Genomic DNA, 54990 nt, shown 5'->3' with positions numbered 1-54990 from the left:
AACTACTCAAACAGAAACAGACCCATCTCAGTTACCCATCTCAAGCAAACAAACCATTAAACAAACGAACTAATAAAGATGTCATAACTAAAGCCGAAGCTACTGAACCACTGATCAGTCAACAAAGAGATACCCATTTCAAATCTCAAAACAAGTAAAAACTCATTTCAAATCATCAAAGAGTAAAGAAACTACTCAAACAGAAACATACCCATCTCAGTTACCCATCTCAAGCAAACAAACCATTAAACAAACGAACTAATACAGATGTCATAAACAGTACCTGGAGTTTTTCTCTTGTTATTCTTGTGAGCTTCTTCCCTTTAAGGTTAACGTTACGTTACCAGTGAATCTGCAAACACACATCACTTGTGATTATCCCCATCTAATTACGCAAACAAATTCAACAAAACCCAGCAATGAAACAGAGGAACCACTGATCAGTCAACAAAGAGATACCCATTTCAAATCTCAAAACAAGTAAAAACACATTTCAAATCTCAAACAAGTAAAACCCATTTCAAATCTCAAACAAGTAGTCATAGATGAAGGAGTCACAGACTTACAGATGAAGAGACAAGCTCGAACGGACGGAGAAAGAGAGTCACAGACGGAGATACGACGGAGAACGGAGAGATCGATGAGATAGAACGGAGAACGGAGAGATCGGTGAGATAGGACGGAGAACGGAGATAGAACGGAGAACGGAGATCGATGAATCGGCCGCCACTCGAATCGCTGAAGGAGAGAGAGATCGATACTTTCGTTCTCCGAAAGTTGAAATGATTTTTTTTTTCCAAATCAAAACCCTAGAAATTTTAGCTTATTGGACAGCCCACGTCCACAGTAACCAAACCCATTATCTCCCATAGGCCCATTGGTTTCTGATTTTTGACCATTTAAAACCCATATGGAAATGTGGTTGTGACCAATTAAAGCCCAATTAATTATGGACATGGGCAACCAATGGAAGGCTCACCCATTTAGCAGCTCTAGTTGCTGGTGTTCCAAACATCTTTAGCCAGATTGGACGACTCGGTGGGAAATTAAAAGAGGTTTGGTGGTCGAGTGAATAAGACGCTCATAGTGCACACACATATATTCTACTCAATTGCGAGGATCCATTGATGCGTTATTTTGAAAGGTAACATATATGGACACTTCTAAACACATATAAGTATAAATTATATAATTGCCAAAGATTAATTAATATAAAATGTGATTTTACAGCCTATTTGTTTCTCAAGTCGAAGAAACATTCTCAGGTATATCCACAAGTGACGTAGACAAAAGGAAAGATCAATACTTTATTAAGTGGTTGAAGAATCAGATATTAACTCAAACTCTTAATTTTTTCATACATTATATGTATTTCAACGTTCTCTTTATTTTTGCAGGTTGATTATGACGACGATACCGATTATCCTAAGTGGTCACACGAAGTAATTCAATCTCCACTTGTAAAGGTCACCACATCACAGATGTATTTCACACGAAGCTATACTTTTCACACATATGAGTATGGTAGACAGCGGGCGACCAGTAACTATGGAATATGTGTGAAAAGGGATACAGATTTCTACGGGATCTTGACGGAGATTATTGAAGTCGAATTCCCAGGGATATTGAAGCTGAAATGCGTCCTCTTCAAATGTGAATGGTTTGACCCCGTCGTCAACAGAGGTGTTCGGTTTAACAAATTCGGTGTAGTTGATGTCAATGGTGGACAAAGGTACAACAAATTCTTTTTTTGCCATACATGAGGTTGTTAAATTAATTTCAACGTTTTCTTTATTTTAATTTGCAGGTACAACAAATTCGAGTCTTTCATCTTAGCTTCACAAGCAGACCAAGTTAGCTTCCTTCCATACCCTCGGATGAGAGAATCGGGAATAAATTGGTTGACCGTGATCAAAGTTACACCACGAGGACGAATCATCAGTGGAGAAGAACCACCACTGCAAGAAGAACAGATAAATGAAGTCGAGGAACCTGAACAAGAAATTGATGACATCCTTCTCATTGATCCGCATAATCATGAGTACGAAGATCTTACCGACGATGCCACGGACGAAGCTGTTGAAGACGAGTTTAATGAAAATGATGATGTTTCTAGTGATGACGAGAATGTCGATGTATCCGATTGGTGTATTTGTTTTTAATAAGATTTATTTTCAGACTTAATGCATGTGAGATATGGGAGTTTGTATTAGACTTTGGGGTTTGGAATGGAAATAATTTGACTTTGTGTAAGGTACGAGAGTTTGTATTAGAAATAAAACATTGAGATTATAAGTTAAAGAATTGTGGTTTTATAATTTGGGGTTTGGAATGGAAAGAATATAGATTGAGGTTAAAGGGAAGATGGGTTTGAGTTTTGGAATATATGAAGTAGAAAATAAGGAAGATGGGATATGGGGTTTTGGATTTTAGGGATTTAAACATAATCGTCGCTAGTTCCTCGTTAACTTACGAGGAAATAACGACAAAAAGAACGCGGGCCTCGCTATTTCCACATAAGCGCCAATCGTCGTAACGACCTCGTCTTAGGAAAACGCGGACCTCGCTATTTCCTCTTCTTAGGAAAACGCGGGCCTCGCTATTTCCTCGTCTAAGGAAAAGATGGGACTCGATATTTCCTTGTCTTAGGTAAAGGCGGGCCTCGCTATTTTCTCGTGAAAAATAACAGCAGCCTTTCTATTTCCTCGTAACTGAGCGACCAATAAAAAAGAAGAGAAAAAAGATACTGGAATCATAGAAGGGAAGAAACAAAGCGAGACATACGTAAGTCTAACCTTGTCTCCGCCCACATGTGTTCCTGTATCTTTCTCTCCATCTTTTTTTTCAAATCTTTCTAATTTGAGAAGCAAACTGGTGAATTATCTCTGATTTGAAAAGAAAATTAGTGAGTTTATCTTTGATTTGAGAAGCAAACTGGTGTGTATTTTTAGGAAATTTCGAAAGATTTTACGACGAAACTTAAAATAATTATCTAATTTCCCCAATTCGTCGTAAAGACCTCGTAAAAGAAAAACACGGGCCTCGCTAATTCCTCGTTAACCAACGACGAAATTACGAGGAAACGAAAAGCAAGCCTCGCTAGTTCCATGTAGTTTACGAGGAAGTTACGAGGAAACGAAACACGGGCCTCGCTAATTCCACGTAAGTTTACGAGGAATTTACGACGACTACTAATTTCTTATATATACACGCGAGCTTCGCCTCTCGTTTCCTCTCCACTTCCTCTCCCTTTCGTAGCTATGGTACTTTCTCTCTATATTTCCTCTCTAATTTGTTTCGTTTAGAGTAGATTAGGTGGTTAGTGTAGGGAATTTAGATAGGTTTACTGATTAGTGTTGATTAGGTGGTTAATATAGAGAATTTAGCTACATTTATAGAATTGGTTAATTATTGTGGATGTTAATTTTAAATATATTTTTTTCCAGACGATTCGAAAGAACAGACTTACTCCCCATTACAGACAGATGTTCGGTGAGCCTGATAGTCGTTTAGACCCGTCGTCTTCTTCAGCTCCCGGTTCTTCCAGTTAGGAGACTGTCCCCGAGACTCAGCCTTCTCAGAGAGTCTCTTGGTCGCCTTCTTCTAGTGCACCATCGGTTCCTCCGACGATGCCTCCTCATGTGCCTCCTCTGTCGGCTCCTCCGACGCCCGCCAAGATTCATCCCGATTTGATGGTGCCTCCGAGTGCTCCTTACTCGCAGTACACTGTCGAGGACATTCTCAGTCAGCCAGGCAGAGAAGGTTTACCAGTCATAAACCCCGACCGACCGGAGGGCACTTTGTGGTATGTTACATTAATTATTTTTCTTTATAATTTTTTAAAAATTCTTTTATAACATTAATAAATAATTTATACTTTAAATTTGTTTTTTTCCAGGTTTGGGGTTGACGGATGTCTTGCATCGGACGTAACCGACACGATGAAAGGTTACTTCTCCATGCCACATCCGAACTGGAAAAACACCCCGATCTACGTCAGAAAGACGTGGTTCAAAATTTACGCTGTAAGTTACTATTCATTAATTCTATATACTTTAATTTTTTCATGATTTATATATATATTTTTTAAAAAAACTAATTGTAAATTAAAAAAAAAAAATTTAGAGCAAAAATATCATTGGTCCATGGGGGTCACTAAGAGGGTGAGGAAAGCGTTTTACGCGAAGGCGAAAGTTCGCTTGTTGGACACGATCTCCAACTGGAAGGGTGACTGGATCGTGTGGATGGATTCGAGGGCTTCTTGGACGTTGTAGCGGCCACAAATCCGGAAAGGGAGTCCTTGTTGAGGAACTTGCGACGACAAAATCCCATTCCAGGCGAGTCATCATCCCACACATGTGCCGAGGCGGATGTAGAGAGAACGAGTGATGAATTCTACCGGGCGATGAACGACTCTTAGTTCTTTTTTTCGGTTCTTGTATTATAAATTCAAAACTTATTTATATATAAAATATTTTGGTATTAATTTTTTTTAGAATTTTAATTTTATTATTAAATTAAATATTTTTAAATTATATTTTTATATTCTGTCAAATAAAACGAAGCAAATTCGTAGCTAATTTACGATTTCTTTACGTGGAAACTTAATGAGTATTTTACGAGGAAAACCTTACGAGAAAATGACGAGGAATAATAAATGAGTACTTTACGAGGAAATGCTTTCAAGTTATTTACGTGTTCTTTACGAGGAAATACTTTCGAGATATTTACGTGTAATTTACGAGGGGCACCTTTCGAGGTATTTACGAGGAAATGAAGCGACGTCCTTACGTGGAATATTTACGTGGTCTTTACGACGAAATATTGTTCTTCGTCTTTACGACGAAATTAGGAAATATGCGTTACGACGAACGTTTAACGACGAAACGTGTTTCCTCGCTAATTCCTCGTAAACCCGATTTTACGAGGAATTGGCGAGGAAAACCGCCGTCGTTAAATTTGTGTTTTCTTGTAGTGGTTAAACTTTTGGTTAGAACCTCTGAAAAATGAAGCAGTCTATGAAATCGCGTCTTCCTCTCCCTTCAGTTGCAGGAAGAATGCTTCCATCTCAAGCATGTTTTGAATATCATTGCTCCTTCACATTACTTGTTACACAATTCTAAAAGAATGATGATATTCGGTGTTAATAGCATTATTTATTTTTGAATACAATGAAGTTTGGGGCCGAAACTCATATTCTCTCTATGCCCGAAACCACAAAATTTATTATTAGTTTCGTCCCAGCGATCATTGGAACCAAAAACCTCTGGTGCAATGGTTAATGTCCTTTCTAGTTGAGATAACGGCATGCGGTGTTATAGCATTACTTTTTACATTTAACTATGTTACTGCTTACTTTTTGCATGTAACTATGTTACTGCTTACTGTGTGCTTGATGTGGGAGTAATTTATTAATGGAATTAATGCCCTTATAACTCTTTTAACTTGGCGATCACTCAAAGCCTTTGTATATTATTATAGTACTAGGTGTTGTGCCCGCATATGCGAGCATAATTATTATAGATACTTATTAATAAATTTATTATTCGTTTAAATATCAAAATAAAACTTTAAATCTATACTATTTTATGAATTTTTCAATTTTTTATTTTTTTTTAACTTTTATTGATTTAAAATATTATTTTCGGTAAATAACACTAAAGTTTTTTATTTTAAAATATGTTGTTATTTTTAACCAGTTTTTATTGTATTAAATTATAAACAATAATTTAACTAAATAAAAATATATATAATTATTGTTACAAAGGGATGTTATTAAACAAAACTCTTGGAATTGCCAAAACCTAAAAAAATCTCAAAATAAATCAAAAGCACAAGAATGTTAAACCAAACTCAATTTTAGTAAATAAAACTATGTATACATGTTTATGGCAATCAAAACGGATATGAGTAAGACATATGATAGGATCGAGTGGAACTTTATTGTGGCTCTCCTTCACAAAATGGGATTTGATCCTCGCTGGATTAACTTGATGCTGGAATGTATATATTCGGTTCAATATAGGGTACTTATCAATGGTCAGCCACAGGGTCTTATTATCCCTCAACGGGGCTTACGGCAAGGGGATCCTCTGTCTCCGTATTTATTTATTATGTGCACTGAGGCATTAATCGCGAATATTAAGAAGGCGGAGAGAGTGAAACAACTTACTGGTTTAAAGGAGGCAAGTGCGTGTCCAGCAATCTCTCATTTGCTATTTGCAGATGATAGTCTTTTCTTTTGTAAGGAAAATAAAGAGGAGTGTCAAACCATTCTGATGATTTTACGGCTGTCTTAGGGCAACAAATTAATTTCCGGAAATTTTCAATTCAATTTGGGCATAAGATTGAAGAATCTAGTCGTCAAGAACTAAGGGATGTTCTGGGAATTCAAAATATAGGAGGCATGGGATCCTACTTAGGTTTACCAGAAAGCCTTGGAAGATCTAAGGTACAAGTATTTGGCTTTGTACAGGAACGCTTGAATAATAGGGTTAATGGATGGACCTTTCGATTTTTTACTAAAGGAGGAAAAGAGATAATTATTAAATCGGTGGTTACGGCCCTGCCAAACCATGTTATGTATGTTTATCGGTTACCGAAGGCTACCGTTAAAAAATTAACAAGTGCAGTAGCTCAGTTTTGGTGGAGCCCAGGAGGAAGTTCAAAAGGTATGCATTGGAAATCATGGGATAAATTATGCAAAACCAAAGATAATGGTGGTTTAGGTTTCAAGGATCTTATTGATTTTAACACGGAAATGCTTGGAAAGCAACTATGGAGGCTGATTGAGAAGCCAAATACTCTTTTTCAAGAGTCTTCAAAGGACGGTATTACAGGAATGCTTCACCCCTGGAACCGATTCGCTCTTATTCCCCGTCATATGGCTGGAGGAGTATTATTTCTGCTAGATATCTGGTTTCTAAAAGACTAATTAAAAGGGTGGGAACAGGTTCGTCTATCTCTGTATGGAATGATCATTGGATCCCAGCCACTCGCCCGAGACCAGCAAACAAAAATTTTCACAACATTTATCCGGACCTCACAGTGGATTCCCTCATTAATTCGGAATCTCGCTCATGGAATTTACAGGCAATCAGGGCTCTAGTGGATCCTAAGGATGCAAAAATTATTGAAAGTATTCCATTAAGTAGGAATCAGATTGAGGATAGGAATGGATGGCATTTTACTAACAATGGGAAATATTCGGTCCAATCAGGTTATCAGGTAGAACGATTCTATCCTGATAGGGAAAAACCACGAGATTTTTATGGCCCCACAGTGGATATACTTAAAGCTTTCTGTTGGAAAGTGCGGTGCCCCCCCGAAAATAAAGCATTTCCTATGGCAACTTCTCTCAGGATGTATATCGATAATGAAAAATCTAAAGGCAAGAGGAATACAAGGAGATATATGTTGTGCTCGATGCGGAGATCCAGAAGAATGAATAAACCATGTATTTTTTTAATGTCCCCCAGCAAGTCAAGTGTGGGCATTATCCAAGATTCTGTCACCTCCTAATATCTTTCCTATCAGCTCATTATTTGCTAATATGGATCATTTTTTTTTGGAGAGTTCAGCCAAAGATGGATGACCATCAGTTTGCATGGATTTTATGGTATATTTGGAAAGCCCAAAATAACAAAGTTTTTAGTAATCTGGATATTGATCCGAGGGACACTCTTAAATTAGCTGAATTGGAATCATCAATTTAGGCAGAAGCACAGGTGGAAAATGACCCAACGAGAGGGCTTTCGGTACAGACCAGTCCTCCCCTAGCGACACCAGGTCGATGGTGCTTTCTAGATGGCTCATGGAAAGATAATGACTTATTTCAGAGCAAGGCTGATATAGTACTTTACCGGGGTTTGATGGTCTATTAGGGGCAAAGAATGTAAGGGCATGTCTTTCACCCCTTCATTCGGAGGTAGAGACATTGATTTGGGCAATGGAATGTATGAAGAATTTAAGACAGTTTCAGGTAACGTTTGCAACGGATTGTTCTCAATTGGTGAAGATGGTTTCGGAACCAGAAGAATGACCAGTATTTGAAAGCTATCTGGAAGACATCAAGCTTCTCAAAGGAAGTTTACTCAACTCAGACATCGTCCATGTACCTCGGACGGCGAACCTTCAGGCGGATAGCTTAGCACACAGTGCTAGGAAACAACTGTCCTTTGTCGTTCACATGGATGCGGAGTTACCGATCTGGTTTACAGAGTCAACATGAGCATGTAGCTGCTTTGTTGTAAAAAAAAAAAAAACTATATATACATGTATAATTATATTGTGAAATATCTATTACAATAACTAAATAAACACTTACAAAGACCAACCATGTTGACAAACAAAACATTAGAATGTAATGTATAAGATAAGAACATTTTCTATCTATTGCTATTTTTATTTCTAAATGCTATAATAGAGAAAAAATAAGCTATAGTCAATTTATATTTTTACTTTTAAATAGAGATTGATATTTTCTTATAAAATAGTATTTCTTTATTATAAAATCTTAATTGGTTATTGTCCAATTTTATTTTTAAAAAGTTAAAAGTAAATAGAGTTACTTTAAATAAAATATATATCGTAGTAGTTGTAAGTAAAAAAACAATATTTTGAAATATTAATTTTTGGAGGCATGTATTCTGAAAATATTAAAAAAAAAGATAATTCCATTATTCATAAAAAAATATTTTTAAAATAGAAATAAATAAATATTAAAGTTTCCAAATTAAATAAAAAATAATTTTTTTACAAACAAATAATAAGAATAAAAATAAAATACCTGAATAAAATACGTTCTATAAATCATTTTTTGTATTTCTTATATACCTCTTTTGAGTATTTTAATATTAAAATAAATTTAATAATTTTTAAAAAAATATGTTATGACTACTATTATAAAAATTACCAAATAAGAAAGAAATATGTAGATAAACACAAAATAAATACATGGTTATCTTTTCTTTTTCAAACATGTTTTCCTTTTATTTTTGAGATAAATTTTATAATATTTATTTAATCTGTTAAATAATTAATTATATAATTATTTATCAAAGATATCCAAATTTAAATTAATTTAATTAAATTTATTTGTAGATAACAATAACCAACCAAAAATATTAAAAAATATAGAGATAAATTTAAGAATATAACATATAAGTACAATTACTAACTAAAAATAATTAAAACATAATAAATAAGTAAAATTACTAATTGAAAATATAAAATATACGTTAAAAATATAACATATAAGTAAAACATAATCAGAATTATTAAATAAACAAATAAACTAAAATTATGGAGAATATGACACATAAGCCAAATCACTTCATAAATAATAGTATAGATATCTTTTTCATATTTTTTATTGAGTTATGTATAATGCCCTTATGACTGTTTGCATAATCTATTTCATCAAAAAGAGCATACCAAACAGTCTAGTCTTTGTATATTATTGCATCAAGTGCTTTATATAACTGCTCCCTGTTTATTTCCTACTCTTTCGTTTATAAGCATTTCGACCACACTTATAAATATATGAGCTTCTCCTTTGCCTTCAAAGTAAGACAAGAAGATCAAAAACTAGGTGTAATAGATTTTTGCATCTTTTCTTATATGGTTTCTCTGATGTTATCATTTCTTAAAACAAGAGACTTAGCTACACAATCATACTGCATCATCATCATCATCATCTCCCTTTGACCTTTTCTTCTACTTCGTTTGAACTTATCATATAAGCTTCTCCTCTATATTCATTCTTCAGTTCACGAATCATCTTCTTCACTCTAGTTTCCAATTTCTCTGGTGAAGAATTATGTAAAGGATGAATTTCCTATATTCTTCTCTCAGTAAAGCTTAAGTTTTGAGTCATTGTAATTGCTGGGAAAATTGGTGACTTACGCAGGGCCGGCTCAAAGACATCATGGACCCTTGGGCAAAATAAATTTAAATATTTTTTTCACATATATTTATAGATAATATAAAAAAATTTGTACCCCTATTCCTAATTTTTTTAAAAAAAACTGGATCACTTTTCCAGTACTATTTTTGCAAAAAATAATTGGGCCCGGGGCCCACGCCCTTTTGCCCCTACCCTAAAGCCGGCCCTCGACTTATGTACTCGTTTATAATACATCAGATGGACGGTCAGTAAATTTCAACATCGTGTACATCATAATTCTGACCATAAGAGCATGTCAGAAACATAACCATTGAGTCATATGTTGCTGTCGTTGGGCACCTTGTTCTCATGAGTTATCGGTGGTTTTCCACTTTATCATCTTCAGCTTTTAGCTAGGTTCCATGAGATTGTTGATTGTTCATTTATGTGAATTTATTTCTCGTGTTGCCAATTAAAAGAAAATAACAAACGACTTCATTGATATATATATCTTGCCACCGACACTTTAAAGCATTTTTTTTTTTTTTTGGCAAAGACACTTTAAAGCATTTCCTTTTACAAAATGCACAATGTTTGCTTGAGACTCAAGCCACCACGAATAGCAATATACTCCGTGAGACAGAAATCTCATTCTCATTCATCTCTTTGTGTGTTCACTCCCGACAGCGGCAAAAGTGGAATACGTCAAAGAGACAAGGACACAAATGGAAACCTAATTCAGTCATCCAGAGGGACTCAATAATGTTACGTTGGCGATGAAGAATCAGTTATATTGGAAGCTTGAACCAAGTCGAGATTGACAATTGGGTTATATGGCGTTTTGGTTAAACGGCCGATTAAATATTACTCAATGGTTTACGGTTATTGAAAACCGGTTATCAGTTGTAACTACCCTTGCCTAATATAAAAGCAAGACTTGTGAGTTGTATTAGATATCAGAGAAAGATAGATTGTACTAAGGTTACTAACTTTAGGTCACGGCCGTTGTGATCTTGGAAGAGTTTAGTAACTTGCCTTGCAAGGTCCTAGAGACGTATCCCCACCGGTGAACTCTGGGTCATCAAATAAACTATGTATTGAAGTTTGGTTAAAACGACCGTAATTGTTCAAGTTGGGCTAACTTGCACAAGTCTCGCACGTATGGACTATGGGCCTAATCGACAAAGCCCATTAGGTCAAGTTTTAATTATATCAGATGGAGAGGTCACGACAGATGACCTAACACAAGGCAGACACAAGTGAAACACAGAGGAGAGGCGCGGAAGAGTGAGAGCTCGAGAGAGCTCGAGACCAGGGTTGGGTCTGAAGAGAGAGAGAGCTAGAGAGAACTAGGTTCTCGGTAGGCTAGCTAGGCTCTTCCATATATACTTGTATATCTAGGTGATTGTAACAGAGATCAAGAGAGGTTGACAGGAACTGTAACCTCTGGATATTGTACTCTTGTGTTTGATATAATGGAAGGTTGAGAGACCGATTTCTCTCTCCGGTGAGTATAGATCCTTCTTCACACGAGGAAGGGAGGTGAACACCGGGTTAACAAAAGTGTCTTGTATTCCTTCTTTACTTGCTTGATTCGTGTTCCGCGTACTTGATTAGGTGACTAGGTTTGCGATAAGAACTATTGTAAGCATTCAGGGAATAGACAAATCCTGAACAAGTGGAATAAGAGCTTTTGGATTCCCCAACAAGTTTCTTGGATTTTCCCTAACAAGTGGTATCAGAGCGCTGGTTTGGCGATTAAGGGTTTGTCTAGGTCGAAGCTGGATTGATTCTGAAGAAGTAAAATCAGGGGATTGGTAGTCCCGATCGCGTCACGGGTTCAAGTGTAACGAATCAGAGATGATGCTGAAGGATAAGCATCATCAAAGAAAGAAGAAGATGACGTCCGTGTGTGGTACGCGAAGGAAACATCGGAAACGAAAGAAGGTCCAATCGGATCTAATGGTTTTTGGTCTGTTAAATCAGACACAAGTAAGGGATGCTGCAGGGTTTGCGAGAACGAGAAGATCCAAAGACTGAAGTAAGAACAGCTGCACAGATGAGCGTGTTCAAGAACAACGACACCGTTGAACGTGTCTGTGGTCTGCATGGTTAGAGATTGATTTGATGGTTGTTTGAGATGGAGGATATCTCAAGTTGAAGACAGATTCATATTATGTAAGAACAAGGCTTATGGAGATGGAATCAAAGTCAGGTCATCAATTTCACAGGTTCAAATCTTCAGAATAAATGGTCTCATTCCAATGGAGTCAAAAGAAAGGTTGTGATGGCTGGTTACTCAGGTTTTGTAACGTGTAAAAAACTGAAGCTTTTAGGATCACAAGGGATGCATGTTGTCTTTGCAAAAGATGATCAAGGTTCTGGTCTGGGTCAGATTATGTGTTGGTCAGTTTGATTGTGGAAGAGATATGATGTGTGGTTTCAGAAAGGTGTAAAAAATGGCAGTTGGTGACACTCTGTTATCTCAGGTCTAGGGGACGCCTTAGAAGTTGAAAATGGTATGTGTGTTCAGAGGCTATTCGGATTTTGATCAGTGGTTCCAAGGTTCAGGTGTGAACAGAAAGTTGCAGAGAAGTGTTCAATGTGAGGAGGCGTTGATCAGGTTTGGAACGAGACAGTGTGTTGGTACTTTGAGGCTTCAAATCCGGTTCAATTAAATTTGAGTTGCAGGGTTGCAGGTTCGGTCACAGAGAGGTTAAGGATCAGGTTCTTGTGGTTAAAAGGAAGCTCAAGGGATGATCAAGATCACAATGGAGCTTGTAGCAGCACATGTTGATTTCTTGTGGCAATAATGTGACAAAACATATGGCATTCTGTTTTGAGTCAGCACAAGAATATGAGTGAATCTTATTGGGTACATGAGATGTAATGTTTCTGGTTGATAGAAACATGTTGTATCTCCACGTAGAAAGAACTAGAGCAATGGAAAATTGTGTAAAGGCCTACACAGGTATATGTTGGAGCAAATGACAATTTTTTGTAACAATCTGTAGTAGTCTGGTGAGGTCGTGTGAGTGACAAGTAAAAACCATGGGAGAAGGCAATTCAAGGTTAGAGTTTGCTTGGAGATTCTGGTCAAAAGCAGAGGAAAATGTGCAGGAAGAATCTGGTAGAACAGGTTGAGCGACGCTTGTTCAGGAAGCATTGTTCACCACCATAGCTAGGAGAAGCGTGTGTGAGTTTACCTTTGAGGAATCGTCATGGATGTCTGAGTTAGAGGTTTCAGAGGAACAGACTCAGGAGAAATAAGGGATGACAGGTTTGATGTCATGACCAAAGTCGTCAAGGTGGAGCTCTCGGACAAAGAGGCAAAGCTCTGAATTATCAAAATGATGAAGTTGTAATCTTCCAAGGAGAAAATACTTGCGGACTTGATAAGTATGAAAATCAGGCTGGACAGGTCACGGTCAGGTCTGAGAGAAAGGAGGATGCAAGCACCAAAGGTTTTTTTAGGTGGAGTTTGCACACTGGTGATAGTGTTGCAAGACATGTTACAGCTGAAAAAACTCGCCAAGGGCACGAGTTTGACATGGAAGAAGCTGTAAGGGTGTATCTCGACAGGTTACAGAGGATGCACGCACCAAAGGTTTTTTGGTGGAGTTTGCGCAGTGGTGATAGTGCTGCATGACAAGTTACAGTTGAAGAAACTCGCCATGGGCTTGATTTTGACATGGAAGAAGCTGTAAGAGAGTATCTCAGGAGAGCGTCACAGGCTTGGATGATGCGAGATATGGTTAAAGGATAATAGTAGTGGACTAAATCTACCGGTAACTGTTTTCTTAGACTCACGGAATTGAACATGAGACTTGTGTCAAAATTATTCACAACAAGGTGGAGTTGTGCGGCGTGACCTGTTAATATTGACAGCGTTACGAGTGTGTTCAAGGTGGAGTCTTGCTGGACACGTAGTTGTTCGAATCAGAGGATGACTCAAGATGGAAACATGTATGTTTCAGGTTTTCTTCATGGGATTCTGTACAAATTTATTTATGTATCTCAGGGATATGAGGTGAATCAGAAGAGTCTACAAAGGTATCATAATTGCAGACTGGTAATGATTTGTTTGAGCAGTGGTTGAGCAGAGATTCTTTGTATCAAAAGTTGTTTTAGCAGGTTGAGCTAAGAGGTGGGTGATGTTGGCAACAGCAGCGGTGCAGAGTGATGTTCAAGATAAGGTGTTCATTCAGGTTATTGTAAAGGAAAATCTCAGGATTCAGTGGGTCTACTGGCTGTTGAGGTTGTTTGAGTCAAAGGGGTTTCTGATTTGAGGCAGTGGTGATTCAGGTTCCGTAAGAGTTTCAGGCCAGCATCGGCATCAGGATTTTTACAGGAAAATTAAATTCAAGGTTTGTATCAAAGGTCATCTGATACGGAACATGTTTGAATTAGAGTCACAAGGGGCTTATTAAGTCTGACATTGCTTCAAGATTGAGGCTGAATTGTTGACGGTAATAATCAAGTGCATGGTGGTGACTGAAGTAATAGGACTGCATGGTTTTGAAGACATGGTTGTTATTGTTAGAGCTTCGGGTTTGAGGTTCCATGGGAAAGCAACGAAGGAGTCTTCAGGTTGTATCGAGTTGGATACATGTGGGATGCTGGGAGGAAACCTGTTTAAGGAGTATTGAAGTTGAGCAAGTGAAGCTCAACAGGTGGATCAAGTCGGATAAGCTTTATTCAGAATACGTGAGGCTGAGAAGGTTGGTTCTCAGGAGGCTGCAAGATATGCAGAAGGTGAGCATGGTTTTACTCTGCCTTCAAGAAGTTTTGAAGCGACTGTGAGGATTCTCGGAGTGGTCAAGCACTAGGGTGTTTGGCACTGTCTGGCATTACACGAGTTGGCAACATGGTAGCTGCAGATAGAGCTAATTAATCATCAAGGTGGAGATTGTTACGTTGGTGATGAAGAATCATTTATATTGGAAGCTTGAACCACGTCGAGATTGACAATTGAGTTATATGGCGTTTTGGTTAAACGGCCAATTAAATTTTACTCAATGGTTTACGGTTATTGAAAACCAGTTATCAGTTGCAACAACCATTGCCTAATATAAAAGCAAGGCTCGTGAGTTGTATTAAATATCAGAGAAAGATAGATTGAACTAGGGTTACTAACTTTAGGTCACGGCCGTTGTGAACTTGGAAGAGTTTAGTAACTTGCCTTGCCAAGCCCCAGGGACGTAGCCCCATCGGTGAACTCTGGGTCATCAAATAAACTATGTATTGAAGTTTGGTCAAGATGACCGGACTTGTTCAAGTTGGGATAACTTGCACAATCTTGCGTGTATAGACTATGGACCTAATCGACAAAGCCCATTAGGTCAAGTTTTGATTACATCAGATGGAGAGGTCACGGCAGATGACCTAACACAAGGCAGACACAAGTGAAACACAGAGGAGAGGCGCATAAGAGTGGGAGCTCAAGAGAGCTTGAGACCAGGGTTGGGTCTGAAGAGAGAGAGAGAGCTAGAGAGAACTAGGTTCTCAGTAGGCTAGCTAGGCTCTTCCATATATCTCTAGGTAATTGTAACAGAGATCAAGAGAGGTTGACAGAAACTTGTAACCTCTGGATATTGTACTCTTGTGTTTGATATAATAGAAGGTTGAGAGACCGATTTCTCTCTCCAGTGAGTATAGCTCTTTTTTCACATCGAAGAAGGGAGGTGAACACCGGGTTAACAAAAGTGTCTTGTGTTCCTTCTTTACTTGTTTGATTCGTGTTTTACGTACTTGGTTAGGTGACTAGGTTTGCGATAAGAACTACTATAAGCATTCGGGAATAGACAAATCCTGAACAAGTGGAATAAGAACTTTTGGATTCCCCAACAAGTTTCTTGGATTTTCCTTAGCAAATAATTCATTAAACCAGCTTTACACACAAAAAGAGGCGGTCTTGTCCAAACACTCCTTCCATTTCGAGCGCTATGTAATCACTGGTGGTAGCCCTAAGCCTCTAACAGGAAATATAGCTTTTTTAGGATTCAGGAATATGGAAACGAACAAAACAATAATAAAGTGAAACCTCTATAAATTAATAATGTTGAGATTACACCAATACTATAATTTTTTTATTAATTTATTGAGATATTAATTTATCAATATACTAATTGAACCAAAAACTCGATTTGAGACTATAAAATTATATTATTTTATAGAGATTTTTAGTGTATATTAATTTATAGAGTATTAATTTAAAGAGGTTATACTGTATATAGGCATGTGTCATATATTTTTGTTTTTTTTATTATCAAACAAAAAACTTAAGTCAGTGATAAATTTGATCACTAGGGTTATGACAGTCGTAAAAGAATAAATAACCACGGCAATTTTAGCTGACAGATGTTACTTTATAAAAAGAAACACTGAAGTAGGAAATATGTTTTCGATGAAAGAAAACATAAGCTATCGTTTTTAATAGTTACATATATCTAAAAATGAAATTATGGAAATAATTTTACAAATTACCATGTGAAAATCGTGCTGGATTATATACATAAAACAATAAGAAACTCATCTTTTTCTTGTATACAAGAAAGAATCCTCTAGCTTTTTCTTTTAAAAAAATTAAAGAGCATACTGCAACGCAACAGAGAGGATTTGAATCTGGATATGATAACGTAACATGGTGCTTACAAATAGAAAAATACATTAATTAGCCTAGAGACAGATACCCAACTTTCATATGTATTAATATCCCTTTATTTATTTGATTATTACCTTATTTTGTTACAATAATTGGAAAAGAAGAGCTATTACAGTATTTTTCGACAGATTTTATTTAGGACGAAAAAAAAACAAAGATTAGTAATGCGTCGAGGTTAAAGTTGCCTCCCCAATTTAAACCCCAAACAAAAGTTAAACCTAAAATCTCTTTAAAGCTTTGAGATAATTTACTATGATAGTTACCCAACACCTACACAAAGAATCTGTTCTCCCTCAGTCACATCATTATTTTCCCCATCTTTACTCCACAAAGCACCTGCATTTGTATATTATATGTTTCACTGATTCTTCATGAAGCTGTCTTTACCCTTACTTGCATCACAAGTAAAACTAAGAAACGAACATGACACATCGCCGTCACGAACCACCAACTCTCGAATCACCTGCGTCGTGTCTTCGCTTTTCCCTCCATGCTCATACGAAAAGCCGCCCTGAAGATTTTCATAACTGAACCGGTTTAGGTTTACGAGATTCTTAGGTTTAGTTTCGGTCGATCCTCCACATTGCCTAGGCTGTGTTTGGTAGAAGACTTTAGAGAGAACTGGTTCGCCGTCTTTCTCATCCTCACTGTGGCCTAAGTGATACTGATGCATCACCCAGTTCGTCTTCTCGGGCTTCTTCTGGCGACCGTAGTTCGTGTAGAGCACTAGGATCTTCTTGAAACCAGCTTCTCCTGACTGAGACAAAACTGGTCGGGTCTTTCCCGTTTTGTGCCACCGTGTCTCGTGCCCTTCCTCGTCTGTGCTCACTTTTCTACGTTTTCGTGTTCCCGTCGTGTAAGCCTTTGACGGCCGGTGGAAGAAGTGTCGTACTTGCCCGTCTTTGCTTACTCCTACTTGGACAAGATTGACATAAGTTTAGCATATGTAAACCACTTTAATCATAGACAAAAAAAAATTGGAGACTGTGTTATATTTTGTCACCAATATATCACATTACGTTAGTAGATTTGATCATTTGTTTTTGAGATAAATTAATAAGTAAAGCGCAACAAAACAACTATCATCAAGTCTAAGAAAGATTACCAACTATCATCAAATCTAAGAAAGATTGCCGTTTTTTTGACAAAATATCCCTGTTTCTACAATTTTATTTTCTACAAAATAAACCCCTAATACAAATGGCTAAACCCAAAAGAATTTTTTGTAAGCTTGAAAAATGAAAATGGCGAGATAATTGCATTAATTTAATTTTCAACAAACATTATTCTTTCTTCCAACTATATATGTTATGTAATTTGATATATTTCAAAGAGAGCGTTTTGTTTTATACCAGGAAGTTTCTCAGGATGCGTATAACAAATTCCATTCTCTCCTTCAAGTGTAGGTATAAACTCATCGATCAACGGATGAAGCTTCCGCTTATCGGATGAAACCTTCGCCTCCAAGTGCATAAGGATCTCTTTATCCGACGGGTCGAATTTGACTCCTGCCGGTAAACTTTGTAAATCTTTGATGCTGCCAACCTTAAATTTCATTTATTTACATTAATATGGGCGCCAAAATACAAAAGTACAGGATATATGTATAATTTATATTGACTAGGGAGGTTTATAAGGTGAACCATTCATGGTTTATATATATAACCTGGTCGTCTTGTTGATGCATCTTATGTCCACAAGAAGAACAAGTCATAATGGGAGATTCAACGATAATCTTTGAATCTGGACGGCTCGTGACACATGATTGAGATTGATCTTTGAGTTGAATCGATGGATGATCAATGTTGGATGCTCTTTCAAGATTGAGGTCATCTGAACCATCACACCAGCTCATCTTTTACTGATCCCTCTCTCTCTCTCTATAGAACAAACCCCACCAAAATCTAAACCTAATTAAAATTAGTACTACTAAAAGATAGAGTCGAGAGAGGGAGGGAGAGAGAGCAGCTAAAGATGAGGTGATATAAAAAAGAGGCAAGTGATTGATAATTGTATTAAACTAAGTTAAATTGTTTTAAAATAATATTTTGAGAGGTTGCTTGAACATCACGTTTATTAATGGTTTATGTTTATACGTTTGCAACAAATAATTATTAAATGCAAATTTCTCAAAATTTGATTATGACTATTCTTGACCATTTTTCTTTCTAGTTTCCACAGTTGATTTGTCGTGTATTATATATTATTAGCCAGATTCGTGTAAAATAATTAAATGTGGCATCCAACTACAATTAGGAAGAAAAAAATTGTGCACGAAAATATTATATTAAATCAGGATATGTAGTTTATATATATGCGAATAAAAGACAGAAAGTAATATCTTCACAGACAAGAAAGATAATGAGATGGAGTGTCGATATTGAAACTAGTTTTCTTTTTCTAACTCTTAGTTTTTGCCAGTTTTAATAATTTTTGTAGTCAGAAAGGTATCACACCATTAAAAGAAAATTCATCCAAGATTGCGCACTATGCAATGTCTAAACGTTAAGTTGCCCTTAGACGATCAATATTGTCACGTGTGTATATATATATGTAGAATTCATTTATATTTTATTTTTTTTTGATCAAACCAAAGTTGCATTTATCTTAAAAGAGTTTAAATTCCATTAGAGCAGGATACAACAAGGCTACAAAGAGCCAACCAAAATGATAAACTGATAAAATAAAAGATAGAATTGATACAAATCACAAAAAGAAACCATAATAATCGCATGACAACGATTTCATAAGCTTCTTGAATAACTGTACCAAGTGTAATCCAAAAGATCACAGACACTGCATCAACAGCAGAGGAGAGCATTAGCTGGGAGGAAAATCCTTTCAGTACCAGCAACTCTTGAGCTTCCAATTCACTCCATACAAGAGGAAATATTGGGAAGAGACACAGCTCCAAACAGGAGACAACCGGGACAACAATATTCGTCAAGATCATATTCAATAGGTAACATATGTCAGTAGGTTTTTCTTCCAGCTGCCACAAAGAAGAGAAACACAAGATAACAGCACCAAAGACCAGACTGAATACAATGAAGGACCTACATACTGCAGGAAGAAATCGCTCCAAGGCGACAAAGATAGAACCGACGGAAACTCTGTCCATCGAAACATTAACAACTAAAACCATTGACCCCAAGTTCAAAGTCCCCCATACAACTCGCGTTCCAACCAATTCAACAGAATAAAAGCAAGAGGAGAGAGGGAAGCTATGATGAACCTGGAGGACTGTAACAGGAGGGTGGGGTGGAAGGTCGGGACAAGATCTGAGAATAGACCCTTCAACGACCTGACAAGGAGACGACCTGCACACAACAGGAAATAAGCGTCCACAGGGGAAGGGAGAGTCACTGGAGGGCACAAGAGGGACGACGTGTGGAGGGTCTGGAGGTTCCGGTGGAGCGACGGGAGAGAGAGCTTCAAGTGGAGGATACTCGTACGGCGGCGGATCTGGAGGAGGTCTGGAAAACGACGAAGGAGGAGCGTTCACCATAAGGGCCATGGAGGAGGAGCAGAACTGCTTCAAAGGGAGTTTGAAGGAGCGACGGAGCTGGAACGGAGGAGATCCATCCGAAACGGCGCACCTCGGGATACGGTCCGAGAGAAAATTTAGGGCGTCTTTGATGTATTACTTTCCTATTTTTCTCATACTAAGTTGTAGAATTCATTTATATAACAACATAAAATTAAAAGAAAAATGTTGGATCAAATACCATATATAGTTTTACTTGTATATATATATACATGTTGGTCCTACTTGGTGTAGGTGTAGCAGAAATAAGACCCTAGCTTCACGCACAGAACAAACTTTCTTGTTTAGCAAGCAACCCACACCAAAAATTCTTATATTTAGCTCCTTGACAGCAGATACCTCACCAGAAGTTATAGATAAATTCATTATTGTTTATTGTGTCCCTAATAGTGAATTTCTTACTTCTGATAATATGTAAGAAGATCTATATATACATCTTTAGAATTGCCGTAATGAACCATCGATCAAAATGTTTTCTGTTTTTCTTTGGTAAAATTTTAAAATTTATATCTTTTTCAAAAAATGTACAATGTTGCAAGCGCAACTTATTACAGCGGATAAAGAAACCACGGAAAAACACACAATTCAAGGAGACCTAGTACAAGAGAAATATAATTGCAGAAGAGAGCGAGAATGCTTTATGAAATCAATTATAAGTTATTTTTCACTTTTCACATGTTGACTAGTTCTATTCACCTATCACATGTTAGAGATAAATTATGGTTGACGGCTAATCCTTCTCGTAAAAGTTTAAACTTTTATGGACAAAAGACGTTGATTTGAAAGTGAAAAAAAAATATATTTTCAGGATTCAGGAGATATATATATCTATTTTCCCGAGGGAAAGTGTCATATACTTGGTCCGGATCTCTAATACTATACATGATTCATGTGTCATGTACGGGGTGGAAAAAATCAAACCGAAGCAAACCAGATCGACCCAGCTGAACTCAAATCGACCCAAACAAAACCAAAATATATGTCTACACCATTTTTTAAAAAATTGTACAATTCAAATGGTTCGGTTTGATTCGGTGTTAAACCAAAGTTTTTTTTAATTAGATTACTTGAATATACTAATAACATTAAGATTTAAGATATTTAACCATTAAATTTAAACAATTAAACATAATTTTTTTATTTCTAACTGAACAGAAGAAACAACTAAAAATAAAATAAAAGAATAGAAATATGAATATGAATATGAATCTCATACATTAGTATAAAAAATGGCAAAAATACGTATGATATTTATATTAGGTTGGAAGATAATAATATAAAATTATTAAATTACATCTCTTATATTTTATTGTGATGTTTGACTTCATGTTTAAAATGAAGAAAATAATGATTTAGTGTTAAATGATGATTTTTTATGTTTTATAAATAATATTTGTGTAACTGGCACAAAACTAAAAAATTAATTTGATTGAACTGAAACATACAAAACCAAACTAAAACAAAACTGAACACAAACTAAACCGAAACAAAACTAAATCAAACTGAACGCAAACCAAACCAAACTAATTTCATTTGATTTTTATTAACGTTTTCTTATACTCAAATAAACCGAACCAAACCAAAACCCGAATTTAAACTGAAATGTTCACCCTTAGTTTGATGGATTTCTCAAGCCAAAATTTTCCCTATAATCACTCACCCTCTAATATTGCCATGTTATAATATACCATCAGTGCTGGTCTAGAGAAAATTAGGGCCGGTAGAAAGTTTATAGTTATGTGCCTATAAATAAAAATAAAACACACAAAAACTAATTATTACTACATCGAAAAATATTATGTTTAACCAACTACACTACTAAGCTTTTATGCAAAACATAACCAGAAAATTAGATATTTTGTATTGGGCCGGAATCACATGCTTCTACCGCTTACGCCCATGACTAGGACTGGCACTGTATACCATGCCCCCATGGCACATAAAATGGTTTAGGGGAAGTGACTTCTGATTCAGCTACTAAATCCTCCGACTACTCAACTTTTAACCAATCTTGAGTCCGACGGTGAGACTACATTGCCAATTTACATGGTTAGAACATAGAACAAACGTTTGTTTTAGGAATATAAAGAGTACAGTATAATTAAGAGATGTATATGTAAGAAAGATAGTAAATATCTGGCTTCATCATGTTTTCAAAGAGATACCCAAAATTCAGCTAAAGCAATATACCATTCCCTTATTGTTATAATGGGCAGTCTTTGACAAGTTATAGTAGTTGATGCGAAGATTTGTGAAAATGTAGGAAAATAACCATGTGGGTCCGGTAAGCCCATTCAAAAGCCGAATGGCCCAATGTGTTAGTGTGTACCGTCTGCCTGTGGGTCATCATTCTCAATTACTCATATGTCTCAACTCTCAAGGTGTGAGTGTGTACCGTATGCATGTGGGTCATCATACTCAATTACTCATATGTCTGTGATCATTTCGCAATCCTACCTTATCTTTTGCACTCTGGTCCCTACTATGCTTTCCATTTTTTAAAAGAATGTTTCTTATAAATTATTTAAAATCTCCACAAACTATATGCTTTTCGCTTACTTGACAACCATTTAGCAAATACAATACCAAAATTATTAGAATGAGAGAAGTTGCCTAGCTTTGCTAAAATAAGTTGCAACGTATATTAAAAATAAAAATTTCGCAAAGATAAAATGGAAGAGTGATATTTGTTGTAGAAAAAAACAAAATATGGGGAATCTGTATTGGACTTCATCATCCAACATGTTGATAAATAACAAAAAGAAAATGAAAACAAAAATGAGAAATGATTTAGAAAAGGAAGTGAGTGAAAGAGACAGAGAGACAAGGCAAAGCTGAAGGCGAGGTGTCAATGTCCCTTATTAAATGATACTCTCTACCAATGAAGGCTTCAGTGCCTATTTAGTCCCACTTCTAATTTCCTCACCCAACAACAGCTAATCTTTAGATTCTTTACTTAACTATTTATGTAATCTTAAATTATATTTGTGTAGGTAAATTCTCCACTTAGATAAAGCACATGTAATGGTAAGATGTCAATGTTCTTGTTTTATTTTGTACTCGACATAGAAGTTATCTTTTAACACAAAAAAAATCATCATTAAGATTTAAGAGTATACTCATTGCAGTTAGGAAGTTAAACGTTCCCTAACGACCTTCTTTGATTTAGATGACTTAACTACTTCTTACGAGTAGGAAGTAAATTACATTTGTGTAGGTAAATTCTCCACTTAGATAAAGCACATGTAATGGTAAGATGTCAATGTTCTTGTTTTGTTTTGTAATCGACAATATAAGCTATATTTTAACACAAAAGTCATCATTAAGAGTATATTCATTGCAGTTATGAAGTTAAAGGTTCCCTAAAGACCTTCTTTTGATTTAGATGACTTAACTACTTTTTAAGAGTCTAAACTAGATATTGTATATAGAAATATATACTTGTGGAAGATATAGTATTCGCACTTAAATACTCCAATATCAATATTGTTTTATGGTCAAAGGGTTTGCTACGATTTATAGACTTATAGTAATTTTTGAAGAAAGAGATTAGTAAACACTACGTTGTTTGTATTTATATATTATGTAGTTTATGTCTTTTTGTATCTTAAGTATTTAATAATTGATTAGATACGGAAAAACCAACCAGACAGACTTAAACAAGTGTCCCAATAAGAGAGCTTTTAGCTGGAACTTTGATGTTCTTAGTCATCTCATAAGCCAAATCTTGTTACCTCTGATGCCTATGTACGTAAAGTAAGAAAAGGAAATATAAATAACAGAACCTGAAATTTGAAAAAGTTGGAGAATTTAAGAGCCATGTGACTCTACAGTCACATACTGTCAACACACACGAGCCTCCAATAGTTCACTAAAAATGAGAGAGCCCACGCTTTAAAGATGGATACATCAGACATGTTCCTTCAATAACCTAGAATCTGTTTAGCCAGATATGGAAACTATTTTAAATGCATGTTAACACCAGAAGCTGGCATTTTAATTTGCATTTATGCAATGAAAAAAGAAACTCTTACAAACCAGAGTTACTACTAATAGCTTTACATTGGAAGCTGAAACACCAATTCCTGATTTAGGAACATTTTATATATAGATATATGATAAAACTTAACATTCACTGATACCCTCTTTTAAACCAAAACCCTTACAAAAAAAAAATGGGAGGAGAATCTTAATTAAGTGCCCTCATTCACAGCTTCAAGCAACCAAAAATTGAGAGCTTTTGGGGCAATAATAAAGTAGACTTGTTGTGACTCAAGCTATACTTCCCTGGTCTGAGGCTTCTTCATTGTAGTAAGGTGTTAACTTTCCATCCTTAGTCTTGTTATGGCTCTCGTCGTCTCCACCGCCGATTTCTTGCAACATCTTGACCACACGTCTCATTGAGGGTCGGTTTATGGGCAAGGGACTCGTGCAGAGAAGCCCAATGTTGAGGATTTTGCTTATCTCTTCTTTGAAACAAGAGTCAAGTTTCGGGTCTATCACATGCTCCACGCCTTTCTGATCCAATGTCGAGCAGACCCATTTCACCAAATCTTTTTCTCCTAATTCCGGAGCAACCGGGCGTTTCCTAGTCACCATCTCAAGTATGACTACCCCGAAACTGTAGATATCACTCTTCTCGTTCACACGGAGCGTGTATGCGTATTCTGCAAGTAGTTTGAAACAAGCAAGAATTAAAATCTTACAAATCCATTAATAAACAAGTGTGAACGTTGTGGAGCCAATGATTAAGACATGTCTCAATGGACAGTGAATGCACATTTAAGTCTCTCAACTACTATACCTTAAATGTAGTTCGTGTGAATGTACATGCAACATGTACTAATTAACCAAACACATTAAAGTTAGTCTAACCTGGTGCAATATAACCGCATGAGCCAGCGATCCCTGACATGGACTTAGGAGCTTTTCCGGTCAGGTCCACCACTTTAGCCACTCCAAAATCAGCAACTCTTGCACCATAGTCTCCATCGATCAAAATGTTATTGGACTTAACATCTCTATGCACAATCGGAGGAACACAATCATGGTGAAGATAGGAAAGACCCTCGGCCGCATCTAAAATGATCTTAAACCTAGTTTGCCATCCCAACATACCTCCTTTGCTGCTGTGAATCAAATCTCCCAAGCTACCATTAGGCATGTACTCATAAACCAATAGCTTGCAATCTCTCGTGGTGCAGCAACACCATAGCTTCACAATGTTCTTATGCCTAATCTTACCTAATGTCTCTACTTCAGCCTCAAAGGCCTCGTCTTTGACTCCACGTCTCTCGCCTTTCTCCGGATCAGTGTCTCCTGTTTCCTTACCTGATCCTCCTGTCCATAAACGTTTAACCGCCACGGTCTCTCCGTTGGTGAGTACAACCTTGTAGACTTTACCCGAAGCTCCAGCTCCAATCACATTGTCTTCATCCAAGCTTTCGAGAATCTCGTGCTCACTGAATCCGAGTTTGTGGAATGACATAAGCGTCCACTTTGATCTCTCCACAGCTCTTTCTTTCTTGAAAGTCTTGTACTTGAAGTAGAACCAAGCAAGTCCCGCAACAAACACCATTACCGCAAGTACGAAAATCGATCTCAGAAGCCATACGTAGCCCTTGTTCTTAGCTTCATCCCCAGAGCCACACAGACCCTTTATGTCCCCGCACAGCCCCGGATTCCCGAGGAAGCTGTTCTTGTACATCTCCTTCGCTAAAGAAGGCGGTAGCTCACCGGTTAACCGGTTATACGACAGGTTCAGCTGGTTTAGCTTCAAATTCTGTAACGAAACAGGGATGTTGCCGGAGAAAAGGTTACCCGAAAGATCAAGATAGTTCAAGACTGACAAATTCCCGATTTCGACCGGGATTTGACCGGAGAACTGGTTACCGGCTAAATTCAACTGGTTTAGCTTTTTCCAGGATTTGATTTTAGGAGACAACTTCCCTGTAAACCGGTTACCGTGAAGATCAAGAGTACCTAACTCACCCAGATTCATCAAGCTATCAGGCAGCGAGCCACTGAACTTGTTTCCGCTCGCCGACAATTGATTGAGGTTGTCCAAAGACCCAATCTCCTCCGGCAAAGACCCGGTGAACTCATTGTTGGTAAGTATCAACTGCGAGAGATTCGACGCGCCTCCGATAGTCTTCGAAACTTCACCGGAGAAGGAGTTGTTGACGAGCTCAAGCAAGTAAACGTGAGGCAACCCCCAGAAACCGGCGGGAACTTGACCGGAAAACCGGTTATACGCTAACCGGACACGCGTCAAGCTACGACAATCTCCAAGGCTCTCCGGTAAAGGGCCTGAGAACGAGTTGTGGATAATCAGCAACTCCTCCAGCTCCCCTTTCCCGCAGAGCTCCGGCGGCAACTCGCCTGAGAATTCGTTTCCGGAAACGTCTAGCCATTTCAACGGCGAGTTGCGGCCGAGGTCACGAGGCAACTCGCCGGTGAGGCGGTTTCCGAAGAGCCTGAGCTCGTACAAGTTGGGAGACAAAGCTATACTCCTCGGAAGCTCGCCTTCGAGATTGTTCTCGTAGAGATTCAAACTCTCTAACGCGACGCGGCAGAGCTCCTCCGGTATAGACCCGGTTAGCTGATTCATCGACGCGTCGAAAAGTCTCAGCGACTTCAGCTCCCCGAGCCCCCGCGGGATCGCTCCGGTGAGCGAGTTGTTGTAGAGCTCAATCTGCACGACGCTCTCCAACCCGCGTAGCGAGCGAGGGATGGGACCCACCAGGTCGTTGAGCGCGAGGTCTAAGTCAACGAGTTCGGTGAGTCGACCCAGCGAGTCGGGAATCTCACCGACTAAACGACATTCCGTGAGCCACAAGACCTCGAGGCTCGTCAGGTTCCCGAGCTCCGGCGGGATCCGACCCGGAGTAAACGGGTTGTAGGACAGGTTGAGCATCTTGAGCGAGGTGATGTTCCCGAGAAACGGAGGAACGGCTCCGTCGAGGAGATTGTAGACGAGAGAGAGAACCTCGAGGTTTTCGAACCGGCCGAAACTCGCCGGAATGTCGCCGGAGAAGTTGTTCCCGGTCAAGTCGAGGGACGTCAAGAAGGGGAGATCCGCGAGGGTGTGGGGAAGCTCGCCGGTGAGGAGATTCTGGGAAAGGTCTAGAGTCTGGAGACTCTTGCAAGCTCCGATGTCGAGGGGGAGCGTGGAGTTGATGTCGTTGTCGTACAAGGAGAGGTCTGACAGTTTGGAGAGGTGGCAGATGACGGAGGGGAAAGGTCCGGCTAGTTTGGCGCCGGAGAGGTCGATGGAAGTGACTGAAGTGAAGTCTCCGCCGCAGTAGACGCCGGACCACCGACAGGGCGAGTCGTCTTGGGGGTTCCAGGAGGCGAGAGAGGAGAGTGGGTCGTCGAGAGAGTGTTTGACTTGTTGGAGGATGAAGCCTTCTTGGTTTAGGGAGAGAACGGTGGGAAGAAGGATCAGGAGGAGAAAGAGAAGATGCATGTTTTTTTCTTGTTCTGTCTAAACGGCGATGAGAGATAGAGAGAGAGTGATGAGAGTGTAGAAGGAAGTGATAATAATAAGAAGTCTGGAAAGCTTTGACCGCTGACATGCTTATTGTTTCTACTATCAGTGAGTTTATATACAAATATTTTTAATTCGGTTGCAATTATTATTAATATCTATGTGCAGTCTTTTCAACGTAAATTACAACTATTGTCTGTTTTAAAATTTATTTCAGATAATAAAAGAGAATGTTGTAAATAATGATATCTACTAGTCAGTCTTATGGGAACATTTATCATTTATTATTTCCCAAATTCTTCTCTCATTTTTATTAGTTCAAAAACCTTTATAAATCAATACTCAATAAAAATAACTAATTATATTTTTTTTTAATTTAAGAATAATTAATTTTAGTTAAAACAACCGTGGAATGTTGGAGAATAAGGTTGGCTGATGGTTAGTGGTGTTGTTAGCTCTCTTTGGGAGAAAAAAAAACAAGAGTCAATCTCAGAAGAAAAAGTTTTTGATGAATCAGTAGTGCTTGTTTTTTTAAAACATAAAAAATTAATCAGTAGCGCTTGTTTTCAAGACTGTGGAGAGTAAGCCTGAGACTTTTATCCGAGATCAGGATTCAATCTGATATTCGATCCGGATCTGATCCGAAAATCTAGATATCTGGAGGGGCCGAATCCGGATCTGGATAATAAAATGTTGGATCCGTCAAAACCGGATCCGGATCCGGATATCTTGATTTTTTAATCCGGATATCCGGATCCGTAAGTTTTATTAATAATTATTTCAAAAATAGTAATATCTATATATAAAAACTAACTTTATTTAATATATTTTCATTTTTATAATAGTATATGTAAATTTTATGTAAATTTTGTAATATTATACATAGAAATAATTAAAAACATTATATATTTTTTATTTTAAATTATTTTTAATATTTTATATATATTATTATTATTATTTTATTTATTTTAAGGATCTAAATCCGGATCCGGATATCCGCCGGATATTACAATTTTTAGAAGGATATCCGACACCCGGATATCCGAGAACCCCAGATCCGGATAAAGATAATAAAATTATGGATCTGCCGAATAAAGATCTGGATACCTTAAAATTGCCCGGATATCCGATCCGTTCCAGGCCTAGTGGAGAGTGCTGGGATCAAACTAAGAAGGTTAGTTTCTATAGTCGTGTAATACCTAGATTTTGCACTAATTGTACTTCTATACAAAAAAATGTTTTCAGTAAAGTCTGAAACCATAGACATGTTGATTAACCTCGTTAGAGAGCAAATTGTGTTTGCACTTTGGTTCTTGCTTTTATACTAGTTTCTGCCAACGAGTTTAGTTATACAAGGGTTATGTAAGTTACTGCAATAAGACATGTTTTTTTCTAAACAATTAATAAGACATGATTTTGTGTGGAAAAAGAAAGATATAGATATACCATATGAAGTTTAGTAATTTTAAGCCTATATCTTACTTAAACCATCTCTAATGGTACACAAAATTATCTATATATTTTACTCTATAAGTCTATATAGTTTAGTTATACAAGGGTTATGTAAGTTACTTCAATAAGACATGTTTTTGTAAACAATTAATAAGACATGATTTTGTGCGGAAAAGAAAGATATAGATATACCAGATAAACTTTAGTAATTTTAAGCCTATATCTTATTTAAACCATATCTATCCCAAAATTATCTATATATTTTACTCTAAAATAGAGTAACTCTATTATATAGTTGAATTTGTTCCAATTGTTAACTCTATAATAGAGTTACTTTATAATAGAGTGCAATATAGAATAATGTTATTTTTTTATTCTATATTTGGAGTAAAAAACCAACATTATTCTATATTTCACTTTATTATAGAATAACTATATTATAGAGTGAACCATTGGAGTAAATCCAACTTTATAATATAGTTATTTTATTTTATAGTGAAATATATAGATAATTTTTGTGCGTCACTGGAGATCTCTTTACATAAATCATATATACATTTGTACATGCTAATAGCGAGAACACATCGATGAGTCTAGGTAGCAGCTATTTAGATTGGTTTTAGATATTCCCTCTCTTGTTCAAAAAAAAAAAGTTTGTAAACTATAAAAATATATATATATTTCCGTCTAAACATAACTAATATAATGTATTTATAATTAATGTAATCTAAGTATTTTATTTAAATATAAATATATATTTATTTATTTTTATTTTGGATAATAGATTGATATCCATTCACATTTGTTTTTGACTTTTACTCTTTAAATATATAAATTTAGAATCCATTTAAATATTGGGAAAATTACATTTTTACCACTTTCATGCTACCACTTTTCATTTTTACAATCACTAAAAAGACATTTTCAAAAATACCTTCTTCATTAAGTACCAAAAGACTTTGAGAAAAAGACAAAAATAGCATTAAATCAAGTTTTTGTTCCCAAACTAACACTCAAGGTCAAAAGTCACAAAAATAGCACTTAATATTTTATCAAAAGTCACAAACTTAGGGTTTAGAGTTAAATGGTGGGGTTTAGGATTTAGGGTTTAGGGTTTAGAGTTTAGGGTTTAGGGTTTAGAGTTTAGGGTTTAGGGTTTAGAGTTTAGGGTTTAGGGTTTAGGGTTTAGAGTTTAGGGTTTAGGGTTTAGAGTTTAGGGTTTAGGGTTTAGGGTTTAGGGTTTAGAGTTTAAGGTTTAGGGTTTAGAGTTGAGAAATGAGGTTTTGGGGATAAGATTTCAAATTTTGAAAAATGAAAAAATTAAAATTTTCAAAGGATAAACTTAGAAAGATGCTATTTTGGTCATTTTAGTTTTGGAGTGCTATTTTTGTGATATAAACTTAGAAATGTGCTATTTTGGAGATTTGCCCAAAGACTTTTATGCTCATGTTATTTATATATAATAATAAATAAATATTTAAATAAATAAAAATATAAAAAAACAAAAATAAAATTTTTAATTTTTTTTCAAATTATACTATTTCGATATTCAAACCTTAAAACTCAACTCTAAATCCTAAACCATCAATCATAAATCCTATTTTTTTTTTAAATACGAACCCTAAACCCTAAACCCTAAACCCTAAACCATCAATCCTAAACCCCTATTTTTTTGAAATAAACCCTAAACCCTGAAACATCAATTCTAAACCCTAAATCCCGAAACATCAACTCTAAACCCTAAACCCTAAACCTTTAACTCTAAACCCTAAAACATCAACTCTAAACCCTAAACCCTAAACTTCAACTCTAAACCCTAAACCATCAACACTAAACCCTAAACTATCAACACTAAACCCTAAACCTTAAAAAATAAACTCTAAACCCTAAACCCTAAAAAATTAACCCTAAACCCTAAAACATCAACTCTAAACCCTAAACCCTAAACCTTCAACTCTAAACCCTAAATTCTAAACCCTAAACCCTAAACCCTAAACCCTAAAACCCTAGAGTTGATGTTTTAGGGTTTAGATTTGAAGATTTAGGGTTTAGGGTTTATGTTTAGGGTTTAGAGTTGATTTTTTAGGGTTTAGATTTGAAGGTTTAGGGTTTTAGGTTTTAGGGTTTGAATTTCAGAAAAATATAAGGTTTAGGGTTTAGGATTTAGCGTTTAGAGTTGATGTTTTAGGGTTTTGATTCGAAGGTTTAGGGTTTAGGATTTAGCGTTTAGAGTTGATGTTTTAGGGTTTTGATTCGAAGGTTTAGGGTTTAGAGTTGATGTTTCAGGGTTTAGGGTTTAGTGTTTAGAGTTGATGTTTCGGTGTTTAGGGTTTTAAGTTGATGTTTTAAGTTTAGATTTAGGGTTTAGGGTTTACGTTTAGGGTTTAGAGTTGATGGTTTAGGGTTTAGGGTTTAGAGTTGATGTTTCGAGGTTTAGGGTTTAGAGTTGATGTTTCATGGTTTAGAGTTTAGTGTTGATGTTTTAAGTGTATATTAGTTAACCATATGTTTTTTTTGTCAAAGTTAATCAAAAAGTTATAAATGTCTTTTATCCTTCATTAAAGATGAAGGTAAAGTGGTTATTGTAAACATGAAAAGTGGTACTTTGAAAATAATATTATTGGCAATTTCCCTTAAATATTTATGTTTTTCTATTTTGATCTGGTGTCTTTTAGTTTAATTCTTTTCAGTTTGGATTAATTCTTTGGTTTTGAAATTGGCTTTTTATTGTAGTTCAGTTTTGTTATACGCGACCACGTAAATGTTTATTTCATTTTGTGTCAAATTTAAGATTAACTATCTAATTTAAATGTTTTTACATGGTGTTGGTTACTCATATATATTACTGTTGGACATTTAGGCAATTAGAATAAGATCATGTGGCTCATTTGATAATTTAATATTGTGTCGGCGAATATTTATTTTAATATATGTGATAATATATTAAATAATTTATTTCTATTTTGATGTTATAATATAAATAAATTCATTCAAACTCTATGACAATGTTGTTCATATATCTTGTAGTGGAATGAATTTCTCTATTAATTATAAGATAGATATTAGATCCAGTTGTTAGGGCCACCATGTGTTTTTTACAAACAAAATTTCAAAACTATAAATTTAAAAAACAACAATACAGAAATTTCACCCAAGACATGTTTTAATTTGTAGGGTTTCCTCAATTCAAAAAAAAAAAAGCAAATCATTGCTAAGTACTCCCTCTGGATTTAAATATAAGATGTTTAAGGTTTTACACACATATTAAGAAACAATAAATACAATATTTTAGTTGTTACTTTTTGATTATATCAATAAAGTTTCACCACTCATAATTTTACTTTTTAATTTATATTTAAATTTTAAAAATAAATGCATTAATTATATCTCAAAACATCATACATTTGTATACAAGATAAAAATATAGAACATCTTACATTCGTATCCGGAGGGAGTAATTAATACACCTACTATTTTAGATCTTGCAGTAAAATTTGTGATAGATACAATTTCCCCAACAACGAGATCAACAAATAATAAATGTGGTGTATGAGATTTGCCATTTGTATGTACCTATATAGTAATTAATGAATAAGATTCATTATTTCTTGATTTGTGAACAAACAAAAATGAAATAAGCTCATCTATGTTAAGATATAGTAGTATAAAGAAAATATGAGATCAAATTGTTGATAAGCCAACCGTTAATGATACGTGGAGTAGTATTTTGGTTGTGTAATTATTAGATAATGCATGCCAATCTCACTCAATACTCACTCCAAGTTGTCTTTTCTTTTGTCGCATTTTTCAATTTTGTTTTGTCGTATTAGAAACTCAGAATGTTATGTTGCCCTACATAAGATAACATATCATTTTATGATCCCACGTCGAAAGATATTTGCAGTTGAACCTCCACCTCACATAACACCGGCACACTTATAAGTATTTCTCTTTAATCTTTCTCACACATTTCGGTATTTTTCTGCGTCTTATCTATTAAAATAAAAGTTATTACTTCTTTCATCTGTGATATTTTTAATTGGATTATCATTTAAATTTTTTATCAAATGTATTTCTTTAATGCTAATAATATTTAACTTTTTAGTTACTTTAATCATAATATATATTTAAAAATTCTAAAAATTCTGTTGAAAAAGATTACAACAAGATTTTAAAATGTCAAAAACCGTATATATATATATATTCACTAATTTTATAATTAGTAATGAAATGTCAGTATACATACATACATATATATATATATATATATTCAGTTATCTTTTAAAAATGAAAAAAATTTATCCTATTTTATATACTTTATAATAATATCTATCATTTTAAAATAAAACCATTATATTGAACTAAATATGATAAAATTATTTTAAATTGATAAGTTAATATATTTTATTTTCATAAATATAAAACATCTATGCTAAAAAAATATAATATGTTGGTAGAATGGGTTAACATTAGTTAGCTATATAATACATGTATAAAAATTAACCTATCTTAAACTTTTTTATATACAATAATTTATTATCTTAAATGAATAAACATAAGAAAATTGCTAAAGGAAATCTACCATTCTGAATTATGTGGCATGATCATAATAAATTAAATACAAAATATTTTTCAAATATGTTGTTTCATGAAAAAAAACTGGTTTGATAATCAAACACAAATTCAATAGAAAAAATTTGTAATAAGAAGCACATATATATGTGATGATTTGAAATAATTAATTAATTTACATCATGAAAACTATTAAATTATTGTATTTGAAATAATTATATAAACATTTAAATAAATGAATAACATTAAAAATATATACTAATTATGTAAAACAAATATCTATATATATAAATGTGAAAATAAATAGTGCGGATCAAAATCTAGTATTCATTTAAAATCTAACAACCTAATTATGTACGTGTGTCCATTAACGTAATCTAGTTCCAAAAATAACATACTTACCGGACGTAACTATTGTTTTAATTAGTCAGCACATTGTTGTTCTAACATTGCAAATATTGATTCATTTTAAGATTAGTGTTTTGAATGATGTGTTAGTAGTAGATTAACAGCAGCAGCAGCAAAAACAACAACAAATTGCTAAAATGTTATTTTTTGTAAGTAACAATTTATATAAAAAGTTAATTAAAATCTTTATTAATTTTACAGGAAACAGTAACCAAACATTGTGAGTGTGGTACTTTTAACGTGCGAATGAAGTTACAGACAAGTAAGAGCAGCATCATTATCATAGAATCGCACTTTAATAGCATTTACTTTCTTTATATTATTTTTACTATATAACTTTGTAGTATGTTTTTTTTTGACTAAAATATAACTTTGTATGTTAGTTTGGAACATTTCGAAGTCGTTCCTATTTTTGTCTCTATATAGAGGAAAAATTAACAATTTTTATTTTTTATTCTATATATAGAGTAATGATGTTACAGAAAAAAATATATTGGATCAAACTTCACGTCTATCATGAAATAATTTATTTTAGAGGATAAATATCAATATACATTAGAGATGGTCTTTTGTTATCACATTCATTTTAGTATCTTTATTTTTTTGGTTTCTAGAAGGCCATAACAATGTTTATACTCATTTTGTCAGCTTAGCCATTAACGTACGTAAGTAAACTATATCATGACTATACATTTGAACCTAACAAAATACTTTAAGACTTTCAGATTTCTGAACAATAACAAACAAAATATCCACGTTTTCTACAAAATTGATCATTACTTTAGAAACCAAATAATTTCACTTCCATCACGTTTTTTTTTTTTTGGGGGGGGGGGGGGGGGGGGGGGGGGGGTGTTTGCCCAAAAAAGAGATATGAAAATGAAATCGAGAATACGAAGCAAAAGCTCAGACTTAAAAGATTGAACTAAAAACAGCTCTTTCAAAGTGAAAATCGTTCCGGTGGCCGGCGTGCATCTCGCCGTCGGTCGCCATCTCTGTTTCTATTTTGTTTTTTGTTACCTTTGTATCATATAATCGATCTTTAGATCGAAATAAACTTCCGGTTAGCGGATTACCCTTTCGTAAGGCGACTTTTGTTTTACCGACCTGTTCGGGTTTCATATCATCCCTTTCACTGATCTTCATTTCAATTCCGATGGCTATTGATCTGATATCTTTTTTCATCGTTTCAACTTTATCTCTTCCTAAAAGAATCAGTCTTCACATGATATATCAGCCGTGTTCTATGTCGTCGAAGTGAAGCATCTTGGACTGGAAGAAGAGTGAGTTTGATGGATTTATTAAGTCTCTATGAAGAAGATTCAGCAGAGTTGGCGTTTGACAACGGTCCAACAAAGAGTCTCCTTTCATCCCGACTTGAACTTCCTATGTGTTTAATTAACGGTGAATCAAGGTCCCTCTGATCAGTTTGTCTCGGCTTGAGTGAAAGGCGTCTTCCAAGTGAGTACAAGCTTTAGTTGACTTGAAGTCTTGCGGAGGTTCTGATGGAGAGCTACGCCGGCGAGCTACTCCTATTCGGTGGTGGAGCCAAGGTTGGTGGAATCAACAGGTGTCTAACATGCGTCCTACTATCCAGCCACGTAATGCCAACATATGGGGATCTGCTTACACGTGTTCGTTAGATTGTATGCTCTATTTTCAGATTGTTCACGTGTTGACTTTAAGTCTAATTAAATATTGTACTCATGTTTAGCCAAAAGGCTTAATGGAAAGTATGTTGACAAAAAAAAAAGAAAATGAAATCGAGAAAAGTAGAAAAGAGAGTATTCCCGAGACAAAGCCAAAGTTGGAGACATCGCACCGGTGTCTTTTCATTCATTCATAGGGACTGCTGCATGCAATCTCGATGTCTGTTTATACCAAAGCAAAAATGAGATTCAACTTAAACAGCTGCTCTACTTTTGTGTGTGTGTGTGTGTGTGTTTTTTTTGCTTTCCTCAATTCATCCAAGGAAGGAACATTTGAGTAATAATGAATTGTTTCATCGTTTGTTCTAAAATACGGCTTGTATATGTTTTTTTTATCAAAGCAGCTTGTATATGTATTATTATTATATATTTATATGTAAGAAGTTATAAACAGAGCATTTAGTCACAACAATTCATTGTTCTATTATCTACTGTATATTTAAAGTAGATACAACAAAAAAAGTCAACAAATAAACTTTTTTTACAAAAGAATCTACGGTATAGTTTCCATATACACAACTAGATTTACTGCGCTATCTCTAATTCTCTATACACGCTATATATGTTGTCCAACCACTAATTGTGTAACTAGAAGCAGTAGCGTTGGTGACAACTCAATAACATTATATTCTATTTCGTATTTTATCAAAGAAAAGCTGGAAAGGAAAGAATGTTAATTTCATGCGGATGTGGGCGCAAGATTTGTGTGAGGGGCGCAAGATTTGTGTGAGGTAACTTGGCATTGTATCGTGTGTATGGATCAGTCGATCACATGGCAAATCACTATACATTTGTAACCGTTAGGGTAACGGTTATTTGGAGTAGTTGGACACCCTTCATTGTATGGACTCATTCTTCAAATTATATGTTAGGACTTAAGAAACAATGAAGTTGCCAAAAGTCTACAATATAGAACTAAGGTGAGAAATGTAGGCATGCGAAAAATAATATTTTACGTTGTTATGATCTTAAGTAATTTAGAAAAGATACATGCTCATTTACAACTAATTCTTTTGAATTAAAATCTCTGAATGATATATAGACAAAACAAAATTATGAATTTGGAAGATATTATAATTTTTTTTGTTTCAAAATTAAAATTTTATTTTTAACAGTGGTTATCTTTGGTTAACCAAAGTTAAATTTTCATTAGTGGCGTAATCTATTTTTCAAGGATAACGTGAATAGCATAGACCTGTCTTTCATCTGTCCCAAGTCAACGAGTTGTGATTCAGTGTTTAATTTAGAATTAGAATATACTACAACTTAGGAATAACAAGGGAGTTGCATGCAGCAAGTCGCATTATCTAGGAAAACATTATGTAAAATATATTATGACAAAAATAAAACAAAAATGGCGCAATTTTGCTTCTGTTTTTTTTTAAATGTACTTGAATTGAGGCATATTAACAATTCATGGCTATCTTTTCTTTTCACATCAAATATTAATACTCCAAACGAAAACTTTCCTCTACTATTTTTAATTCTCAAATGTGTGTCTTTTTCACTACTTTTTCTTCTTTTACTTTTGGTGAAATCTTCAAATAAGCTTTTGTGGTTGTACCCAAACTTTTTCGAAATATCCCACTTGCAATAAGATCTGCGGGACCTGATATATTGTATAGTGGCACTTTTGCAAACTTTGATGGAATATAAATCGTACACCATCTTATCATAGTATATTTTGAAGACTTACACCTGCTCTTGTATCACCTCGTCGATCCATATTCAAGTTGTATGTTGGTAAAAATCCCAAGTGCACCCAATATCCAGGGCCAATATCATAAGAGATCTTGAAAACTCTACATTTTTCTGTTAGCATGTTCTATAGCATATATTTTAGCCAAGATCAATTGAAGCCCGTATGTAAAAAACCTCCTCATATTGGTAGAGTTCCCGTAAGATATTGAGATATAGAGTTGATGAACCTCTTATGATTTCTCGTGATCTATATTAGTGTTTTATCTGGACCGATGGGTCCAATAATTAATATATATATATAAACAACTGTAGTTGTGGGTTCGACGTGGTTAAAATATGAAAATAGAAGAGCCAAAAGAAACAAGAAAAGCGTCTAGAAGCAGGGAGCAGTTCAATTTATTCAGACCCAAGTTTTGGTGATCTTCCTACCTTGCAATCATAATTATTCCCTAAAGCTTTTTTCTTGCCTTTTTGTAACGATAATGATTCCCTTAAGCTTAATCATTCACTTTAATTAATCTTTAAGAATAAACTATTGAGTTTATTTCACGTTCCACCTTCATCTTCCTCCTTTTGGTTGGTGGGGGTAAAAATAAGAAAGAAAGAAACCCTCTTAACAACTATCATCTATAATGTTCAATTTCCATTTGAAGTTCTATAGTATTTGTTATTGTCCAATCTAAAGTTCGACTTTTTCTCTTCTTTTGATTCATGCATATTATTACCGCATGTGTCGTGTACAAAAAAGCAAATTTTGCTTATATACGATTTGGAATAGTTTCAAACAGATGTTACTCCTTACAAAGATAATGTTCCATCTTTCAGAGATATATATTTTGTACATGTAGATATGGACAAAATATAACAGTTGATTGGTGATGGAAGTGTACGGTAAAGAATTTTTGGCTCGTGACGTTAATTAGGAGAACAAGTAACCATATGAGATTGGAACATATTGTGGTTCATAGTGATTGTACTTCTGAAATTTTGAATAGTATATAGGAAAAAAATAAAAATATATATTAGATATCTTAAAATGCTCAAATGTAAAATTCTTGTTTTGTATCGAAGATTCAAGAGAACTGAAAAGTGTTTCTTTTCAATTTATTGAAACAGTTAAAAAAAAAAAGACACGAGCTGATTAACTACGTTACTTAGAGTGGTCTAACTTGGAGGCTTGGAAAATCCACGAAAGTGGTAAGATTTACTTTAGAATAACAAATAGTATAATATTGTAATTTTATTTAAAAGAATTTCAAAGAGAAAGGGGGGTCACTAAGACAACGAAGCAGAAGATATTCATGCGATTGCGAAAAAATTATGACAATGATTCGACAAAACACGAAAACTCTTTTTCAAGTCCTCTTCAAACATGTCTCTTTGTGTTGGGCATGTAACTTATGACATTTTATGGTAAGATAAAGATTCTACCCGAAACATAAGATGAATAAAAGTGATTCTCATCGGAAAGAAATGGAGATCAAATTACAGCTACACCCCTACAAAGCATATATTTGAGACAAAAGGAGAGATGGTTACGCCTTGGAGATCAACACAAGAACCATTGACTTACACTACTACTACTCAACAAAACAAATGAAGTTATTATTATTGTTATGATAACAAAGGCATTTGCTGATAATATATGCTTAGGCTTGGCTTGACTTTAACCAAACCAAATCATAAATGTTCTCTTCTAATGCTTCTCTTAGGTTTTCTCACCTATTCTGATACACTATCACTTTCTTTTCTCCCTATATATATATTATAAAATATGTCTTCTTCCTTGTCCACGTGCTACAATCTCAATTCATGAATCGCTGCTGCTGTAATCTTCTGATTCTCTGTCGTAATTGTTGGCTGCTGCATTATTACTAGCAGCAGGTAAATCATCATCTTCTTCATCTTCAGAGCTCTCACTCATTTCTGCGACATATTCTCTTTGGACTTGTTCAACCCCGGCAACTTCTTCTTCTTCTACATCCTCCATAGCCTCATTTGGGTTACTATTCCAATCAAACCCCCACTTGTTTCTCTGACTATAACTCACAAACTGACCCTCATCATCATCATCCTCTGATTGAACTCCTACACTGTTGTCGTCACTTTCACCATCCACTTGCATCGGAGTCATCACTCTGTTAGGTGTTTCACTAGCCCATTCCTCGTCCATCTCTCTAGGAGTTTCACCTGCCCAGTCTTGATCAATGCCTCTGAATGTTTGCTCTTCCTCATCTTCTTCGCTTGTAGGCTTAACAATGTCAGCCATTCTGCTGACTAAGCGGTAATTGTCCTCATCGTTCCTCTCTGGTCTTTTTCTAACAGTCCTCTTTCCTCTTCCAGGGACTTGGTGGTTCAACTCCACGCTCATTATGTTCCTGTTGACTGCAACATTGCTCCTACCAGCGACAAATCTGCCATTACCCCCTTGCACTTTCTTCTTCTTCGCCTTCTTGTTTGATCCAGATCCAAAGATTACTCGTCGTTTACTACTCTTTTTACCTGAGTTTGGAACAACCTCGTCTTGGTCTTCTTGCTCTTTGGGTCCTTTACCTTTCAGAAGAGAGTTTCCAGGGAAAAGGCTCTGCATATACCACAAAAATTGAGTTAACAGATGAACAAGTTTCACAATTATTAACAGAATCCAAACGGTCTAAAAGACTTACAATCTGCTCCTTCTCATCTTCCGGGACTGGCTCAGGTTTCTCTGGCTTCACATAAACAATGGATGCATCAAGGTCTGAAAGTCTCAAAGCAACCGCTGATACTGTCTTTGGTATCCATGGAAACACGTCCACGGATCCCGGATCAGCAGTAGCACCAGCAGCTCCAAAGAGCTCCTTTGCCGATAAAAAATTGGATGACAAAGATTCTTTCTTGATTGCACTCTCTAAATAAGTCAAGACCTGTCAAAAACAGAAAGAAAGATGAACGAGTTTTTAAAACAAAAAACGTAATTTTATATTTGTATTTTAGGGAAAGAAAAACAAGATGTTTAGTACCTGTAAAAACTCTTCAGGTGATGATGAAGCATTCAACCTAAACCCCCAGTTTTTTCTTTTCTCCTCTGTCCAAAATGATTCATAAGCTTCATCCGGAACAGATGCCTGTAGTCAATAAATGAAGTCGTCAAAAGTTGGTATCAAAGAACTGACTGTAGATTAAAAATTGACAAGAGTTCAATGATGTTTTACCTCAAGAAAAACAAGTAGTGCTTTGAGTAACCTGACTCCAAAAGGAAGAGGAGATGCAGTCAAACCTGAATCTGCTATCTTTCTCTCTGAACTATCAGCCATGTCTAATCTCTGGTGGCAAGAAGTGCAGTGCGTATACTCAGATAAATAAGAAGCAACACAAACTTCACATGTTGCTAATAGTTCACATCTCTTCTTCCCGTCTTTCCTAGCACAAGAAGGCACTGAGCTGTACGTCTCCGTCCACATCCATCTCTGGAAACTATGGAACCTTTTTAATAAATTCTCCTTCTCTTTGTCATTCCTCCTCCCTAGCTCAACTCTAACAGAAGTTGAGACTCCCATTGAATCAGAACTCGACCCCAATATAGCACTAAATGGGCTCACAGAATCTTCCTTCAAAGAGGGGTTTCTAACTAGGTTTATTTTCTTACAAGCATTCTCTTTGAATGCTCCCTCAATCTTCTGCAACATTATGCGTAAATGGGACTCTCTGACCCCACGCATATCCAGTGATGCAACAAGAGTGTCAAAAGCCTACGTTGAACAAATTCACACAAGGCATGGTTAAAAATCTCTATCTAAGCTACCAAAAACCTTATAGCAACAAACTGTTTTAACTGCTGAAGTTGTTATTACCTCTGCTGAATCAATGAGGCGCCACTTGCTATCATGGAGCTCAACAAATATAAGGCCCGAGCAAGGATCACTTTTAGATGCTGATGCAGCAAAGTGCCAGTAACGATTGTGGCGCCGATCTTGTCCAAGCGGCAAGGATCGGTATGGATACACCTCTTCTGCTTTGTGGCTTATGTATGATTTTAATTGTGAGCGTGATCTCTTCGAAGAGCAATTTTCTTGACTTATATTGCCCTCTTGGTTAACAGAACCTCTCTCAGTAGATAACTTATGAACATCGTTTGAAACAACTTCCAGGGGCGGCTTCGTTTCATCTACAAGTTGAGAAGGGTCTCTGTTGAAACCATCAATCTCACGGGTAGAGTGTTGAATATCAAACTTAAGTACATCTCTCATGCAGCTGTTATCTAATTGTGCTTCGGCCCACATTTGCTTTTTAAGAGAATTTGCTGCTTCCAGACGATCCTGCAAAAGAAATTTCAGTCAGATCACAATTACAGACTCAAAAGCTGATAAAATGAAAACCAGACTTTACCTCGAGATTAGCTCTGATGGAATTTCCTTCATTGGCAATACCGACTAAAGCAACAAGCGCCTCAAGGCGCTCTTTAACACTTAGATGACAGTAATCTCCTTCTGTAAGACCTAGAACCCATGATTTGCCCTGCTTGATATCTTCAACCACAGCATTCTTATTATCCATGCAGCTAACCGCTGCATCTTTACCCTGCTCACTATGGCATTGTGGCACAATGGTCTTCATACTGCTTGTAGGTGGAGAAGAAACCTCCTTCTCAACCTCACTCTTCACATTTGCTTTAACATCGGAGAACATAATCTCACCTCCCTTTCCGGACAAACCATTAGCTTCACCTAGATCAGCACTTTTTGAGGCACTTGGTAGAGTGGCTAAATCGTCAACCTCGGGATCCTCATCAATATCACATTCAAAGTCTTCATCCTTTTCAAGATCATTCACATCTTCTGGACCTGCTAAGCCATTTTCAAACGCCTTTATTTTCTTCCTAGCTTCTGAGAGTATTGCCTCTCCATCCGCAGGATCCTTCACATAGGGAGCTCGTACACAATATGTGGAAGGGGCTATTCTTTCGAAGAGCTTCACATCTCTTGTCAATGCAACAGAGATAGAAGCCTCTGGCGTCTTGCTTGTTCTCAGGTCCCTAAGTCCGGATTTCTTCAAGTGGAAATCATAAAAACTACATAAATAAAACATTTATATTTAAAAATAAAATTAACAGAGCATATATAGATTATAGATATACCTGAATCTTGTCGGCAAGCTCTATTACAGTCAGTCCCTTGCTTCCCTCAAGAGAGAGAACATGAAAGGCAGCAAACTTGACAGTTCCAGGTGTCAACCGATGCCTCGACTTGCGCGGAGCCAGCAACCCTTTCTCCAGCATTGATGCAAAAGCACTCTCAGCTGCTGAACCACTGCGAAGAGTAGAAATGATATCTTCACAGCCTTTAGCCTGCAACTGCAAACACAATCCAAACATTTAAGAAAAGAAATAAAACCACCAGCTGCTGAACCACTGCGAATAAGTACCTCATCCTTTTCACCAGTATGGGTCACACGGGAATTATTTTTCTTCAGCCTAGGCCCAAATCCACTAGAGAGTCCCAATTGTCTGAGTATTTCAGGCCATGTTAGTGGGTTCAAATGCTTTTTCCAACTACGAATGTCAAAGCCCCATGCATAAGCCTGAAGAGGAAGAACGCATTAGGAAAGAGGAAGAGAAAAGGTAATATGTATTATTATAGCATGCAGAGAAAGAGAAAGTTACCCCTTCAACAATCTGAGGATGACCACCCTCAGGATTGGCTGTAGTATATTGGTTATTTCCAATGCCACTATAAGGTGTTCTAGCAACATCTTCAATATCTCGTATTATTGATCTCAGAAGAGTAATATGTATCTCCCCCAGCAACCTTGAGTCCTACAATAGGATATACATATATGTATCATATACAGAGCAAGAACAATGGAACGAAGGAAACAACAGTAGAACACGAGAAAAGAAGGGAATCTCAGAATGAGTAGTAAAGAAAGACTTACATAGTCATGCAAAGCCTGAATAAACTCATCCAGGGTAAAAGGCCATAGGTCAAGAACATCGGAAAATGATATTAGGAATCTCCAAACCTAAAAAGCAACCACAATGTTAGAAGGTTGACAATGCGAAATGGTCACAAAACGTGACAAACATTTCAACTGGTTCCAAATTTGTCTCATTGTGCTGATCCAAAGTTATTCTGATGGTACTAATTTCAGGTAAGAAACAGTATAGGGCAGAAAGAAACGATCAATAGAGCATACCATTAAAAGGTTTCCAACATTTTCCTCGGAATCCTTCCATGGAGAAATGGTAAACGGCATTTTCAATTGCAAAGCTTTTGGTGGAAATGTGCTCAGAGAATCTGAAAAAAGTAGAATAGCAGCTACTACGATGAATTGCAAGATCCAGAAAGAATACTTAAAGCTAATCGAGTAAGATATAAGCAAATTACTTTGACCATCTTGATTTTGATAAGTATATGGAGAAAGATCGAATGGTATGAGACATCAAATCATTAAGCTACGCTACTACCCAATCTAGAGGGCAATGTTTTTATAGCAAAATAATCAACTCAATATTTCATGGCAATGTTCTAAGATGCTACAACCAATATGGTATATATCTGGGACAATATAATTCAGAAGCTATAAATTGTTCAAATTGTAAAGCCTACGGCCTAAGTAGACCATCAGGGTCCAAATCCAGTACTTAGCTAAATCAATATCATAGTTTGGCAGAGAGAGAGCATACCTCTATACAGGTCAAGGTTTTGTAATGTCTCATGATCAAGCTGTATAACCGAGGACAATCCTTTGCTACTAGCCGCCAAATCCATTAGCTCTAGCTGTTCATCTTCAATTAGATCCATAGCCTCTTTAGCAATTCTACGTGCAGTTGCTTTCTCAACTGCAATCTTGCGTCTTATAGCCTCTTTCTCTCGGCGAATCTCTTCCTTCTGCTTATTCTTCTCCGCCTTTAACATTCGGACAGAAACATAAGTCAAGTTTTCTCCACCAAAGCTGCTCAATCTCAGCAAATAGTTAAAAAAGTTTATAGTTTGCAGAACTTACCCGTTCATTCTCTCTCTGTAGAAACCTTTCTCTTCTTTCCATTTCACGTCGCTGTTCACGCTGTAACCTCTCCTCTTCTTTTATTCTTTCACGCATCAACCTCTCTTCTTCTTTACGCCTCTCACGCTCATACCTTTCCATCTCTTTCCTCATGCGTTCTTCATTCTGAGGACACAAGCTTCAACTCATCAATATGTGTTAAAAAGGGATACCAGTAAAACGACAGTAAGACCTTTCTAGAACTGAAGAGAAATAAATACCCTTTTCCTCTGAAGTTCTAGTTTCTCAAAATCCTTTTGTCCACTCCCTCTTCCGAGTCTACCATCGTTAATCTGTGAAGAGTAACCAAAGAATAAGAACACTATCTTGTAAGCAAAACGGGGATGAAATGGAAGTTGGCACAGGAAGCTACCTTTCCCTTCCTATGCACATCATTACTCATACGCACCCCGTCAGACAACAAATACGGATCTTCAGCTCGGAGGCCTGAGGAGTCTCTCTCCAGCAAGAAGCTATCACCACGAGCTGATGGGAGAATGGGGCTAGGCATGTCTTGCTGAGATGTAGAACAGTTACGAGATGAGTTTCCATAGGACTTTGGTAAAGGCCCATTCCCCTGCATAAACGACGAACTCCTAGGCCGTGATATTTCATAGTCCACACCACGTGCATGACTTTCAGAGTACCGCCCGAACATATCAGGTGTAAAGGAAGACGGGTCGTTCAGAGATTGTTGGTCATGGAAAGAACTGGTGGCAGCCTGAGACTATAATAATCGACAAAAGCAAATAAGTTCAACAATAAAAAAAAAAAAGAATATAAAATGGTTACAATGTAACCAACAAAGTGAATATCATCTTTCTAACATTTGATCAGAGAATAATAGCCGCCAAAAGATTAATCGGTCAGCTTATATGCAATGAGAACTCTTAGAATTAGTCCTACCATTACATCAGTTTAGCAAACCTCTTTAACTTATCATGTAAAATATTGCAACTGATAGAAACAACGAAATAGCTAACTCAAAAACAAAGGAATTAAAATAGCAAGGAAACTAACTCTTCGAGGACGGACATCATGGGGCTCATACATTTTGCTCTCATATGGATGACCTTGGTGCGTCTGCATTGCTACAATAGTTTGTGAGAAAGAAAGTTAAGAGTAGGAGCAATCAAAGCAACAAGAGACCAATGATATCGCAATAGCTTCATACCTATAGGTGTCCCAAAAGCACCAGGAGGCAAGGGATCAAACTCCATTCCAAGAATAGGTCCATCATCTCGCAACGGCTCCCCTAACTGAGCCTCAATGCAAGCAACAGCTCTACGAACCATCACAGACGACCGTGGCGGCTCGTACCCTGCGCTCCCCATTGTCTCGTACTCAGCGGGAGAGTTACTACTACCACTCGCGAACTCCCTCCTGGGATCCGAGTAAGGGCTGCAGCCAGAACCCGAATCAGATCCGGAGTCCAGTTCAGCAGCAGGTAAGTACAAAGCAGGAACAGCAGAAGCCGGTTGAACCGGGGACGGTTTGGGAGTTTTCTTGACCTGACCATCCTTCTTGTCCTTCAACCTCCTGTGACAAAACCACATCTGTAACTGCCGATCTGACAAATCAAGTTTCTCAGACAGCTCAGCCCTCGTCGCCTCCGAGGGATACGTTTCCTCTGCTCAAACAAAACAAAACCAAACCAAACAATTCAGATGGAATCAAAATTACAAAAAGGAAGGTAATTACTAATTAGATTTGGATGAGGAGAGGAACCTGCATAGACTTGCTCGAGGGTTTGGAGCTGAAAGGGAGTCTTCATCTGACGCTTAGGCTTAGAGGAGGGAGAGTCCTTTGAATTGGAAGCATCAACGACCTTCTTCATCTTCTTATTCTTATGGTTAGAATCAGCAACGCTCCTGATCTGATCCTCTTCTCCATCGGAACCCATCTCCATGAACAAACAAACAGAGAGAGAGAGAGAGAGACGGCCGCAAAGAGAAGACCAAATCACCCAGAAGACAAGAACAAGAACAACACAAAAAAGCTAAGCTAGGGCTTTCTTACAAAACAAATAACCCTATGATCCCCCTTTCGATTACTAAGTAGTAACCCCAAAACAAAAACAAAAACAAAAACAAAAACAAAAACATTATTATTGTAAAAATAAAAATAGAAAATAAAAAGGTGGATGGAAGGAATATATAAGAATGAACAATAATAAAATCCGTAAGGGAAAAACACCAACAACAGAACAGGGCTCGTACTCGTACCACTCATCTTTAATTTCAACCTCCCCTTCTTATATTTCTTTTCTTTTCTTTTTTTCACTCTTATCTCAATTTTAATCTTTTGTTTCTTATAAGAAGAAATGTTTTTTTTAAAAAAAATTAAAAGGGAAAAAAAAGGAGAGTAGAGTAGAGAGAGTCGAGGGATGATATGCTACAGCGAATCGCGTGTGTTTCTTCTGCCGTTGATTGTGTTTATGAGCAGCTCTTCATGATGCGATCTTCATCACACTTTCGACTTTTTTCCTTGTTTATTCCTTCTTTTATTTTAATGGATTATTATAATTGATTATTAATACAAAAGGCTTTTACGGGCCTGGTCCTGTGTTTTGTTTCCGTCTTTCAGAGATCCGCTCTCGCAGGTTGCAAGAGCTTTTCTTCTCCAGTTTCTTGTCGCCCACTTGCGTAGAACATAAACGTCAAGCCGTTTGTCGTTTTCGAGCTTACACTCCCTGCCGTCTTTAAATCTTTCATTTAACCACTATTAAACCGGCTCAGTGCCACTTTCCCAAACCCGGTTCAATCACGTCCCTTCAAAGAGAAATCGAAAGATCCTTTGGAGAGTCTCAGGGAAGTTGCCGACACCGGGAAAATCGCCGGTGTGCCTGCCTGAAACAGTCGGAACGCCGGAGAACTGGTGACAGAGAATGATTATGCATTTGGCTGTTCTGTTTCTCGCCATCATCGTTTCACCACTCTTTGTTTTCTCATCTCAAATCGAGCAGATCGGTTCTAACCAGAATGATCCAGACGCAGCTAAGCTCAGAATATCACAACTAGGCACACAAACAACATATTCTCTTCTTTTTTTTCTTTTTTTTTTTTTTTTTGTTGTTGTTGCTAATTGTATTAAATTGCTTGATGGCTCTGATCATGTAGAAGAAGCTGTTCTTGAGGAGACTACGCAGAAGGTGAAAGAGCGTGAGAGGTTGATCCAAGATGCTGAAAGTCAGATCCTTGATTTTCACTCTGCTTCATCCAGTTTCGAGGTTGGTTTGGTTATAATTAGCTGAAAATGCATTAGAAAATGATAAGAGAAATGTTATAAGACACACTCGTCAGATCGTAAAAATACTTTTCTAGGTGTGTATATCTCTATCAGTTTATAACATGTGTAAGTTTTTAATTATGTTTCCGTGTCATGATATAAGGTCTTTGTTTCTGTTTGGAATCAGTTTCTTTGTTGAGATTTAATACTTTGAAAAATACTTTATCATGATAGTTTAATTGCTAACACTTGCTACTTGATCGCAGAGCGGTTTACCTTTGGTCCAAGAGAGGATAAGCGAGTTGGAAGAAGAGGTCTGTTCAGCTACTCTCTTTTTTTTAGATCAGCAACTTCAACTACATTAATCTAAAGATTAACTGGGTTTGGCATTGCTAGATTAAACTCCTATGGGCTGCCTTGAGAACAGCCAACTTTGAGCTTCACGTTTTAGAGGATAAGGCAAGAGATGCTGAACGTCAAGTTAAGGCTACAGCTTTCGAAGTTAAACAGGTGATTTATTCGCTTGTGTTTGACTTTTGGGGGGGGGGGTTTAAGCGCTCATCTTGGCTTTGGTTGCTAGGGGTGAGTCTTTTTGGTGCTGTGGTAGCAAATGGAATCTGATTGATTCTAATATGGTTAACTAATTGTATGTCAATGAGTTCTCATATTGTTACAGTGATCAAGTGCTTCATACTTTTTTAATCATTTATAGATGACCGAAGTTGTTACGGAGCAATGGATTCAAGTTCAGCATCTTGAGCAGGTCTTTTAAGTTTTTCGTTAATTGCAGGTGAAAATATGTTAGTGGTGAGCAAAGTAGTGTATCGATTCACACCGCTGATGTTACTTCTTTTTATTTGTTTTTGTTGCGTCATGAAGATGAAAGAATTCAATAACCGTAGGAATCGCGTTCCTAGCAGATGCACTCTCTTGAAGGTAAGTAAAATCTTGAATACAGTTCTCGGACTTGCATGAAATTTTGAAGAACAGAAGCTTATGCCTTTGTTTAGTCATCTCATTTCTCCTTCGTGTATCTGTATTTTTAGCTCATGAGTGACATCCGCTGGGAGGTAAAGAATGCCCTGTCTCAGTTAAGAAGCCTCTGGGCAGCTGTTACCAAATACCACCACCAGGTTTTGTTTTTAAATAATCTTTACATTTTCATCCTCTCTATAATTTATATGGAATGATTATATGATTAACCACGCTTTGCTTTGATTCTTTATAGTTGCAAGGCTTCATCAAGCATGAGATGGAAAGAAACCAGATCACATCAGCTCTTGCAAACAGTGAAGTGGTGTTTTTTATGGTATGTGGTTTGTTTTTTTCATATCTAGCTAATGTGTTAAGTCCATGTTTGATTCGTCTGATCCTTGAACTAATCTGTAAAACGAAATATCCAGGCATCTGCGTTGATTGCCTTCCCGGTGTTTGGAGCATGGATCTTACTCTCTGCCTAGTTTTGTTCCTAGAATACATGATCAACGGATGCGTCAGCCATATTCAGATTGGTTTTGCTTCTGTTTGTAGCTCAAAATATTGTCTAGTCATTGAGATCCCTATGATTGATTGCATCTGTGAGCAAACCGATATTGGGGTTAATCTCTGGTTTGAACCTGTTAATTTTGGGTATGTTGCACAATTTTGTCAAAGTTCAGTTTTTGGAGTAAGTATATTTTTAATCCCAAAAGAGACGACCAAAGAGATGAAGACAAAATCATTCCTCGTTCGTTATTAGCTAGCTGTAAATTGTAAATAAGAGGCATTACGCTTTTCAGGGTTCAACGTGAAATGATTTCAACTTTTTTTTTTTTCCTCAAATTGAAATTTATATATAAATGAAACCAACATACATGTTCAGAAGTTCAAAGATGACAAACCATCTGGATCACAAAAAACAATCAGCCTTTAACTCCTACCAAGAGCGCTAAATCTCCCAAAAATCTTCAACCTCCAGAATAACCAAACAAAATATACCCCCTCTACTCTAATTGGCAAGAAATACTTTTTTTCATTTACAAAGAACTTGTCTAGCCACCGAAGATGACCTGAGGCAACATAGGACTGTGTTAAACCAAGGTTAACCATACTCTGTGCGATGAAAGAAGCACATCTAACCGAAGCCAACGCTTCCACTTTCAGTTCCTACTGTACAAAAACCTGCAACTCCTTCCTTAGATCCGAAGGTTTGTATTGCAGAGCCGGCCACAAGCAAGGCTTAACCACAACTTCAGACAGATCATCAAAAGAATATGAAAAGCTCACCTTTTGATATCTAAGACTTCTCATACTTTCCACCGCCCACAGAGAGACTTGAAGCTTAGCCTCCAATAATGTCGGAACAGCAGGGAGAGCTCCTGTAGGACTCTGCCAACATCATTTCTAACTATCCAAGCCGCACCTGTATAAGAGCTCCCTTTTGACCACTCCATTCCTATCTCACATTTCACCCATCCTTTTGGAGGCGCAATGAATGGAGGACAGACTTCAGGCGGACATACCGCTACCTCCCTCTCCATACTTCCCTCTATCTGCTGAGCCATGAACCATTCATCAGCTTCCTTATACGCTTTGCTCGCAATATCATCAGGCGTTAAGCTTTTTCCTTCAAAAAGAAAACCATTTCTATGCTTCCAAAGATACCATAGGATCCAAGGCCAAGCCCTTGAGATCTTAGGATCAACCTTCACATTCTTACTCATCGACAACATATAAGAGATATTCTCATAGATGGATCTCTCCAACCATCCTCTCGGCAGCGTAGGGATGTACGAAAGCGCCCAGGTCTAAGATGAGGTATAAGATGAACCTTTTTTTTTTGCGCAATCAGACAAAATTCATTAGATAATTAAAAAAAAACCCAAAGGAGGGTTCACAATATAAAAATGGCTTTTTGCAATAGAGTCTGCTAGCCCATTAGAGCATTTCCAGCCCACCTCTATATTTGCCTCTATAATAGCATTTATAGATAAAATCACTCCAACTCTACTCTATTTTTTTCTCTAAAATAGATATTGATATTTTCACCTCTATATTTAGAGGAAGAAATAACATTCCTCTATAATAGAGACATATTTTTTTATGTACAAAATGATTCTTTAACTTTTTACTTTAACAATTATAACCAAAATAAATATTTTTAGTGAAAATTTACTGTTTATATAAATATATAAACATACTTTTTATTTACATAATAGTTTCTATAAAAATATTCAGTGTAAATAATATCATAATTTTATGAATGTTACACTAAATTGAGTTGGTTTTCAACTTTCACAAATAAAATGTATTGTTTGTAAAATTAGAAAAAAATATATCAAGAATATTCCTTTTTAGAGGAAGAAATAGATGAATACATTGAAGACAAACTCATCTCTATTATAGAGTTTTCCTATTTTAGAGAAAAAAATAGGGAAATACACTGGAGATGGTCTTAGAGGTCCTAGAACAAAGGAGAAACGACATAAACTGAAAGAAGAAGAAAGCGAATCGATATCCGACAGGATACCGTGGAGTTTTGTCGGTCTGTGGAGATCGCCATGATGAGCACTTGAGCATCTGATCTTAGCCAGATTGGGGTGATACCGATGGAGCTTGCGTGGAGGAGGTCCTCTCTAATCGCTAGGGCTTTTGTCATCATGGCGGAGGAGACATGGAGGTGGGACTTTCCTCCTCTACTGATCTCTCCCATGCTGTCCTGAAGATCCAACCTGACCCTTCAATCAAAGAATCCGCCTTCCAAGCACCATCAGTGTTGCAAGCTATAAAAGTTGTTGGCAGATCGAAGATTGGAGAGGTATGAGCTTGATTGATCGCAGAGGGTTTGATTAGAGATTGGGCTATTTCCCATTCCTGAGCCGCATGTAGAGCCTTACAGGCTGTGTCTGTAGGCGTTGCAGTTCTATTCTCGAAAGCTAATTGATTACGACTGATCCAAATGCACCAGCATACCCAAGGGAAGAGATTTATGGTGATACTGGGGGGGGGGGGGGGGGGGGGGGAAGGTTTCTCTTCCCTATCAGAGGTTGTGAGTTCTTCAACGAAGGAGGGACTGCTGGATGAGTCAAATGTCGAATCCCATGGAATACTACTCCACACTTCTTGAGAAAATTGACAGTGAAAAATAGGTGAACCGTAGTTTCTACTACTCCACAGCGAGAACAAAGTGTATTTGCTAACATCCCTCTCTTTTGTAGATTCTCTCCCTTGGTAGAGCTCCATTGAGAATCTTCCGCAAGAAAAGTTTGAGCTTAGGTGAAGGCGAGGAGTCCAAACAAGCTTCTTCCAATTGGTAGGGTTGATGTTGGGTACAAGAGGTGGGTTGCTAGGCTCCGCACAGAGAGTGGCGTAGTAACCTGACTTGGCGGTGTGGGCTCCCGACTGTTGGAGAGGCCAAATGTAAGAATCTTCTGGTCCCAAAACACTAGGTTTTATACATAGGATAAGTTGAGTTAGTTCCACGAAAAGATTATTTATTTTTGCCACATTCCATTCTCTAGTTTCTCTAGCAAGCAAATCAGCCACTAGGAGATCTTGATCATGTTCTGTAGAAGGTCCAAAAGGGCGTAGATTTTCCTTAGAGCTGATCCAGGAGTCTCCCCATACTTTAGTCGTATTGCCATTGCCAATAGCTTTGCCTTAGATGAGTGAGGAGGAGGTCCCTACCCCAGAGAATACCTTTCCATCCATGCGAAGAGCTAGTGATGACAGGCGTAGATAGGAAAAATTGATCGTTGCAGTATTTTCCTAGTAGTACCCGCGAGAGTAGAGATTGAGGTTTAGTTAAGATCCTCCAAGCTATCTTGCCCAAGAAGATGAACCTTAAAAAAAAAAATTAAAGATCATATGACATATGTATAGTAAATCTTTAAAACTTGGGGGCTAAAAACACTTTTTTGCAGAATATTAGGAAGATTTTGTTGTTGCTCATAGTAGTTCCTGGGAATGCTGATTTTCACTAGTCATGGTTGTTTTGACACTGTTTTTAGATCCACAACGAGCTAGAATTACGATCAATATGCTTAAACTACACACTTATAGCCTTCATTTCTCTTTTGGTTTACCGGCGATGACTAAGTATTAAAAACAGTCTTCTCTTCCTATTTCAGTAGATTCCCTTTTGGAGTCAATCCAAATTTGCTCATTTAACTCTCTATTCTTTTTACATACCAACAATTGGTACTGAAGTTCTCACTTCAGTTTTAATCAGCTATCAGAAGTTAAAGATGGCGAACATATATGATAGGTTTAAGTTTTTGTTTGGTTTTAAACATAAAAACAGATATAATTATTAAACATAAAAAAATAATGATTATTTAATATAGAGATATAAACCATTAAAACACCAGAACTACATAGTAATTTTAATGGCCTAGTTGAACTCAATAGATAAATGAAATTTAAATATAATTATTGTAGCATGGATAACAAGATCTTAGTATACCTTAAATTGTAATATATCATATTTTGAAGGGAGAAGAAAAGAGAGGGTTGCTTGCTGCATGGTCCTACACGGCTCGACTACTCCCACCACACGACCTCTTTTGTCTTGTCCCATTCCGTTAGTCACGCCACATAATCTCCACCTCCAACATTTTTTAGTCTTTGATTGATTAATTGCATTAACCATGTTTTTCTTTTCTATTTTCTATTTTCCTCACCCATTTGTTTTCTATGTTATTGCAGATCTTCTTCTTTGTTTCCTTTTATTATACCCTTTTAATAATGAATACTTCTTTATTTTTTTGAAAAAGGATAAAGGTTAGGGTCACTTTATTCTTCCCATTTATATACTTTTAGCTTTTTTTGTGGTTTGTCTCTCAATAAGTCTGAAATCGAGAAATACCTGCTCTCTCATACTCATCTCCACAGACCACAGATTAGTCAATGCTGCTTGAAATTGTTCAGTAACGTTTGTCTCTTTTCTCATTTTCCGTTGACAATTTTTTGTTTGTTTATACAAATTCCTAGTATCCTATCATCCATCTAATTTCAATATTTGCAGATAAATGATGTATTATCTACTTACAACGAAACCTAACTATCCAGATGAAAATTGAAATTATATATGATTCTCTTTTAAAAGTTGCATATCTTAGAAGTGCATATCTATGGATGATAAAAGGATAGAAATGAAGAATTGTAGAGCCAAGAAATTAAGTCACACACCCAATAGAGACTAGAGAGTATAGTGGCCTAGAGTCACATGATGTGTGTATTGGTGTCTCCATAGTGATCAGTGGGATGCCCCAATCCCACTCACTCACTCTCCCTCAATCCTCGCATTATTCCTCGGCCTCTAAATTATCCCGCGTTGCTTCCTTTTCTTTTTCTTTTTTTCTTTTCTGGACAACTGCTTCCTTTTCTTGATAAAGTAAAATCACCAAAAAATAATCAAAGATTTGTTTTGCTTGATATATAAAAACAAAATTTTCAAATTTATGCAATATAATTCAGTATTCGATGAAAACCCCAAATTTTAGAAACTCTAAGTTCATTATTTTGATGCATTATTTGTCCTAAGTAAGGACCTATACTTACTTGTTGGTTTTAATTATATTTTTGTCACTGGGTAAAAATATTTAAGGCAGTCAAGAAACATAGACCTTTAGAATATGTCAGATAAATCGAACATTAATTTTTTTTAGGTGTCAAAATTTTCAAAATTACAATTTCTGCAGTTAAAGATTGAATTATTGGCTTATTCTTACCACCTATCAAGAACAAATTCATATACTTCAGATGTAAATGTAATCGTGAAAATGTTAATCGGACCAAACCATTAACTATTCTTGTTTTCTTATTCTAGAAAGCAAGAATGATTATGACTACGTGATGATAAAATTACTGGTGCATTTCAAATCAGCTTTATATATAAATGTGGTTTTGTCTGACCATCCAAAATTCTAATCATATACAATTTTGGGTTTGCTTGAAGATAGGGAAAGTTGATGACACCTTTAAAAAACATAACTATAAAGTAATTTTACATAAGAGAGCATCTCTAGGTTGTCTAATGATCAACATGACACTATTATGTCGATTATTTAAGGAGGCTGAATTAGAGAGTAAAATGTTCATAAACAACACAAAATTATCTAGCTTTTCAATGTTTACTCAAAATACTGACAAAGACGTGTCCTTTTATCCTCTATGATTATAATTAAGAAAATAAACAATGTTGTTAGGAATAACCATGTGGACTGGCCTAGCTAGTGCACAAAGAATTTGAAATATGATAGTAATTTTAACAGTTTTCATATTACATCTTATGCCAGTAAATTTGCTATTATAAATAATATGTAATATTTT

The 54990-nt window shown here is 36.3% G+C and overlaps 4 protein-coding genes across 6 annotated transcripts; 1 reads left to right on the top strand and 3 right to left on the bottom strand.

The window, feature by feature from the left end:
- Positions 1–16590: 16590 nt before the first annotated feature.
- Positions 16591–18531, bottom strand: LOC106435100 (NAC domain-containing protein 10-like). The gene is made up of 3 exons (XM_013875948.3): positions 18217–18531; positions 17903–18095; positions 16591–17462 (listed from the first exon to the last, which is right to left on the bottom strand). The coding sequence occupies exons 1-3, from the start codon at positions 18403–18405 to the stop codon at positions 16909–16911; spliced, it is 936 nt and encodes a 311-aa protein (XP_013731402.1). The 5' UTR covers positions 18406–18531; the 3' UTR covers positions 16591–16908.
- A 5555-nt stretch (positions 18532–24086) lies between these two features.
- LOC106435106 (receptor-like protein kinase HSL1) lies at positions 24087–27684 on the bottom strand. The gene is made up of 2 exons (XM_022703143.2): positions 24973–27684; positions 24087–24764 (listed from the first exon to the last, which is right to left on the bottom strand). Exons 1-2 carry the CDS (start codon positions 27563–27565, stop codon positions 24370–24372), a joined length of 2988 nt encoding a protein of 995 aa, XP_022558864.2. The 5' UTR covers positions 27566–27684; the 3' UTR covers positions 24087–24369.
- Positions 27685–39009: 11325 nt separating this feature from the next.
- On the bottom strand, positions 39010–46643 carry LOC106435103 (homeobox-DDT domain protein RLT1). Of its 3 annotated transcripts, none has more exons than XM_048758709.1 (18): positions 46180–46643; positions 45626–46081; positions 45472–45542; positions 44825–45178; positions 44673–44744; positions 44413–44577; positions 44093–44315; positions 43603–43703; positions 43342–43428; positions 43070–43222; positions 42832–42987; positions 42545–42760; positions 41797–42456; positions 41262–41726; positions 40623–41159; positions 40431–40535; positions 40095–40334; positions 39010–40012 (listed from the first exon to the last, which is right to left on the bottom strand). In XM_048758709.1, the coding sequence occupies exons 1-18, from the start codon at positions 46358–46360 to the stop codon at positions 39239–39241; spliced, it is 5016 nt and encodes a 1671-aa protein (XP_048614666.1). In that variant the 5' UTR covers positions 46361–46643; the 3' UTR covers positions 39010–39238. The 3 variants fall into 3 exon arrangements, with proteins under 3 accessions (XP_048614666.1, XP_048614667.1, XP_048614668.1); XM_048758710.1 differs by having other exon boundaries at positions 44861–45178; XM_048758711.1 differs by lacking the exon at positions 46180–46643 and having other exon boundaries at positions 45472–45534; positions 45626–45867.
- Positions 46644–47215: 572 nt separating this feature from the next.
- Positions 47216–49369, top strand: LOC106435105. The gene is made up of 9 exons (XM_013875956.3): positions 47216–47471; positions 47571–47680; positions 47946–47993; positions 48076–48189; positions 48392–48442; positions 48559–48615; positions 48726–48812; positions 48908–48988; positions 49083–49369. The coding sequence occupies exons 1-9, from the start codon at positions 47339–47341 to the stop codon at positions 49137–49139; spliced, it is 738 nt and encodes a 245-aa protein (XP_013731410.1). The 5' UTR covers positions 47216–47338; the 3' UTR covers positions 49140–49369.
- Positions 49370–54990: the final 5621 nt, after the last annotated feature.

This window comes from Brassica napus, chromosome C5, assembly GCF_020379485.1.
Source record: "Brassica napus cultivar Da-Ae chromosome C5, Da-Ae, whole genome shotgun sequence".
In the NCBI taxonomy this organism is placed as follows: domain Eukaryota; kingdom Viridiplantae; phylum Streptophyta; class Magnoliopsida; order Brassicales; family Brassicaceae; genus Brassica; species Brassica napus.
Note: the sequence above shows the minus strand (reverse complement) of the source record. Positions and strands in the feature narration are given on the sequence as shown.

What these genes read in the sequence shown, in the direction of transcription:
- LOC106435103 (XM_048758709.1), bottom strand. Translation starts at nt 46,360, where the DNA reads ATGGAGATGGGTTCCGATGGAGAAGAGGATCAGATCAGGAGCGTTGCT. An exon ending in CCTCGAGCAAGTCTATGCAG is followed by an intron (nt 46,082 to 46,179) that starts GTTCCTCTCCTC and finishes TTGTTTGAGCAG; the next exon opens with AGGAAACGTATCCCTCGGAG. An exon ending in CACTACTTGTTTTTCTTGAG is followed by an intron (nt 40,536 to 40,622) that starts GTAAAACATCAT and finishes TATTGACTACAG; the next exon opens with GCATCTGTTCCGGATGAAGC.
- LOC106435106 (XM_022703143.2), bottom strand. Translation starts at nt 27,565, where the DNA reads ATGCATCTTCTCTTTCTCCTCCTGATCCTTCTTCCCACCGTTCTCTCC. An exon ending in ATGCGGTTATATTGCACCAG is followed by an intron (nt 24,765 to 24,972) that starts GTTAGACTAACT and finishes AACTACTTGCAG; the next exon opens with AATACGCATACACGCTCCGT.
- LOC106435105 (XM_013875956.3), top strand. Translation starts at nt 47,339, where the DNA reads ATGATTATGCATTTGGCTGTTCTGTTTCTCGCCATCATCGTTTCACCA. An exon ending in AAGTTCAGCATCTTGAGCAG is followed by an intron (nt 48,443 to 48,558) that starts GTCTTTTAAGTT and finishes TGCGTCATGAAG; the next exon opens with ATGAAAGAATTCAATAACCG. An exon ending in TTACCAAATACCACCACCAG is followed by an intron (nt 48,813 to 48,907) that starts GTTTTGTTTTTA and finishes GATTCTTTATAG; the next exon opens with TTGCAAGGCTTCATCAAGCA.
- LOC106435100 (XM_013875948.3), bottom strand. Translation starts at nt 18,405, where the DNA reads ATGAGCTGGTGTGATGGTTCAGATGACCTCAATCTTGAAAGAGCATCC. An exon ending in TGCATCAACAAGACGACCAG is followed by an intron (nt 18,096 to 18,216) that starts GTTATATATATA and finishes ATGAAATTTAAG; the next exon opens with GTTGGCAGCATCAAAGATTT. An exon ending in GCATCCTGAGAAACTTCCTG is followed by an intron (nt 17,463 to 17,902) that starts GTATAAAACAAA and finishes TTGTCCAAGTAG; the next exon opens with GAGTAAGCAAAGACGGGCAA.